The following is a 72,089-nucleotide window of genomic DNA, read 5'->3' on the forward strand; positions in this document are numbered from 1 at the left end:
GCTTCTTGCATGAGCATGGCTAATGGAAGTGACTAAAACAAACATCAATAAACAGTCCTTGTGCAATTGAACCTTTGAGCTACCTGGAAAGTGATGCTCTATGCACTCGTTGGCCATAGTTGGCTCTTGAACCACAAAAGATAACATTCATCATGCTCTGTGTTCCCTGAGAAGTGGCACTGGAAAAGTTTGTAATGCCAGCTTATGTTGTGCTAAATTCAAAGAAATGTCCGAGAAGCATTGGGCTGCTGAGCTTGAAGTCGTGGGTTCGATCCTGGTTGTATTTGAATGGGGCCACAATGCAAGAACACTTATGTGCTACCATGCATTGGGTGCTGTTGAAGAACCTCAGGTGGTGAAAATTAATCCGGATCCCCCAACTACAGTGTGCCTCATAATCATACTTTTAATTTAAATGTGCGAGAAGGGCTGAAAGGAAAGTTTTATTTACTGAACAGTGATTCTGAACACATTTAAAATCAGTCGAAGCACACCCAGCTTTCAGTGGTATGGTGTGGCCTGAAAAAGTTGGCACACGCATTCATAAGTAACAAAAATTTTTTTAACAAATTATGTTGGTGTTTTTTATACGTAAACAAGAGCAGGACCTGTCTTTAAAGGCAGTATCTATGTTACGTCTAACTATTCATGAACGAATATCAAATGTCCCTGCATCTAAGGAAATAACAGGAAGCCACAAAACTTCTGTGTACTATACTGTTTTAATAGGAACGATACAGACCATTGACAATAAAAATTTAAGCCAGACTCTTCTAATGATGGCTATCCAAATGTGCGAATAGCCGAAACCCACCATATGTATGAGGTGTCCCAGACTCCTCTCGTGTTTCCCTCTGGTGCAGCGCCACTGTGGAGTCTGCGCAGGCCCAATGGTGGTGCATGCACACACAGTCGCTCAAGTTGGCGTCAAAAGAGGTTGATTAAAGAGCAGTATATAACCAGTGGCACATTGCCAAGTGAATGGCCCACATTTTTCGACTACACTAGCTTTGGCATCCACCTATATTTTTGGACCACACTATCTCCATGATTGGCCCATATTTTTGGCGGTATAGCTAGATAGCCGGAGCTAAAATTAGTTTCACTATGCCAAGAATGCTATTTGCACTAGATAGGTACACCTGGTAAAGCACTATTTGTTCATTTGGCTTATTATTACCAGGGCAAATGAAGGTGAAAAATATATCTTGAATTTCATGCCGAAATCTCCATTTAAGTACACCTTGGCATCACAGATTTCAAAAAATTTCTATTTTGCCATTTTGGCAGAGTTAAAGTTCTCAACGACTGCTAGATTGAGTGTTTGGTTGCTTTAGCGTAGTCCATCTTCACTGATATGCAATTAAGTAGATCTAGGCAGACGCCATCAAAGTGCATGTGGCGGTGAATTTGGTGTTGAAATTTCTGGGTGGTGTTACCCAGAAGGCAGTTATGAGCTTAATGCACAGGGCAGCTCTAGCGTCTGGAAACCAGCACTTTATTTTTGCATGCTGTAGCTCTTTAGCAGAGCTTGAGCTAACGCTGGCTATAATCTACCATAATAGCATTGAATGTATGGCCATTCTCATCACATTGTAATGGTCTGCAATGTATGCTCATCACATTTAATCCTGTAATGTATGCTTTGGTGCCGGAGTTAACAACCTTCGGTGCCCAGCAAACAAAACCTCTTCCAAAGACAATATAATTGAAACCTGTAGCATTCCTCATACAGCGGACGCTGGCTGAATGCCATACGAGGTGTTTTGTGAGCTGGCGTCAATGTGTGTAAAGCTCAACTGTTCTGCAAGCATCCATAGTGGGCTTTGGGATGCACTCTTCCCACCAGGAAAAAAAGACTTTAATGGCTGTTGTTGGTGAAATATGGCACATACTTACGCATGAGGGATTGGCCAAGATTTTCCATGAATACAACATTGAATGGTTTTATAAGCTAACGTGAGAGTAAATAATACCAATATGTAACAAAAATGAGCAAAAAGTAATTGGAAAGCGAACGGAGGTTGATTTATGATGGAGTCACAAGGGGGACATAAGAGGATTTGTGTTAATAGTATGAAAACAGGTGTTAAATTAGGATGTCATCCCTCAGTAGCAACTATGTGAACATTCCAGACATGTCCCTAGCTGCTCACACCAAAAGATAAACAAAAGGCTAAGGTCAACATGCAAAGGGGTAGCTGTCAGAATAAGTATTTTTGGTATGATACTTATAGGAAAATGGAGGAATTGATCCAATTCCATATCCTCACATGAAACACTTGACAATACGAATCTACACCTGCTCATTTGAAGGCTTAAAGGGTAACTCCGGTGATTTTTTGATGTCCACTGACAGTAACAAAATTTTTAATATAACTTCTCTATTGGACTTTGATTTTCTGTGCCAGGCGATATGACTGCAAGTCGATTAATTTTCCTGAAAATGAATTTTAAAGATAGGTTGCATGTTCCCGACTCATGCCCATGAATGTGTGACATTTTGCTCACCATTCTGTGTTTGCGACGTCAGAGACTACACCGCCACTTCGCCCAGAAACGCTGAATCGGGCCCCTTTTTCTACTCGACAACGGCCGACAATCACTGTTTTGACAGACGTGATAACTGGTGCTTCTCTTCATCTTGCCGCAGCACAATGTGTTGAACTTGTATGTCAGCTGCCTTGCATAGTGGCGGTGGGTCAAAGCAAACGGCAATCCTTCAGTACTCATATTGTCGCGGAAATCGCCACTGCCTAGTTTGAAAGAGCTGGAAAAGCTCCCCGTGTCATCAGAAGACATTGTCAGGTTTGGTTTTTTGGCATTAGCACCACGCATACTACCTGCTCAGCACGAGTTCTGCTTAGTTTACATTACGGTAGTGTAGGATCTGACATCATCGGCTTATCATGACATCACATGAAGCAGCTACCTGTTTCGGTTCCAGTACCTCGCTTATTGGTTATTTAAAATTATTGAGGAGTTCCTAAGCAAACTGAACCACCCTACCAGTGACAGGACTGTCAATGCCATTTGAAAATGAAATATCTTAATATGGCTCAAAAAAATATGTCATAATTGCCCTTTAAGTGCAGAATTCAACACTGTAGAAAACAAAATGATACCTCATACTGTCTGGGACATGCACAGACATCCCAAAAAAAAACAGCAAAATATTTTTTAAATCCACAACAGTGCGGAGGGGCTCATAGTCAACAGAATTTGGCAATAGTCAGAAGGGTAAGGATAAGTATATATATATATATATAAAAACCTACAAACCTATTAAGCACTCCTTTTGCCAAATTGTCTGAAACTTCATTGCGCATAAGTTAACAGTGACCAGAAATGGCAAGAAAAAAAAAATATCTCTTCAAGATTGAACGAAAAAGAACATGTAGTGACCATTGAGAAGTGAATCGCTGGGCTAGTTGGCTTGACGTGGTGATGGGGTAAAAACAGTGCATAATACCATGTCGATCGAAGAAATGAGAACACACACCACAAATCGCCGTCCGTGGTGTCTCTTCTCGTTTCTTTTGTCTTGATTTTATGCGCTGTTCTTACCCCCATTACCATTCAGAAGTGCATTCTTTGCACTTTCCGGTGACATAAGACTAGACATTTTGGGAGAACGATTATATGCGACACAAAGATGGACATGTAGTCCAGAAGGAGGACAGAAAAACATTCGACAATGTTTCAGAGGAAAACCAACTGCCAATCAATGTCATATTTCTGAGAGGGCGCAAATTGACACCACCAAGTAGGAAGGAAAACTGTGCAAATACTCGTCCAGAAGTCCAAACGTATGTCTGACCAGTTAGTGGCTTAGCATTACTAAGGGAATTCTGTATACTAGACTAATGTAAGGGCCGCACTTTTTTTTCCACAATTTTGATGATGTGCGGCCCTTACATGGGACTGAACTTTTTGGTCAACATACTGCCGGCACAGCCGGCAACTACTGCACACCCCAGATCCTCTAATGCACCGTTGCCTCAGAGGTCAACGGGCAGAACATCCATGCATTAAGAAGAGCTACATTACGTATGCATGTTATGTGCGCATGCATGCGAGCGCCATTCTTCTTGGCCTTCCGCCACGTGCAAGTGGCTCATTGAACTAACTGAACTTTTTAAAGTATAGTGCATCAAAAAATTTGCAGTCAAACGTACACACGAGCTGTAGACATGATAGCCACTGAACAGAAGACATTTTGTAGCCATCTTGGACCAGCCAAACGTGGCTAGAAGACATTTTGTTGAAGTTCTTATGGCTTGCACTTTGCTAATATTTTTATAAAATGTCGCCTAAAGACGGCTAGAAAACGTTTTTTGAAAATGTCTACAAGGTATCTAGCTGACCTGTATTTGGATACAATGTATAAAATAACATTACGGTGCTTTCCTCGACTGCATGTTGACACGTGTACACTTGTTTATGGGGTGACCACGTTTCACCGTCTTAACAAATGTCATCGCTAAATGCAGGACGTGCCTGAATGTATCAGAAGTTTCTCGAATGTTACTGATGCTTCTATCCGCTGTCTATTGTCACCGAACCTTGTGTAATCTGATTGCATGTATGCGTGATACAAATTGTGTGCTACTTTCTGGAAGACACGCAGGCACCAGCGATTACTCTGGAACCTTCGATGACTCATGTATAAAAGCAAGCGCGCTTGACCCGCTGATCAGGTTTTCGACGATCGCCAACTGTATTCGCCGCTATCATTGTTCTTTGAGTGTAGCCTGTTTTTGAGGGCACAGGTTTGCCCACTAAAATGCTAGTTTCGTCAATCACAGTGTTGCTGCCTTCTTCACTGTCACTACTATGTGACCATATGTGTTTGTGTTTTTCAGTGCTTTCCTGACTCAACCCGTCACAGTGGCTTAGTGGCTAGTGTTCCGCTGCTGAGCACGAGGTCGCGGGATGAAATCCTGGCCGCAGCGGCCACATTTCGATGGGGGCAAAATGCAAAAAAACACCCGCTTCCCGTGCATTGGGGGCACGTTAAAGATCCCCTGGTGGTCAAAATCAATTCAGAGTCCTCCACTATGGTGTGTCCCATAATCAAATCGTGGTTTTGGCACGTAAAACCCGGAATTCGAATGGTCGCTCAGCCTGCACTTAAACAACACGTGCATGCACTTCCTTTACTCTGGTCTGTCATTTTACCATCCTGAAAAGTGGTGACTATACGTACAACACTAGAGGTAGAACCGACACAGTCACGGAACGAGTGAATAACCTTTGCCACCCTTTGCTCGTGTACATAAGGAGAGGGCAGGAGGAAAAAAGGCGACGTAAGAAGGCAAGGAAACGACACTATTATATAGGCACTGCAGCATTTGCAAACTCAATAAATTAAAATTAAAGGTACGCTATGGTATGTTACTAAACGACGTAATAGTTCTGCAGAAACCCTTTGTAGCACATAGCTATGTTTGGGTGGACGTCTCATTTCCCTCTTATTATGCTACTATATTTTACAGCGAAGCTGTCAGCCTCTTGGTACCTCTTGGTGGTTGGAATTTTTTGTGTCCACGTCCATTAGCAAGAATGTGGGCCGACCCGGCAGCAGTGCAGGTCAAGAGCAGTGGCTTGTAACCACGTAAAGTACTCGGCAAAGTTTGGCGAACAGTGCCTACATTTTATGGAATCACTCATACAACACCCAGAACAGCATACCCTACGTTTCAATAAAGAACAAGCACAAAACAAGCATCCAAAACATATAATTGACAATAAAGCGCTCCTTCTACATATTTTGCACGCGGGTCACTTCCAGTACGCTCCATGAGCACCCGCGGCGTACTCAGCTGTTGTATTGTCGATCTAAGGTTTCTTCTTGTGTCGCAATCTTGCCGACCTGCACAATTTTCAGACGCTTCACAAAGAGTAACAGTGCCATGAGGCCAAACTAAACAGAACCAGGCATGTATATATGCATGGCCGCTCGATCAAAACGTGTTCTTGGCCTGCACCTTCTACCAAATGTGATAACAGGGCAGCACAATTTACTGCACAGTGCTCTCTGCAGAGAAGTAAACGTCTGTGGCTAGCCCAGAAACCCAGATCAATTAGGATTGTTTCCAGAGCACAAATGACTCCTTTTCAGATTTAAGCGATGGATTTAAGGTTGAAGGTAGTGCAAGAGATAGAAAAAAAAAGCGAGACAACAAATACAGCGCTAGCACCGTTTATGTTGTTTTCTTGACGAAGAATAATAATAATAAACAAAGGCGACAATTTCCTACTCGTCTAAACACACTGAAATGGTTAACCAAACCTTATTTGGATTGACTGGCTCTTGTACAGCCGCTGCAGTCATGCCCAAACACGCGGCGAGTATGGATGATCACCACTTGCATAAGTTTTGGGGGGTTAATTTCGCTCCACGCAACAATATAATCACTTTACGGAGTATCTGCCATGCTTTCTACGTGCCCCTAATTTCAATAAATTGAATGAGACTGATATCGTGGGAACATTTAAACAAATAAAATCAGATTTAAGGTCATGGGTGATACATGATGCTCATATTCCTTGAAGTTTTCTTCGGTATTTGAAGCATGCGAACCTGATTGTGAAGTCATCTTTAATGTCAATGTGTTTTTTTTTCCTGTTGATGCAATAATATCATTCGTTCAAATAATATATTTTGTTCATATTTTGCAATATCATTTTTTCCTATATTTATTTATTTATTTGTACACATATCAGTACTACCAGCTGACTGCCCAGCCTCGCACACAAGTAATGTTGCTTATGTGGGCTGGATCTGTAACCATGACATGACTGGATGTAACAAAGATTATTATTATTATTATAGAACCAAAACACAAAAAGCAGCGACCACCTGATTTGTGTTTCACGAACTTGTGTTTCACACACACACACACAAAAGAAAAATTCTGCACGCATGGTTCAACCTGTGTGACAAGCAGGCCATCTGTGAATGGAGCAACTTAAAGAATAATTAGGCAGGAAAGTTTGCACTACCGTAGGCGAAGGAACTTGCTTTCATCGATTTTGCTAAGGATGGAAATAAGCCATACCTGCCAGCAGGTGCTTCCTTACCCTTCTGATTATTGCCAGCAGGTGCTCTGGTTGTCATAAGACAACCACAGTGCCGCGCAGGAGCGCTAGTTGCGGACGCCACCTACCGAGAAAAAAATTTGCCCTGGCTGGGGGTACAGTCCATGGAGAAAACATTTGCTTTCCTCCTTGGTACAACCGGTACAGCAAGCGGTCCTCCTCCATTTTGCTGCAATGTCGAATGCACTGTCAAAGCACGAATTTCTCCGCGCGCCGGTCTGCGTGCGTGAACTTTACAGCAATGGTTTGCCACAGGTACTTGCTACGTGTGGAGGGACATTTACACCATCTTGTCTGGATCAAGCTCAATTATTTTCACCGCTGAAATGTCGCGAAAGCACAGCTACCTGCATTGATCGCTACGTCAACGGTGCGGTGTAGGCCACGAAAAAAATATTTAAAAAGCTAGTGCGAAGGAAGTGTGTGCGTCTGTGTCATTTCTTCTTTTCTTATTTTTTTTTTCTGCCTGCAGCACATTTTTAAATGTCTCAAAGCCGAAATATGTTTTGCCACAGGAATTTTCTACCTAAATAATCATCAGCATGAGGCCAGTTCTTTTTTTTTATTATTTTTCAGGTAAAGAAATGATTGCAATTGTGGCTAAAATGAAAGAGAACATGGACACTTATGGCAATTTCATGCTTCAGAATAAAATTTTGAGTCAGCAGGAGGTTATGTCCACTCTCAGGAGTCTGCAGCAACTGTGGGTACTTAGGGATCTTTTGCGTGTCCTGCAGAGTTTACGTTCCGAATTTTCAGACCCGGAATACTGTTATTTCATTCTCACTCTATATACTGCGCTTGTTTTGAGATACATACAAAAAAATTAACAGATCATTCACACTACTTTTGTCTGTTAACCTGCATGTGATAAATATGCACAAGTTTGTGGTTCTTCAGTGCACAGCAGCGTGAAAAGTGTTAGGTTACGTTAAATTGCTAGGTTTAACATCCAGAAGCTGAAAAGCAGACTGTGAGGGACACCGTAGTGGAAGCCTCCATATTTTAGCCATCTGGTGTTTTTGACTACACACTCCAAGCGCAGTACATGAGCATGCTTTTTTTTTGTTGTCATTAGGTCTCTCAGAATACAGCTTCCGTGGCTGGCAATCGAAGCCACAGCCTCGTGCCAAGCAGCGCAACGCTGTATAACCATAGAGCGGGTTGAGGAAGAAGAGCAAATTGTGAAAAGAGAGCAATGAGTTCGAATATGAGTTTATTGATACAACTATCTTTTTGTTAACCTTTCTTTGTAATAATTTTATGGGATGTTTTTTAGCTGTCAAAACAGTACATCTCTTGCTGTTTGCACAAAAAAGTTAAGCCCCTGTGTTTGACAGGTCCTTCCTATACGTGAGGCCTCGTCTACTTTGTATTTTTCATGCGATTGTGCCCGCTCGCATCTACCTCATTGTTCATGTAGCACTGACTTATCATATCGCTAGCCTGGTGCCAGCGGTACAACCATGCGTGTACTGAGGGATCCATTTCGGAGAAGCAGCCAGACAATGCAGGTGTTCTTGTGCACAGCTTGCAATATCGGGCACAGAGCAAAATGAAACACGCCCCAGAAGTGCACCGGGCAACAAAAACGTGAGGAAAACAAAATGGGATGGGGCGGGGGGGTGAAGAAGGCGGGGACTGTGACCTGCACGTGACTCGATCCTGTGCATCCGTATGGGACAACACAAGGAAGTAATTTTTATTGCGGAGGCTAGACAGGGCAAGTGGCAAGAATGTCCATGTTAGCAATGAAGCTCACCTCCTGAAATAATGGGTTCGCAACACTTCAAAGATTTCTGTCTCTGCTAACAACGAACCAAAAGTTCTTGCAGTAGAACACTCCCTAGAGGGCACGTAACAATTTCTAGCATGCAACTATATTTGCTTTGTGGCCTGGTAAGGAGCCCTATAAAGGGTTATACCTTTCTGTCACTGTTGTGCTGATGATGGAATAAACATGCAAAAGAGTACTCCACTGCTTCTCAACTATACAAGTTGACAACTATTCAAGCTACAGGACAGCTTTCTGTGGCAATGAAAGAAAAGCTATGAAGGCAAATAGAAAACATGAGTATACTCCTGGAAAAAGTCCAACATTCTCATCCGTATTAGCTAAGCGGGGGATATTTGCAACAGCAAAATAAGACAAAATACACTAAAGAGTGTCACATTTGAGTTACTTTTCTGCTTTCATCTTCCGTGTTGAGGCAAATGCAAAACTGCTGCACACGGAAGCTACACTGATTCCCAGTACTATACGTTCCAAGAAACCAAGAGCGCTGTCAAACGCTGCTGGACTACTTGGCACAGTAACACATACGCAGGCTCTCTGCACCTGTAGCTTTCCTTTCACTGCCACAGAAAGCTGTGTGTGAGTATATCCCAAATGCCCATTCTCCTTGGGACGAAATCATTGCAAATACCGTCATTGGTGTTTCTGATGGCAAACATAATCTCACTTCCCTGTGACTATCCAAAACGCATGTGGTGAGAGATAAAATGAAGAAAACCAGACTGGTAACCGTATAATAAGCTTTATCAAAGCCAAAACAAGGTGAAAAAGAAAAAAAAAAAGAGTAAACATGTCTTGCAGCAAAAAATGTATGAAACAAAGTAGCACTGTAAGCGCAACAATAAATCGTTCAACAGCTAGACCAATAAATACATATAAAGAAAGAATATACAACAGTTTGAACAAGAGTTCATTTTATACATAGGCAGCCTGTGTTGCTTTTAGACAGCTAAGTATGCCAAGTCAGAAGATCTGAGCGCAACACACTACACAAGACACAATGCGCCCTCTAAGCATTTAGCAACCGGCTAGGGTCTTGAAACGTAGACCAAAAGCAGGCAACCTACCCGAGCTTACTCAAATACTGTGGCGTAGTCAAAGAAAGAGCTGCTGCAGGTTATGGTACATTTGACTGGTTGCAAATTAATTTGGAGTGATGTGGAGCTGGAGCTCAATCACAGGAGTCATATGATCGTATTAATTTTGTCGGACGCCTTACACACTCTCAGGTTAAATGTGAGAGCGCTTCCGAGTGGTCTGAGCTTTTTAGTGGTGCTGTGAATGGACCAAACAAGTTTGTTAAGACTGATGAACATTTCTTTCTTGTCTTTTATTAATGCGTACGGCAGACTATACTTGCGCCAGTTTCTTTCTTCTCTTTCGTGATCATGGTGCATGCTGGGGCGGAGCTACTATACCGGTGCCATTCCAAGCGCTTCCTTTCAAACAGCTAAATGTACCCCCAGATCGCTCTAGAGTGTTTGAATATGACCAGTCAAAAGTACCATTCATTTTATAAAGGGACACTAAAGAGGATTATTAAATGAGTCACTGCTCTTTCAAAGCACGCTCTGAATTTTTGTTTTTTTTTCAAATTCGGAAAGCTTACTTAGTGATGGAGAAAATAACCACAGCCTATACCACCAATGACGTTCATACACTGTCACCAATTTCCTAGCGTTTCCCTATTTGGGTTAATTTTCTTAAAGGAAAAATCCAGAAAACTTGCCAGTTTGAGTTTTTGTTCATTTTCGGATGTGATATAACACCCTTCTGTCAGTCAACAACCAATCAGCATCAGCCAGAATCCACCATGTCATCGTGAGCCGGTACGAGAGCTTCAAGGTGGCGTTGCCTCTTGTTGTTTTACTTGGCATACTTTTTGGCATGCCAAGCCAGCACTCGCAGTTACACTGACACTGTAATATAATAATATGTAATAGGCTAATTTAATATTTTTCATAGTGCCCTTTCTAACTCTCATACAAGAACATCAGCTCGCTTCACCCACAACACTTTGACTCCTACTTCAGGGAGCCTTCTCTCTCACATATACAGTTACATTTGGAAGCATCATGCACAATACACTACTTGCAACACAAACACGCGAAAGATATTAGGCTACACTGCAACAATATCATAAATAAGCAGCTCGCTCATGGGCTCTCTCATATATTGCACTGTTGTTTGAAACAACATGCCACTGCTGCAATGTGAAAAGTGACTCGTCAGAACCCATAACGAAAGATACTGACTGGCCAATTGTGTGTTCAGTTAACAAGAACTTAAAAAGTGAGCAGTGCCAAGCCTTGCAATTGCAACAATTATCACAGCTGAACTCGATCTCCAGCGCAAAGTACTAGATCACAGTAAAAAAAGTTAACGAGTCCAGCTGTTTCACATCCCAAAAGGCAATCCTAACCAGTGAAACCTGTTGAGTGAAATTTGAGGAGTTGAGTTTCAGGATGCAAGCCAACTGGACAATTAAAACTGAAATTTTTTTACTGTGGTGACCCCTATGCATTCTTTGCATTTGTTTTGTAAGTGAGGAATCAACTACATCATCATCACAGCTTCGTTCAGCCAGCTTGGCGGTTAGCAGACATTTTGCGGCAGAAAAACATGAGTTTACCAAGACCATGCATTGCATACAAGAAAAACAGATTTCACAAATGCTGGTGCAGCACACAACAAACCCAAACCAACAACAACAACATGGCAGCAACATTCCGGATGCTGAGATTTCATTACAAGACACTTGCCAGTTATGGGGTTCTTCAGATCGGTGCTAAGTCCTTGCATGGCTGGCAACTGAGAGGAACTGGCAGGTCCAGCAAACCACTGCATTTGCAAGGTTTGCCCACAACCATTGTCTGCATGCTTACTACAACATTTACATCCCTGTTAAGGTTGCAACAAGCAGGTTTCATCAAGTGACCATAGCAATTTAAAGCATACTATCATCGCTGTTCACTAATTGCACGTTCTGCACCAGATACCAACCAGAATGTTTTGGCAGTGAACTATAACAGGTATGAAAATCAAGCAAGGCTGTTTTCAGGGCTGTCCACAAATAGATGTAGCCATAACACAGGAAATGGCAAAAGAAGCTTGCACTTACACCAAATTGCCAGTATACCAGTGTCCAAAATGCCATAGCAGAAGCAATTACTGAGGCTCTTATGCTGAGCAGCAGATGCTGGCAAATGCTGCAACACTTGCAAGGTTGCTACTACAAGTTTGACGGATGGCATGCCATTTTCATAGACTTCTTGCAACATGCACTGCGTAGCAATGTAAGAAAAATATGAGGCAGGCAGATGGAGAGCTAGCCAACAGCGTAAACCAACAAACACAGGACTGCACAGGACTAGCGCACATGTCATAAGAGCGCGATAGGCATCACAGGCAAGTTTTCTTGAATGCTAGGCTACTCAAGAAAACAAGAACTCTGGTTGCGAACAAATGTTCAAAGCCAACTGCAACAAAATTTTCAGCTGAGCAAGAAGCCTAGTTCCAGATAGCGTAGATGTAGAGCAGCCTCTGTGCAAAATTTTCCTTGAAGTATGAGTGGATGCATCAAGAAAGGCTTTCAAGAGTTGTTTTTAAAACCAAAGCTATAAAGAAAAGAAAAAGAAGGACCATTACCACTCACTGCCCATGGTGCGCTGAAAACTCTCGGATAAAATGTGCTGGGACTTGTGTCCCATCCACTAACCACCAGGTGCGTGCATTGTCTGCTTAATTACGATTTAAAGGCTGCTATTAAGAAAATGAGTTACCAGCCCTGCAGCTTTGCCAAGACTGTTCCAGCAGTATATGCTAGTCGTTTATTACCAATTTAGCAAAAGTTAAATATTGTTGCACTTGCCACTGAACTTGCAGACCATGACACAGCATCGACACACCACTAGCAACTAGTTGAATGATCAAACTAAAATGAAGAATTAGCTAGTACTCTACAGTTAGCCAACTCGACTAGATGTGAATGCTACTTATAACACCCCCATTTTGAGCTGCTGGCATCAATACTGCTAGGTAACAGGGTTCTCTACCTAACCTAAAAGGTAAACAAACAAGCAGACACTAAACAAAGACGGTTACAGGCCAGATTGGCCAATTACTCTTCTGAAACTCCCTTGCCATCTGCTTGACAAATGTGGGTGGCTTATTAAGAAGTGACAACTAAGTTCAAATGTCCATGCTTGGGTTCTGCACCAAAATTGCAGTGCAGATTGCATGGCACTACGAGATTCACAGTATTTTTAATGCATTAGATCATTCTTCTGTAGGACAGGAATTTTGAATGCTTTACTTTGAAATTCACTTTCGAACACTATATGGTGCTTCTTCATTGTTAAGCAATTACCCAGCCTTGGGTGGGCTGACAATGACAGCTTGTGTGAGAATATTAAAGTGGCTTTGCTGCTTGTATTTTGCTTTTACGCCTACTGCTGGCATGCTACGCCTCCAGTATCAACAAAAAATATAGATCGAGCCTTTGTAATAAGTATTTTTTTTTTATCCATTCTTATCACACCACAGTCATACAGATGACCACTCGACACTGATAAGGTCAGAATTGAAGGAAATCAATAATCTCTTCAACAGATCAATCTGTTACCAGTACAGTAGCCATGATTTCTTACTCCATACGTAATGGAGCCGTTCACCACCGTTTATTCATTAACAGTTCAATGATGGTTTCTGTTCTCAACATATGACTTCTAACTATACTTTCACTTTTGCAACATTCACTATCATGCCTCACTGCAGAAACAGGTGTTTGTTAATGCTGAAATGTTTTTGTCCATGCTGTGAAGTCGTGAAAACAGTCCTGACAGGACATGTGCTCAAAGGGTTTTGTTCACTGTGAAAAATGGTTCTCCACAATAAATGCATCTGGAGGTCTTTTGTGAGCATGTAAAGTCAAGTGCAAGACCTAACTGGCAGGAATGGTGCATTATGACAGCAGGATAAGTTGCCACAACTAACACGATTGCAAGTTTGGCTTTTCTTATTCACATGTGTAACATATTAACCTTGGAAAGCTTGCGTGTCTGAACTTTTATTGGTTATTGGAGCATCCTAGTGTTGTGGCACAAAGCAGATTTACAAACAGTCCCAAAAAAGGTGTGATTCACATACTGGGTGCATGAGGTATTTGAAAACACGGTTTCTGAATGCCACAGATGGTAACATTCTTGTTCCATCTGTCTAGGTGCCTAGCTTTCTCTTCACCAGCCTCTCCGTCACCTACGTAGCACTAGGGTGTCAGCTTCCAGTGTGACACACCATTGGCGATTGAGTTTCAACAGCAGGTGGTGGCCATTATGAATGTCAACCCTGAAAGACCAATTATGGCCATTGTGAAGAAGCATCAATCAAGGAGCAGATTCAGCCGCCAAGCCTTCTGCGCATGACTTCATTAAGTGCCACTTCTAAGAAATAAATTTGCTTGCTCCCACAAGGCCTGCCCGACCCAAGAGTGTCTGGCTGTGAACGTCTGTGGCCCCGTTGCCCTAAATACAGCAACCTAGTTCCCTATATAATCTAGCTATGCTGCTGTAAGGGCAGTGTTATTGGGATGGAGACTAACAAACAACCACACAATGCTTAAAACATGCTATAAGCTGTTACTGTGGAATCACTGCTGAACATAACAGGCACTATTTGATCTGAGCACGCAGCCATTATTGTAGCTGAACTCACTCAATAATTTAAGCCGACGATAGTTTTATTCAACAGACCTAGATAGCAGCAGTGACAGAAGCAATGTAAAGGTTTTGGAACAAATATTTTGATCTTCTCTGAAATATCATTGATAATTTGTAGTCATCATTATGTCCTCAAATACCTTGCGCACCCGGTATCCTTGTGAGACCTGAAGACAGCTCAGACATGATTGCTTTTCGTCTCTATTCTTATGCCATTACGTATGCTAGAAGTGGCGGGTAAAAAGAAAGGAAAAAAAGAGCACTAGAATATGCCATGGTTAGATGCTGAAGGCAGCCCCTCCATGCGTACATGGACACGCTAATCATTTTCTCATGTTTCTTTACCTAAAATCATTGTTTCAGTGCTTAAGAACAGTGAAGAAGATGTGACATTGGATGCTATGTTGGCATGTTGACTGTACATTCAAGATTTTCATGTTAACTCGTGGCATTCGAAACACACTTCATGGACATTTTTTGTTGTCTGTGATGACATAACAGTCAAGATAAAATTAGTCCCAATTTTCGTGAACGCCCAACAGCAAGGATACGATTGAACTATTTCCTTACAGTTTCACATGCATACGACAATATCCAGAATGAATATTTTTTGTAGTCACTTCCTAATTCATTTTGAAGAAGATTTAAGGCAATGTACATGGGGTTGCATAAGAGAATGGTACAATTACTTTTTGGATGCGCATGGCCCCATCTGGCTGTTTCAATTGGACACGAAAGTAGGAGGCATTAAGAATAATGGTGTTTCATATCATAGCAAAATGCCTTCACAGATTTCCCTAGCAGAGAGACCACTGTTTGAGAATCGCTGGTTTGGGTGAGTGGTGGGCACCGACAACGATGCCTCAGAAGTGATGCCAGGTCATGAGCACAGACCCACAAAGGCAGGCACCTGGACATCGCACACATTGCAGCTTTCACCAGGCACGACGACAGCCACAAATCTCAAGGGGAACCAGTGATGCTCCAGCTGGGGTTACAAGGAGCAGGATGGTGGCAGCCCTATGACGATTCATCGCACGGCCTATCGGGACGGGGCGTGTGGATGAAAGTGGGCTTCTCCCGTTTGGGCTCTGAGGAGGCCACCTCCTCGCAGACATGCACCATAATGCCTGGCTGGGTTTCTGAAGCTGGGTGGAGCTCGTGTGGCTCACCTGCAAGAAGTGCATTGGTCTGTGTGTCATCATCCTTATCATCATTATCATCACCTATTTAATGCACACTGCACGATGAAGTCCTCTCTCCCAGCGATCCCCAGTTAGTAATGCCGGCTTGTGCCAGCGAACTCCTTCCGATGCGAGCAAATTTTCTAATTTCATCACAACACCTAGTTCTTTGCCATCCTTCAAACACTTACCTTGGCACCTGTTCTGCAACTCCAATAGACCTATTTAACTATTCCTGCAGTTCAGGAATAGTTAAAGTACACCAGACATACAATTATATGTTAAGCAGTCAACTCAAATTAGAAACTCGTAAGAACATAACAAATTTGCGCGTTCTGGCCAATTTAAAGATTAGGCATTCAAATTATCCCACGCATCATGGAGAAAATTGGGAAGTAGACACAGTACGATTAAACTCTGGAAAAGAGCGCTTGTCTTACGCTCTTCCGTCCCTTCTGAATCACTATACCTTAAAATTTTGACTTGTTTGATTGCTCATATCAGGATATCCGCAAGTTATATACAGTGATGTATAGCTCTGAGGTTTCTACTACTTAACACTTGTTTTATTACAAACCTTGTCCCATTTATCAAATCCATAACTATATCGAAGTGTTTCACTTGGTTGTATGTAACTGTTTGTAACAAGTTGATTTCTATATCGTTTTTTCCTGTACCTTCAGCGTATTTATTCTAGATATTTGTAATTTGATAGCATTTCAGATAAATGCATTCCCTTTTTTCTAAGAAACTATTTTGTATTTATTTTTATGACGACTGTAGAAACTCCTTTAACTTTTCTGTATTAGCTTTACATTTCCATTACTTAGTGTGTGCCCTACAGTACTACGCTGTCTGTTAAGTTTCAATTTTTGATTTATTTTAAGGGAGTGCTGTTACCTCTCCAAACTTTTTCTATGGGGCTGTGACCTAGTCAAGCTGTTCTGACAAACCGCTTTTTGTCACAGTCCTTCTCTCTGTATCATTGACAGAATGAAAATAAAGATTGATTGATTGATATACTCGCTCACCAATATTTTTGTAGGCTACGGACTCAGTCACACTCATGTGCACTAACACTTGTCGGCACTCACTCACATTCCTACTCATGCTCACCAACTCTCACTAGCATTCATAGTCGCATCCACTCACAGTCGCCGACAGCCACTCATGTTCATACTCTACTCAAGACTACCTGTCACTGGCTTTCGTTCGTACTTACGGTAACTGGTACTGCTGTTCCCACTCACGCCCACTCAACTCACCGGCGTTCACTCCCGCTGACACTCATGTCCACTTGCAAACTTCGCTGCTTGCTAAAGCCCTATGCCACACCTGTCAAATGAGTGTGGAGCGAATACGGACCAGGGTACTTGCGAGAAAGTATGCCAATTTATGACCCCAGTTTATTTGGTGATGTGGTGCAATGAGTAGCAGTCATAAATGCTACTACTGCTCATCACCAGCACTCCAGAACACTCCCTTTCCTGCTTCATCCTGTTGGCACACAGACAAATTATTGGGCAGCTACCACTAGTTGTCAGCTGGTTAGTAGATAACTATCCTGCTACTCTGGCTAAATTTCTGCTCGCTACTCCATTTCATGCTCAATCGCCACTGGATGGTGACTCGGATAGTGCTGACCATGCAATACAGTGACAGCTGTTATACTTCTGGCTAGCGAGACGTGCATGTGATATCTCTTTTCAAGACCTTTGCTACCAAGATGACAAGTCATGCATCGAAAGTTACGGTCAGGTTAACTTGGTGTTTGATATGTACCCAAACGTCTTCACAGCTAAGCTCAATGTTCATTTAGAGCGCAAAAGTACGCACCTGGTGCAAGGTTGGCCAGAGCTGTAATAATGTCATAGTTGATGCATGGCTGCTGTTCCTCAACGGGTTCCCAGCCTACGGGTGGTGATGCAGGCGGCGAAATGAGGAACTGCCGATGAGGAGGCGGGGGTTGTAAATGGCCGTCGTTGCCCTCGTCCGGTGACGCTGTCTGCAACATTACGAAAATGTTTTGTGATTAAGTGACAGATTGCCCGACTTACGAGTTTTGACATCACAAAGCAACGATGGTGCTATGAGAGAGGCCACAGTAGAGGGCCCTGAATAATTTGGACCACCTGGGCTTCTTTAATGAGCAGTTAAATCTAAGCATACAAGCTTTGTTGCATTCCACTGTCACTGAAGTGTGGATGAGATGGGAGGAAATTGCGACCTCACACTTACAAGCAAAATGCTATGGCCGCCATGGTGGGTCAACGCCCTTTGAACCTCGAGCAAATACTCCTGCATTCACCACTAGAAACATAGTAGAGACAGCAATTTCTCCTACCAGATTGTTCCCAGTCACTAGATCGCACTAGTCAGTCATGGAACTGATACATAAAAGTGTACCCCTGCTCCCCCTCGTTTTTCTCATATGGCTGCTTTTATAGCAAGGCAAAAGAAAGCAGCATGTCCAGTGATAGGTGAAAATGAAAGTGGCAGACTGTGGGTCAATCCTCTATTGCATGAATTTGTGTCGTGAAAAAATTAAACGAAGGGTTTGTTCAAGCCAGAAATGCCCTAGCAAACTTCGATTTTCCAAAGAAATGTATGGTTGCGATTTTATGAATGGAAATTGTCACTTATCGTATATGATACACCATGCAGTCAAAGGTATATTTTACAACTATACAGAAAGGTGTCTGAAATTGAGAAAAACCTTTAAAGGGCCCCTGAAATGGTTCGGAGAAATTTTGTACACGCGTAGGGTACAGCTTAAGTAGAACATTCGCACCACAATTTAAGTGAAGCGTTACGTATTAATGGAGCTACAAGCGATTAGAAGTTACCCTCCTCCCTAGCCGTGCATTTCCTCCTCAACTCGTTCGCCGAGCGAGCGGGGCTAAGCTCCGCCTTCACTGGTTTAGCGTCACGATGCGACGTCACATCGTCCACTTCCGGTTGTTTTGGAGCCCGCCCCCGCCAGCGCGCAACCGCTTGGCCGTCGACCCCAAGCGAGAGCTATCGAAACAGCGTGCGTTGCGAGCATTCTGTCGTAGCGCCGAACGTGTTTTGTATTCCGGTAACCACAGGCAAGCTGGTCATTTCGGCAAATAACTGGAGGCATAAACTCAAGCTGATGAAGGAACTTTAGCGTAGATGTACGTGAGCGGCCTGATTGGTCTGCACGGTCCATACACTTGTTGGCGCAGCGCTTAACCAGCCAAACAAAGCTCTAATATTGCTCTAACCAAGTGTAAAACATTATAAACAATTATAAAAACAACGTGTTGATGATTACACTCCTGCGAAAAATACACACCAGCAGCAAAGAGAAATACACTTCGTTGCTGCTACTGTGTATGGTTGAGCTCTGTGCCACCAGGTGGCTGCACCGTGCAGGCCATTCGCATTTGCCCTTCTGCTCATCTCATCGCTCATCCCGTTACGGCAAAGTCAAGCGGCCAGACTCTGTCCCCTTGCGCTTGCGTTTGACCTAATACCGGACCCGCGAAACGCTATTGCGTTAGTAATCTTCCGGTGTAAAGTGACGACCACAAACGCGCAAATCCTGGCGCCGATGGGATAGCGGCAGTCCGATGCGCAGCAGCCAGTTCGCTCGTACGCTGCCTTGCAGAGGGACACGATGTCGCAGCTTGACATATTGCCAGTCGCTACGTTTGCAGTCCACAAAGCGCCAAAGTCGAATCATAGTGCTCGCGAAAAGACTGAGAGCGACTCTGACCGCGGAGCTCTCGTCAAAATGGAGTACTTTGTAACACAAGCAGACGACACTTGCTGTGTGCCGGAAGTGCTTAAGTGTACTGAAAAATTATTCTTGTGCATTCTCTTTATGTTACTTTCTTTTCAAAAAAAAATAACTAACATTCCAACTATTACAAAGATCATTTGTTTACCATAAAGTTGGAAAATTTATCGATCACGCGGCCTTGTCAGCCAATCGGATAGCTCGCCCAACTGACGTCGTATGGGTGATTTCGGTCATATGGGTAGGGGCGGCTTAAAATTCCGCCGAGCAGTGTGCTGCGATCGGCAGTGATGTGCATTTTTAAAACCTTATAATAAATTACACGCTTTACGCGGGGCACTTAGATGTGCCAATTAATGATCAGAAGGACCTACTCTAACGACTCAGTACGTTTGCAGAAAATCGTCAAAAGCGTTTCAGGGTCCCTTTAAAAACATCAACTATTGAAAAACTTAGAAATTTGATGTAATAGATGAAGTGTATTTCTTGCAGCTTGATTCAGTAAATTCTTGAAAATTTGATGACGCCATCCTTGAACTAAAATAAACTAAAATGCCAATATCTAAGCTGGATCCCTTAGTACACTTCTTTTTTTATGTGGATTCTTGTTTTGTGCAGGCTTTAGGAGCTTGATGCAGGCAGGAAGGATATCCACTGTCTGTTCATCCAAAGAGTTGTTTGCTGCTGCTCTTGTTTTTATATCTTGGAACACAGCTGGCCCTGCACTATGTCTATCAATAAAGCAGCTGGAATTTTCGCTTTCTGACATATTCATCACAATCATGGTGCTCAACAAAAACATATTTTGCCACTAAACTGCCCATGCTGTCATATATGGCACAGCAATTAATGCTTGCCTCACGGAACCACCTGAGAACATGAATATTTATCACATTGAAAATGTCACAGTAGACCAATTTTTCCTGTTGCACATTCAAGCGTACCAATAAAAAAAAAAAAACTTGTTTTTTTCAGAAATTTGTTACACATTTTATAAGCTGCCCGCACACATATTTTGAGAGAAAACTAAAAAATTATTTCGACAGTGACAGCCGCAATAAATTTATTTGCTACAGAGGACACCGATTATGGACAAATGTGTGTTGATATTTTTGCAGTGATCTTATTAAGTTATAAGCAGTTCTATGAGTATCATATATATCACCATGTGATAAGGGGTTAACACTAAATCAGTTTAACACCTGGTAAAGTATTCTTCATTAAAATGGCAAGGAAGGGTGCATTATTAATGGACAAACAACGCCCATACTTCCCTTTCTTGAATTTTGCGTCGAAGCTTTACGGGCTGGTACGTCAGTGTGGCGTCACAGATTTAAAAGTATTTTCTCATATTAGGCTTAGATTGGTGCTGAAAGATCCTGAAACTTGCTAGTGGCCCAATGACGACAGTGATGGCTATCGCTGGTGTGAAGTAGTGAATGGTGGGACACAGCAAACTGAGTTTGGAGCTCCAAAAGTGCCCCTCACCAGGCTCCGTATTAAATTTTAGTTATATGCTGAACAATGTAAAGCGTCATCTAGGGAGCGTCCTATCACAAGAATCTTTAAAATCGGCTCATTATTAGAGGAGACAAGAGAAATTGAAATGCTGCACAGAGATGCTGCTGGAAGGCATGCTTCACTGCCAACATCGATGCTCTCCTTCTGCCTTGAGTAGTATCTGCAAGCAACCTTTTCTTCCCTGCCTTCTGCCACACAGAAGCTGAGGGACCGCGTCTGGGTTCATGTGGTGAGCCCCGCCTCTCTTTCTTTCCTTTTTTTTTTTTCATCTTACTCGTTCTGCTGCACAGCGAACTCCCAGTGGCGGTACTGCATGTTCTGCAATGGACAATTTACCAAGGTCATGTGCCATCATAGGCGGTGTTGCAGGGAGTGCTTCTTACGCAGAGCCACATGTGTGTGTGACCTCGTCTTTCTAGCTGGAAGCAGGGCTCCCTCAAGAAAAAGGGCATGCAGTCACTTGATACTTTGCAGGCACGATTGCCACTGCGTGGTCTATGTGCTATACTTGCCTGTTTGCAATGCCCAAACCTAGCGAGGGATCCTTTAAAAGAGAACTGACATGACACTTGCAACTTCTCCCTTTTCTTTTTGCATTAAAGGACGGTCTGCACTTTCTAAACCCTTGAAAAAATACTGGCAAGCATTACAGTAACAAATAATTCACTGTGTAATGAAGAAGAGGAAACAAGCGGCTGTGTGCCACGGTCACTCGTGCGTGGCATTGTTGGGGGTTTATTGATGATCACAGAAGGTCCGCAAACACAGTTCAGAAAAGAGCAGTCGGGCCAGACAAAGGCTTGCGCACTAGCGATGGTGGCGCAGAGCTGCTGGCTTCATCTTCTTCACTACAACTGTAATACTTCTTTCTATGAACTAGTTTCAGTTTTCGTATCCTGGAAATGGATGTGCCATGATGTCGTGATATGTTGGCTCGCTTCGTTCCAGCGACCACTGCAGCTGCCATACACATTTGCAAGCCAGATAAAGTGCACGCAGCATTCCTGTCTGTTATTCCTGAGCAACGTCTTCATACCTAGCCTTGTTGCTACATCATGTGAGCAAATTTCGCTCTGTGCTGTGACATCACGATGATGTCGATGATGCCAGGGCGGCATTTCAAGACAAACTTTAGCATCAAACTTACAGGACACCAAAGAGAGAAATAATTTCACCTGCATTAGTAAATTACCTTTCCACAACATGAAAGATGCCACTCTTACCCCAACGAGGTGCTTGGTAAGCCAGAAAAGGCGCAAAATGGAAAGACAAGTAGCAACGACACCTCAAAGTTCCTATACCAGCTTGCCATAACATCACGGATTTTGACGGTGTCCGTTTTTGCCTAATCAATTCTTTATCGGCAACAACGGGCTACACTGTGTTCTAAAGGGGCCACAGACTGAATCATAAGTTTTGGGGACTTTTACTGAGCCAATGTAGCCCAAACAGAAAAAAAAAAAAAGAACTTTGATATCCGTGATGTCACGCTGACATACCGGCCTTGGAGCTTTGGCGCAAAATTCAAACAAAGGAACTCTGACCTTCATTTTCTCTTCTAATAATGAGCCTATTATCATGAAAATAATGACAACAGAGTTCTCAAAGAACACTTTATTGGTATCAACTGATTTACTGTTTCTCTTTAGTGTGCCTTTAAGAAATATAAGCATTTCATAACCTTCACACTTGCTTTATGTAACCCTTTTACATGCTAAAAGCCTGGGGGAGGATCTGTACAACTTTGAAAATACTTGTCAGCACATCTGTAGCCGCTGTCACAGTAAAGGAAGCACAAAATGAAATGGTGGTAAACAGACCTGAGCGAAGTAACAGTTGAGAATGTTTTCGCCAAACTGCATCTGATGGCAGCGAATGCGTGCCAGTGCTGCAGAGTCTGGGCTCTCAAAGTTGACCCTCGCTCGGTGGAAACTGCGGAAGTACGAGAAACTGGCACCGGGCTCGATGCACTCGAACATCTCCTCAAACTTGGCCTGCACAGGAGAAGTACATAGTTGAGCCCAGTGATTCACACAACTCAGTTTAGGGAGGGAAACTGGTTTGTGTTACTAAACCTCTGACAGCCGTGTTTTCTTTCCTTTTTTACCAGTTTAGCAGACATATTTATTTACTACACATTGAAAACCAATCTGGGCATGGGAATGATGCAACAATGGTGCTGGAAAACATGCTCTGTTTTCACCCTTTTCAGTTTTCAGCTTTCAACCTCTCCACAATATCAAAGCTGTGCTGGTCCTTCCACTCCACTCAGGTTTCAGACAGACCGGCAGAAACCTGCAAGCTCTTCTTTGCCCCATGGGACGCCATGATGATGCAAGTTTTCATGGCTCGCCTGGGACTAAGAGCTGCACCGACATCAACAACAGTCACTTGCCTGCACATAAACGCCTGCCGCACCTCAATGGACTTCGGTGGGTGTAGGAGTCACGCAACAATGCCACTGAAAAACGCACTCTGTTTACACTTTTCTTCAGGTGAGTTATGAGCTACAAAACGTTCTGACGATCATTTTTTTGTTGTCCTCCCATGGCTACAAGTCCTTATGCTGAATACTTATGAATGTTTCTGTGTGTTAAGATTGTTGCTTTCGGGCGACGGTGAAATGAATCCTGGGACGAATGGAGATGATAGCAATAAAGACCTGTCGCAGAAGAGCGGCACGTCACACGAAGTTGACTGCATTTCAATTTTTAATATTCTGCGTGACTTGCAAGACCATTCAACTAAAATTGACCCTAATCATTAACTCCATGAAAAGCATCAAATATAATCAGAAGGAGTTGAATGACAAAGTTGCTGATATTTCCACTAGACTCGGTTCGGTCGAAAACTAATTATCAAGCTTTGACTCTGGTCGCGATGACATACCATCACTGACATTGACTACTGAAGCGTTAAAACAAAAAAATAATGCACTGAAAGCTAGGTTAAAGGACCTTGAGGGTAGGTCCTGGAGGGACAATCTGGTATTCTCCGGTATTCCTGATGTGCGGGATGAATCCTGGAAGGCGTCCGAAGATAAAATTAGGAATGTGCTTCTTAAAGAATTGTTGTTATATCCTACTGTCAATGATAGCTCCAGCGCTCATCGCATTGGAAAGGCTAGCCCAGAGAAAACTAGGCCAAATGTTGTCAAGGACACAAACTTTAAATCCAAAGAGAAAGTGCTCAGCCTTAAAACAAAGTTGGGAGAGTCGAAAATTGTTGTCCCTGAAGACGACTGCCCAGCCACTTCAAGATGCAGGAACATAATTAATGGAACGAACTGGCTAAGCAAACCACGCCAGGGCAATTATTATAACTTCACTACGAGCTCCTTTTAAACAGCCTACGCTACATGTACTGTCCAATAAATGATAGCTTTTGTGAACAAAGCAGAACATATGCTTCAAGTGTATGTGCTGCGATGCCTCATACTGATTTTTCATAGCTAACAGATAAACCCTGTCAAAGTCACAAGTGCCTAACAACATCACAGTTCACTTTACCAACATACGCAGTGCCATTCAAAATCACGAATTGTCCTCCACTACTCACACCACTTGCCCTGATATTGTTATTCTAAAGGAAACGTGCTAAGTGATACTGTTCATAATAGAGAAATATTTTGCACTAAACAATGCTTTTCGGTATTTCGCTGTGATCGTTCCTTTCGGCATGGGGGTGGAGCCTTGATTGCTGTTTCTGAGGACTTGGAATGTTTGCAGTTTGATGTTTTCATGGAACTCAAATTCATCTGTATGTCTTCAAAAGCTTGTATTATGTGCTTGTTATCGACGGCCGTCAACATTCATTGGGTTTCGCAAAAATTTTAATTAGGTTTTAAACACCATATAATACTACATTTCCCAACCTTCGTGATCTTTTATTTTGCGACTTTATCTTCCCCGATATTAACTGGTCATGCACTGCTTTTAGTGTATGTGTCAGTACACCTGAATCACCGAATTTTGTATCGGTCTGCTCCGACTTTTGTTTTACACAGGTTATTACCGAGCCAACAAGACTGACATATTTCACATGTAATACATTAGACCTCTTGCTAACAAATGTACCAAATTTCATTTCCAACATTAATTACCTGACAGGGATAACTGACTATTCAGTACTTGCAATCGTATTGACCTTATGATCTTCTAAACCACCAAATAAAAAGAAAGTTATATACAATTATGGCAAAGCAAATTTTTCTGCTGTAAATGAGGCCCTTGAGCATTTTCTTGACTATTTCCTCACCGACTTTGACCAATGTTCAGTCCACGCTAATTTGTGTTTATGTAGGGACAAACTGCCACAAACAAACATTACAACTAACCTTCATTCTCCGTGGTTGACAGGTAATTAAAACATATCGACTATAAGAGAAAACAAATTTTCTAGAAAGTGAAGTCCTTGGGTAGACTAGAGCTTTGGTCAAAGCTAAAAGAAAATAGAAAAAGTTAAAAAAAAAAGAGCGCTAAAAGAAACGAAAGTTTTTTTAAATGTGACATTGCGTTCAATGTTAACAAACAATCCTAAGAAGTTTTGGGGCATCATAAACGAGCAAGAGCAATTAGAAATATTACTTTGCGATTTCCAATCAAATCCAATTCCGGCTACTAAATGCGCTACTATTCTAAAAGAAACATTTCGTAAAGCCTTTTCACACATTTCCAATCCAAGTTCACTTGATTATGACTATCACACTGCCTTCCCGATGGATCTGATAAGATTTGATCGTTCTGGAATCGTTAATGTTATTGACAACTTAAAACTAAGCTCATCTTGCAGCCCTGACAACATTAACTCTAAAATATTAAAGAACACTAAAGTTTAGACCACTAGCATACTATGTAATATATTTGAACAATTTTTCAAGCTTGGCATGTTTCCAGAGGACAGGAAAATAGCTAAGGTGGTCCCACTCCATAAATCTGGTGACAAGCACTCACCAGCTTATTATCGTCCAATATCGCTAACCAGTATTTGCTACAAAATCATGGAGCATGTCATATATTCTCACTTTGCAAATTTTTTTGAAGCCAACTAATTTTTCACCCTTATACAACATGGCTTTTGAAAATTTTTTTTCTTGAGAAACACAGCTTCTCACCTTGAGTAACGATAATCTTTTCTTGACCATGGTTGTGAAGTCGATTGCACCTTCCGATATTTTGGGGAAGTGTTTGATAAAGTGCCCCATAACTTGCTTCTTTATAAACAGGGAAAACTGAATATGGACCCTAACATACTGGTGTGGATTGAATCCTTCCTAACAAACCGTTCACAATTCGTGCATGCTAACAGCTGTAGCGCCTCGTAAATTGCACTAACAGCTCGTGTACCGCAGGGACTGGTGCTCAGTGCCTTACTTTTTCTTGCCTAAATTAACTACCTACCTACCAACATTTCAGGTTCAATTAAACTTTTTGCTGATGACTGTGCTATTTATTGTGTGATTAAGAATACTAACAATGCTGAATTGCTACAAACTGACCTGGACGCAGTCTCTGTCTGGTGTCATCAATGGCAGATGACCCTTAATGCAACTAAATGCAAAGCACTTCCCAAGTATTAAAACCAAAAATCTTTCAGTATATTTTATTAACAACACATCTTTACTATCTGTTACATTGTACAAATATCTTGGTGTTTTTCTAACCTTGAACCTCGCTTGGAATAATCATGCTAGCCACATTGTCGCCAACGCTAATCGCAAGCTGGGATATCTAAAAAGAAATTTTTCTATAGCTTCTTCTACTGTCAAAAATAATACTATATAATATATCTTTAGTGCATACTAAGTTAGAATATGCTAAGTCAATATATATATACTAAGTTAGAGTATGCTTTGTCAACATAGGACCCCCAGACTAATAGCAGCTATTAAAGCTGTACAATATCGTGCAGCCTGTTGTTCTAACTATAAATGTTTAGAAGGAGTAATGCGCATCAAGAATGTGTTATTATTACCGTCTGTTGAGGTGCATCGAATGGTGTCACGACAGGGCTTTTTCTTTAAAATTTATCATACTAATGAAGACCTAAAAAACGCACTGTTCATCCCGTCTACCTACATTTCATCACACATTGATCATCCGCATGAGGTTGGCATCCCACTTTGCCGCACTACTGCTTGCTCGGCATCTTTCATACCCATAACGTCATTGGAGTCGAACCACCTACAAGCAGGCAGCTTTACTTATAACTAACAACACTAAAGAATTAAAAAAATGGTTGCAGGTCCATTTTGCAATAGATTAGGATATATGGGCTTCCTTTTTCATGATGCAATCCTGCATGGCGATGATGCTGATTTTGCACATATATGCGTTATTCATGTTCTTAATAACATTTATATAATGTTCTTCCTAACTGTATCCTCATTGGTTTGTATTATAGCTGTTGTGAGTGTTTCTATATAGTTTTATACTTAATATCACGTTTGGATAGTTTTGTTTCTTACCTTAAAATATTTATTGTGCACTGTTGACTTTTTTCTATATTGTGTAATCACAATTTCCTTCACCTAGAAATCCTGTATAATGCTGCTGCAAAAATTTTAATCTACGCAAGTTAGATATTATTTTAACTAATCCCATGTATTGGTCTTATGTTCCTCTTTGTAACCACCCACTGCCTCCTCTAATGGCCTTACATGGGCCATGAGCGTACTGGAGACAAAAATATTGACTCGCCATCCCGACCTTGCGAAAGTGGATGGCCAGTTAAGCTGTTAGAAAACCACTCGAATGCCGTCGATGGGGATATGAAATGCTTCATTGTTCTGCCTAGCCTTAGCCTGACACCCTTGTTGAGCTTTACAATTTTGCACTCTTCGACACTCATCGTATTCACAATGTTCTTCGGGAGTCTTAACTTTGTGTGGTCTACCCATAGCAGTCTTGCAATGAACTGAATGAGTTGCTAGACAGGTCTCCCTTTTATATGTGAACTTTGGTGACGTCACTCACTGATCCGTATGCTACCATTGCCCCTTTGCCACCACAGCAGCTTACGCAACCGTAATCTTTACGGGAAACACACACGTGGAGAAGGAGTGTGCCTCGCATTGTTCACAGGTGCTTGATCATCCATCGCACGGTTTTCATGCTTGTTTTGTGATTTTCTTTATTGAAATTAATATTGAGCTATGTGCTACACGCCTGATTCCAAAGGAGACAAGCACTTCTTTTTTGTTACTCACGGACACAACAAATTGCGACCGACTAGAGGCTAACAGCTTAGCTTTAATAAACAAACAAACAAATAAATAAATAAATAAAAAGATCTGGTCCAGTAGAACTGCCGAATGAAAGCCTACTAATGTAGGTGTGCTCACTCTTATGTGATGTGCCTCCATCGACAAGGCATGCGCTCTTTGCGATGATAAAGAATTTGTTTTTTCAAACAATAGGCTGCAATCACGCAGTCTACAATGCACTGCAACAAAATGACTAAGCAAGTTTTGAGCCAATGACCTCAAAAGAATAGCAATTGATCGATATAGCAACTAACCATATTTCTGAAGTGATGTTTATTTAACGCACGCAGTAGTAATTCTGAGACCTTTAATGCTTCACTTACATGCACATACTCCAATATTGTTCCACTTTGCTATGGTACTCCCTTAGTACTGTCGTCCACGAGCATTGAAGAATGATGACAACTGTATGATGCCGACGCAGTGATGGTGGAATGATAAAGAAAGAATCATACCAATGGAACGAAAAAGGCGCAAATGGACAATGACATGATGATAATGAGATATTGATTCTTAGATTATGACAATGGTATAATGACGACAATGTGACGATGCCATAGGGACAAAGAGATGAGGACGACTTTATGACGATGAAGGTACGATGACACCGGATGAAGCGAGAATGACGACGATGGTATAACAATGGATACATTGCAGCATCTTTATGAAGATGGCACAATGATGACAATTACATGACAACAGTGCCATAATCAAGAATGAATGATGACAGCATTACGATAGAATGATGAACAAGGAATGCCATCGACGACGGTGGTAGGATGATGACTGCATGATGACAACTGGATAACATACTGAAGCAATGACAGCGGCATGACAATGACGGCATGAAGAGAGTTGGATGCCGAAGTTACAGTAATGGCGACGAAAAACTAAGATGGCATCCCGAAGGCGGTATGACGACAAATGCACAATGATGCAGTGACGACGATGGCATGACAATGCGATGAGAACAATGGGATGATGAATGTATGATGACAATGAAGGAACTATGACTGTATGAGAGCTCTATGATGATGATGGCGTGACAATGGCATGAATAAAGTCGGATGACAAAGCAGGAGTGATGATGATGATGATGGCATTACGACGATTTCATGATAGCAACTGTCTGACAGTGACGCCATCACAGGGGTTGCATAACCACAACTGAATACAGACAATAGGATTACAACAAAATGACGAAGAAAGAATGACAATGGAATGACGTTAATGAAGTTATGACAATGATAAACCGACATTGTGACAATGAGATGATGACAACAGCGTGACGAGGATGCAACAAGCATGATGGCATCAAGAAATTGAACACATATGTAGCGACTGAGGCTATAAGACAACTTGGACCACTGTGTTGTGGTAGAAGGTGTGAGGACGACAGCATGATGAGAGTCTGATCGCGAAGCTGGAATGATGACAACGGAACGACCACTATGACATCATTATGGCAGTGTGACAACGAAGGCATGACAAGTGTTAGATGACAAAGCTGGAATGATGCGACCACGATGGCATCAAGACCACATGCCCATACACAGTGGCCCAAGCTGGTAGACCCCTTAGGCCACTGGGCCGGGTAGAAGGCGCGACGACAATGGCGCAATGATGGTAAGCTTACGAAGCTGGAATGATGGCAACGGAACGACCACATTGGCATCACGACAAGGTGCACATACCTAGTGGCCCAAGTAGGTAGACATCTTGTGTCACTGGGTCGGCATAAGAGGTTAGTTAGATAGGCTCAAAATGGCTGAAGCAGACAAAGAGTGCTGTTCACAATAAGAAAATCTATATAATCCCAAAGTTAGGACAAGTATGCCTTGTCATGGAGGCATCCCATAAAAAATGAGCACGTCTGCATTAGTCTGCCTTCAGCTGTCCTTCATGAAAAAGTTGTGCATCTTGCCTGTCGAAAATGTAATCCATGCCTTGTACTTTGCTGTTTGTCTTTTCCTGTCTTTTTTTTTTGCTTTAATTCCAACTCACATCGTATGTGTGTGATTTCCTGTTGTGAAGCCACTGTTCTTCCAAAATAAAATTTAGTTACGAGTCAGCGCTTGTTTAAGCCATTTTCCATTGTCTTCACTGTTGAATCTATTGTAAAAACTGCTCTAAGCAGAACAGGCAACATAAATAGAAAAAAACATGGTTGCATGAGAAAAAAAATTATGAGCATCTATTCATACAGTGTGTCAGAGAGTTCAGTTAGGTTATTCGAAATGAATGCAGAATGCAAGAAGGGAAGCTTACACATATTAGTTCTGGTAAAATATGTGGTTAGAAAGTGCGTTAGGTAATGGCGCATAGGTCTTGTTGACAATAGGGAGAGGTACAATGCATGATCAGTTGCCGAGTTGGTTAAGCACGGGAAAAAATTTAGGCAACATTTTCTTTTTGCCAATTCCGGCAGTTTAATGTTAGTATTCATGGGTTCATAGGAGACCCACACGTTTAATAGTCTCTCAGACATGTTCTATCTCAAGAAGAAAGTTATGCACTGCTAGATCACTGACCATGTGCTGTTACGGGCAACTATCTCACTCGGACAGGCCGCCAATGGAATATGAACCTGGCAATGTCTAACGCTAGAACGTTATCTAGTGAAGCAAGTCTAGAGGTGCTATTGCAGGAATTAGAGGACAGTAAATGAGATATAATAGGGCTCAGTGAAGTTCCAAAAGAAGCATATACAGGGCTAAAAAGCGGGCACGTCCTGTGCTACCAGGGCTTAGCGGAGAGACGAGAACTAGGAGTCGGATTCTTGATTCATAAGAATATAGCTGGTAACATACAGGAATTCTATAGCATTAACGAGAGGGTGACAGGTCTGGTAGTGAAACTTAATAAGAGGTAGAAAATGAAGGTTGTACAGGTCTACGCCCCTACATCCAGTCATGATGACCAGGAAGTCAAAAGCTTCTATGAAGACGTGGAAGCGGTGATGGGTAGAGTGAAAACAAAATACACTATACTGATGGGAGACTTCAATGCCAAGGTAGGCAAGAAGCAGGCTGGAGACAAGGCAGTGGGGGAATATGGCATAGGCACTTGGAATAGCAGGGGAGAGTTATTAGTAGAGTTTGCGGAACAGAATAATATGCGGATAATGAATACCTTCTTCCGCAAGCAGTATAGCTGAAAGTGGACGTGGAGGAGCCTGAACGGCGAGACTAGAAATGAAATAGACTTCATACTCTGCGCTAATCCTGGCATCTTACAAGATGTGGACATGCTCAGCAAGGTGCGCTGCAGTGACCATAGGATGGTAAGAACTCGAATTAGCCTAGACCTGAGGAGGGAACAGAAGAAACTGGTACATATGAAGCCGATCAATGAGTTAGTGGTGAGAGGAAAAATAGAGGAATTCCAGGTCAAGCTACAGAACAGGTACTCGGTTTTAACTCAGGAAGGGGACTTTAGTGTTGAAGCAATGAACGACAATCTTGTGGGCATCATTAAGGAGTGTGCAATAGAAGTCGGTGGTAACTCCGTTAGGATACCAGTAAGCTATCGCAGGAGACGAAAGATCTGATCAAGAAACGCCAATGTATGAAAGCCTCTAACCCTACAGCTAGAATAGAACTGGCAGAACTTTCGAAGTTAATCAACAAGCGTAAGACAGATGACATAAGAAAGTATAATATGGATAGAATTGAACATGCTCTCAGGAACAGAGGACGCCTAAAAGCAGTGAAGAAGAAACAAGGAATTGGCAAGAATCAGATGTATGCGTTAAGAGACCAAAACCGGCAATATCATTACTAATATGGATGAGATAGTTCAAGTGGCTGAGGAGTTCTATAGAGATTTATAAAGTACCAGTGGCACCCACGACGATAATGGAAGAGAGAATAGAGGAATTCGAAATCCTACAGGTAACGCAGGAAGAAGTAAAGAAAGCCTTGGGAGCTATGCAAAGGGGGAAGGCAGCTGGGGAGGATCAGGTAACAGCAGATTTGTTGAAGGATGGTGGACAGATTGTTCTAGAGAAACTGGCCACCCTGTATACGCAATGCCTCATGATCTCGAGCGTACTGGAATCTTGGAAGAACGCTAACATAATCCTAATCCATAAGAAAGGTGACGCCAAAGACTTGAAAAATTATAGACCGATCAGCTTACTGTCAGTTGCCTACAAACTATTTACTAAGGTAATCGCAAATAGAATCAGGAACACCTTAGACTTCTGTCAAGCAAAGGGCCAGGCAGGATTACGTAAAGGCTACTCAACAATAGACCATATTCACACTATCAATCAGGTGATAGAGAAATGTGCGGAATATAACCAACCCTTATATATAGCTTTCATTGATTATGAGAAAGCATTTGATTCTGCCGAAACTTCAGCAGTCATGGAGGCATTACGGAATCGGTGTAGACGAGCCGTATGTAAAAATACTCAAAGATAGCTATAGCGGCTCCACAGCCATCGTAGTCCTCCACAAAGAAAGCAACAAAATCCCAATAAAGAAAGGCGTCAGGCAGGGAGATACGATCTCTCCAATGCTATTCACAGCGTGTTTACAGGAGGTATTCAGAGACCTGGATTGGGAAGAATTGGGGATAAAAGTTCATGAAGAATACCTTAGTAACTTGCGATTCGCTGATGATATTGCCTTGCTTAGTAATTCAGGAGACCAATTGCAATACATGCTCGCTGACCTGGAGAGGCAAAGCAGAAGGGTTGGTCTAAAAATTAATCTGCAGAAAACTAAAGTAATGTTTAACAGTCTCGGAAGAGAACAGCAGTTTACGATAGGTAGCGAGACACTGGAAGTGGTAAGGTAATACATCTACTTAGGGCAGGTAGTGACCGCGGATCCGGATCATGAGTTGGAAATAATCGGAAGAATAAGAATGGGCTGGGGTGCGTTTGGCAGACATTCTCAGATCATGAACAGCAGGTTGCCATTATCCCTCAAGAGAAAAGTGTATAATAGCTGTGTCTTACCAGTACTCACCTATGGGGCAGAAACCTGGAGGCTTACGAAAAGGGTTCTACTTAAATTGAGGACGACATAACGAGCTATGGAAAGAAGAATGATGGGTGTAACGTTAAGGGATAAGAAAAGAGCAGATTGTGTGAGGGAACAAATGCGAGGTAATGACATCTTAGTTGAAATCAAGAAAAAGAAATGGGCATGGGCGGGACATGTAATGAGGAGGGAAGATAACCGATGGTCATTAAGGGTTACGGACTGGATTCCAACGGAAGGCAGGCGTAGCAGGTGGCGGTAGAAAGTTAGGTGGGCGGATGAGATTAAGAAGCTTGCACGGACGACATGGCAACAATTAGTACATGACCGGGGTTGTTGGAGAACTATAGGAGAGGCCTTTGTCCTGCAGTGGGCGTAACCAGGCTGATGATGATCTCACCCCGCTTTCACTAGATGGCAGCACCTACAATGACAGTTCCTCGTCACGACTTTTGTCTGCGTCAGAATTCATGAACAGTTCATAATTTTACTTATCACAGTGTGAAGAAAACCAACATGTCGAGCTGCCATGGCTGCCCCGTTGTATCAAAGCAACAGAGCACTTGTACATGTGCTCCAGCTAAACCGCCAGAAATATAAACTACAAGCTCTGTGTGCTTAGCTGGGTGGCATAGTGCGTACTGGAATAGTGGAACAGTGCATGGCACAGTGCCTACTTGCCAACCTGGCAACATCAAAATTAGCGAAATACCGTGGCCATGACATGAAAGGGGAACGAGGCGGAAAGGAAATATGCATTTTTTTAAACCATGCTGTGAGCGCTCGCCTTTTGAGGGATACATATGCACATTATAAACAATTTAACTTTATAGCAGCAGCTAACTTGGAACAGCACAGAATGAGAAAACAGCTTTTATAGATTTCAGCGACCTTCTTTAATGACTATTGAGTCGCTAATCACTTCTTTCAGTGTCCTCTGCATACAGCAAGAACCCTGCTTGCATCCTTTCATCATCAGAAGACTTCCAACATAAGAATAAAAGGCTGACAAGCGAAACCTTCTTTGCAAATATATTTTTCATAAATATTGATGCAACATTTGCAAATAGCAGAACAATCCCAAATTCGTCAACTCCACAAAAAATTCAGGAGAATTGGCAGGTATGCTCAATGGGTCCGCAATGTTCTACTTGTACGTGTTGAGTTGGGTGAGGCAAGGACTGTGCTCATAACATAAAACGAGTACCTGTACTTGGGACTAGTGAGGAGTGTATGGGGGCTGGTTCCCAAGTTATTCGGGGAGTGCCAGTGCAAGGGGTGAATAATCCAGAGAATCTCATTATTATAACTCACCGCACAGACATCTTCAGTGCCCTTAGAGGAGTATTGACAGAAAGCATATGTCGTTTTTAACACTTTATTGGATTGCTGTTGACCCAACAAATTGCGCTATGGAGCCTTCATTCCCCGTAGAGCGCAGCAAGTAATTAATTACATTACCTTTTAATGCGACTAGTTCAAAACAAGTGCCAAGTGCAGTGCAGCTCTGGATGTGAAAAAGAAGACTTGTCACATCACTGAAATCTGTTGTGGCAGTCTCATGGTAACAGACACCACAGATACATAGGCACACACTACGGCCAAGCTGCTGAAAGCCAAGTTCATTCAGCAATCAATGGGAGAAAAGATAGTGAAAAGTGAAGTGGAAACGTCTATTTGGCAGCTTTTGGCAATGCGGTCACTGCATGGCCTTCAAAAACCGCAGCAGGCTGAACGGCCTGCTCTTAAGTTGTTTGAGATATCATGTGACTATTACCTCCGCTTTCGGTGATGCGATGACCCTCCTTGACTTGAGCATCCTTTTTCACTGTCCAAAGCTATGCTGCACTTGACGCATGTTATGAATAGGTCAAACAAGGGGCACTGTAATTATATGTGGAACTCTCGAGGAACTGAGGCTTTGTACATTAATTACAGCCATGCGTCATCAGGGAGGCAGTGGTCAAATATTGCAGTTCTCTAAGGAGGCCAATTCCTGTTACGGTGACAGAATGTTTTGTTGAAGCTCAGTGGGCCTTCCTAATTTGCTGCACCTGAAGAGAGAGAGAGCAAATGATAAATGAAAGGCAGGGAGCTTAACCAGGACTGAGCCCAGATGGCTACCCTACACTAGGGAGAGGGAAAAAGGGAGGGAAAGATTAAAAGAGAAAGTCCACTGGGGATATCAACTGGTCACTCAGTCCTAGTCAGAGACAGTGACTCAATCCAGCAGATTTCAAATATCGCAGCAGCGCTTTTGTGGCCTTATTTAGCTGCGATATGCGAGGCCATGGTCCCAAGATTTTGTTCAATGTGAACGGTTTTCTATCCAACTATTTTAGGGCTGTGCAGAAGTCATGTCTTTCATATTCAAAATATGGGCAGTAGCAGAGGTGTTCATTGTTTCCTCATTTCGTGGAAGCCCAGGCAACAGTCGCAGTTGCATAAATGGGTCGAGGGAATGCAATCGATGTTGAGTGAATTCAAGTGTGTGCCACTTCTCCAATGTCATACGACGCGCTAGCTTGCTGAAGTGTTGGGCTGTGTCAGTCCGCAATAAAGCTAAAGAAACAAGGGTTGCTTCATGTGCTTTCCTAGCAGCTTCGTCAACGAGGTCGTTGGACCTGAAGCAGTACAGCACTACTGGTTCTCTGCAATACTTTCTCAGCAATTTCAGGTGCCACTCCAAGCCTGAAAATGCAGTGGCCTGGACAAGGTTCTGAGCTTGGGACCTTGAGCTAAAACATGATGCTCCACCTCTAGTCCGCTCACCACTGATGATGATGATGACTTTTTTCAAACTGCTACCAGTTAATATTTACCATCAGTTACAAATTTCCTGCCTTGCGAAAATTATGACATACTGTGCCAACATGGCAGGAGCCCACGTTATGAAGTACAATCCCAGTCTTTAGGGAATTTTTTAATACTTATATTTGAAATAGAATTTGAAAGTCTTCCAAATGTGTTCAAGAACAAAAATGTTCCAAAATTTGTTTTTTTTACCACCAAAAATGCACTAAATATGTCTGGCTTGTCAAGAGGCATGACCCGCAACAATTTTACGCACATGCAGCCAAAAGCAGTTTTATAGGCCTTACAACTAGGTCTAGGAATTAAAATGTTTAGGAATTTATACTCTGAGAATCAAAAACACCTCAATTTTCATTATTGTGTTTGTCCTCATCATGTAGATATGGCCAGACTTTGGCAAAAATCAAAGCACTTCGCTTGAAAAAAAAAAAAAGCCCAAGGGGGTACACCAAAAGCACGCAAGCATATACCATACGTACAAAAATAGGATGAAGCACCTAAATTCATAGTTCCTGAAATATGTGTATTATGGCATAAAAGATGTGTGTTATGTGTTATGGCTGTTACAACTCGTGATCAGAGTGCAAGAACAGGAAGCACTTATCTTCATAAAAACAAACAATGAAATATTGGAATGATCCCTTGATAAAATTATGGCACTGAGGTTCTGCTTCACTGGCCCTCTATATAATTTTTTTTTCACAACCTGGCTGTATGTATAGCAATATATTCCTATACAATTTATGTATCATCATCATCAGCCTATTTTATGTCCATGCAGAACAAAGGACTCTCACAGCAATCTCCAATTTCTCCTGTCTTGCACCAGCTGACCCCATCTCATGCCTGCAAATTTTCCATTATCATCAAACCACCTAATTCTCTGGCATTCTTGGCTGCACTCCCCGTCCCTTGACACAGATTCTGTAACTTTATTTAATAGAGCACCATTTATCTGCCCTACGCTTTGCATGGCCGGCCAAACTCCACTTCTTCCTCTTTACTGCAACTGGAATATTGGTTGCCACCTTTTGCCCTCTAAATTGTGTGTGTGGTACGCTAAATGTGCAATACTAAGTCTGAATAGCGAGGTTTGGAACGCTTCCTGCCCAGAATGGAAAGGGGGCAGATGGATTAGTGCAATGGTAATATGTGATGAAGTGGTTCTTTTATGTACTTCGGCAGGTTGAGTGAGTAACAGTGTGGACACATCGTCCCGCATGCAATGTTTTACTTTTTGCATCACAGATTTTCACCGAATTATCACCGTTACGAGTTTATCACTCGCTGCACGGGCCCCTACTGCGCCTGAAATTTCCTGAATGTACTTGCCCATTGTGTAGTGAAACAGACTTGCCTAATCAGAATGCACACATGACCCGGAATAGTGTTTCAAATTCTTGAACGTACACGAGCACCAGCGATTATTCTGGAATGTACTGACACATTTATAAATAGCATAAGGACTTGACCCGTGAATTCAGACTCGATGACCAACTACTGCACTTGCCACTACCCTAGCGATTCAAGCGCTGCTTGTCTTTAGGAGCCCAAGTTAGCCCAATAAAGAGTTAAATTATTAACACACACACTTTATGAAAAGTTTTCACCCTTTGGGGTCTATTTTCTCCCCAAACAATGATTGCAATCTATTGTGCATGCCTGTGCAATCAGTACTTACAGGTCACATACTGCATGCGCATTATCAGCATGACAGAGCATTCTTGACAAGAAAGTAGCAAGCGCAGAGTTTTCAAGAAAGGAAAAGCAAGCAAGACAGACGATGATGCGGGGACAGGATAAACCCCAAAGAGTGTAATCTTTTTTAGAGTGCACTTTTGGCAATGTTTTGCTTTATAAGGATGGACTGATGGTGGTTTTGGTGCTTCATTGTCACTACAATGTGACAATATGGAATTAAACCAGCAGGCGAGGACAGTGATTAGGCATTTTTTTTTTCTTAAAGCAATGAAATTTACAGTAAATTACATGATAATATGAGTGAACAAAGTCCTTTATACAGTAAGTCAAGGAGCTGGCTGCGGACTTCAGGAGAGGGAGAGTATCAACAAAACACGAAGCATTCAGGACTATTGAAAACTGCAATTATGATCGCAAATGTTGATTTTGGGTGTGTTCAGAAAGGTAAGTCACAAGAAGTCCCGACTATTCTCTTCGATTTCAACAAAATTTCTACATGAGATATCAAAATCCCTCCATACATTGGAACCAACCTTACTCTTGAGCACAAGCCTCTGTTTCAGAATGAAAAAAGCTGAATTGTGACTAGGCGGCAAATGCAACTTGTGCAACTACACAACATTCAGACTTTAAGAAACTATCTCTATAGGCTAACAATGAAAGGGCATTCCGATACACCAGTAGTTAAAGGAATCCATAACTACTGTTGTAAAACAACAGATGGGCACATTACAGCAATTAAAAAAAAATGAAATTGAGTGAGTTGCTTTTAGACAGGAGCCTTCCGCAGCAAAAAAAAGGACTAACAACAATAGAGGCCCATACAGGAGTCTCCATTCCTCTCGAAACAGCCAAGCACGGCAACTGGCCATTTGAGATTTGTTCAGCTGGAACATCATGCTGGCCGCCTCCGTCCTACTATTTCCTGGACACTCTTGCATTCAAGCGTGCCCCTTCTCCTGCGGTGGAATCTGCACTTTCCCTGCTCACTGGACCTTGCTCCCTTCTACTCTGAGAAAGCAGAAAGCCCAGTGGGAGTAAAAGAAGAATAATACATCCTGCTATCAAATCGTGCACGCACGCATCTCCAGATGTGCGTAAACAGCTGACTCAAACGGACCAAGGATGGATGTAACATGGAAGTATGCTTAGCTGGCTGCGTAATGTACATGTCTTTGGTTGGTGCTGATGCGAGTGGAATATGCTGCAAGACTGCTTTCTGATAAGGAGTGTGTGACACGGTGTAGACTGTGAGGATACTCCCCATAAATGCTGCCAGATGAATGGCGTGGCTACTCCTGGAGGCTACTCCTGAGGCTACCCAATGACTGCAGGATATCACGACCTGTAAGTGCTAGAAATTTCCTTGGATGATATTTTACACAAGCCTGATACCACTGATGCACACATACAAATAACGATTACAGAAACATCAACTGAAAAAAAAAGCGCCGTTCAGTTTAATTACAACCATCTACTTTTTAGTCACCAATAGAACGAGGCGCTTTTGCAAAAGTATTAAGAAAGTTACTCGCCTTACTAACAATCGCAAGTTTCGCGCGATCATTCGCTCAAGTTACCGCTAAAACTGGCCCATTATTATTTTTACTTTTCTTCCTTTCATAAGACCCTACTTCTGGAAATAAAAGTAAAACCTTCAAACTGAGCCATAGCTGCCAGCGGTAAGTAGTTTAGTTTGGATAACGAAAATGTGTGAGCATAGCAAAATTTGACCGTAGTTCTAGCACAAAGAACTAATGATGGTGGAAAAACAAACGCTTGGTTCGTTAACACACACAGATTGGGGTGGGTTCGTTCCTCGAACGAAAAGGATCTTCTATGGAATCCCGGCGCGCAGAAATCTGCCGGCAATGAATTACTCCGACCCATATGCGTTTTATAAGGGCGGATTAAAGAAAGCATGCTGCCTTGCGTTCACTCACTAGGCAAGGAACTAAAGTGCAGAACTGGGACGGGCATGGCAAAATGACTTAATCGAACCAACATCGATGGTAAATTTATCGATGCTCGACATCTTGGACGTTGCAATAGCCGAGTGAAGCAACGTTTGCGAGCGCGGCTGAGCGAAATCGATTGTATTTCATTAAGCTAGATGAGTCATGTCATAAGGCGAGGTGGGTACCTTTTGTTCCGGGTCCGTGAAGATGCTAACGTCGAGGTTTGTGATTATGAGCGACGTCGGAAGGTCGGATGTATCCGCCAAATCGTTCAACAACACTTCGCAATCTTCTAAGGCGCTGATTCGGTGGCACTCTTCCATGTCGCCCGACGCGCTATCACGGGTTTTCATTATAAGGACACCTACTACTCTTCGAAGTGGTAAGGCTAGCTTACGCGGCTTTTCAGGATGTCCTTCGGATATTTACAGATACACCGCTACGCCACACACACAGCCATCACGCTCCGCGCACAAACGCGGAGAGCCTACGGGTGAGAAAGAGGCGCCCGCGTGGACAACTTAATAGAGAAAAAGAGGTAGATTTCGGTGGTAGGCAGCGCCATTATGGCGGCGCAATATTTCAACCATGGATGTCTGACTGTAGATCTATAGTTCTGGCCATGTTCTGGCGCGACGCGCATAGACTTTCATACTTTTCATACATACAATTATTGTATAAAACCCTATGACGACGCGTGCCGCAATGCATGGAGTTTCCTACAATTGCATGAAACTCTATGCCGCAACAGCAAGGAGGTTATATACTAAAGTATCTGGAGCAATAGCCACTGCGGGCGCCTATGGAAGCGAATGAAGCCACCAGCGGCCATATTGCCGGGGGCAAAAGAGGATGGGCTCAGCCGCGCACGCGCGGCACTCGAGTGCGTTTTCGATTCCCCTATCGAAAATTGCACAAATAATATCCGTTTATCTTACATAAGTATTTTATTTGCGATGAGGCAATTTAGCTACAGTAATATATGATACTACATTTATTTTTCGCGTGCATAAAATCGTTTTAATGATTAGCTTAGTTTATGTATAAGCCTCCTTTGGCGAGTACCCCAGCTCGTACCTGCACAACAACGCGTAATTTTCGAATCGTTATAGTAGTGCAAATATAGATGATCGGTAGCGTTATGAGCGATTAGAAACAACTTAAGCAAATAAAAGAAACTGTCAGAGAGAATATCCATAAGGATACCAAAGGGCTTCATAGAAAAATACACGGGGAAGCTTATAGTAGGGGTGGGCCAAATTGAAATTGGGGGAGGGCGAACTGACATATGGAGGTGGCCCAAGCTGAACTTCAGGGGTGGACCAACTTGAAATTTTAGGGTAGGCCCACTGAAATTTGGAAGTGGGCCAACTGAATGTAGGGATTAGGCCAACTTGAAATTTGGCGGTGAGCCAACTTGAAATTTGGGGGCGGTCCAAACCATAAATTTCAATTTGGCCGAACCCCAAATTTCAGATCGCCGACTCAAAAATGTTAAGTTGGCCCACTTCGGAATTTCAGCTAGCGCCCCCCCCCCAAATTCCCCACACCCCCCAGTTGGCCTACCCCTACTATAAGCTTGCCCATGCATTTTCTATGGAGGCCTATGTATCGATCCTATGGTCAATTTTTATTGGTTTAATTTGTTTCTGCTCGCTTATAAAGGTACCAATCGCCAACATCTACACTAGTATAACGATTAAATGTCTTAACTTCGCAAATTACGCGTTTTTGTGCAAATACAAGAGATTACACTTTTCGCGTGACGGAGCAGGGCACTCGCGAAAGAATGCATATGCATCAACATACGCGCAATCTGAAGCGCTTCCACAGCAGCTTACTAGAAGACAATAGTACATAATGCTCGGTACGTAGGCGCCCTTGTGCTTAAACACACACACATTGCGCTACGTACAATCAGACTGCCCGCGTACTTGAGCAGAACTCGAGCGCGCTGAAGCTAGCGGCGAAATCCCAGCCCAACCACATGCGGGGACACGCGAACGAGCATTTAAAGCGTAAATTTAACATCGAGACGCGTGTAATGTAGTAGACCACCTACGTGCATCTTCGCAATGGTTCCGAACTTAAGAAAATGCACGCCATACGGGCGGCAGTAAGCAAAGAGAAACATGTGCTTACAGGTGAACTGTTATTCTCGGCGTGCTCTTAAGTCGATTTGTACAGCCGAAAGCAACGCACGATTTCACCATGACCTACTGAGGTGCTGCAATGCTCTAGAGAAGCATGCCACAATCATTACCATTACAATACCATCCTACACACACAGAGCATAGCACGCGTAATGCCAAGACGTGGAATCGTTCCTCACCTGTGGCAAGTTTTTTTTTCATCCACTTTCATTGCCATTAATTTATCATTTCTTTAATTCAATTAGTAAGTACAAGTAATTTCCCCTATGTTGTTCTTGGTGTCCTTGTTGGCTGCTTAAGATATCAGAACAGGTAGGCGTGTGGATGGCAACTTATTTACTCTTACTCAGTGTATGGAAATATCAAGAGTACAGAAAGCAGACGAAAGCAAATGCGGCCTTTTTAGACATTACAGGAGCGTATGACAACGTAGACCGCAACCTTTTGTGGTATATTCTGGAAGGGGAAGGCTTAGGCGTCGATTGTCAACAGCTTCTGAGAGAGGTTTAACTAGAAAATACCGTTTGCGTTGAATGGCAAGGGATGAGGAGCGAGGAGAAAGCTGATATCAACAAGAGGCTGAGGCAAGGGCGCCCTTTATCCCCGCTGCTGTTTATGATGCACATGGTGAGGATGGAGAGGACGCTAGAAGGTAGTAATATGGGGTTTAATCTTTCATACAGACAGGCGGGTACAGTAGTAGAGCAGCAGCTTCCACGTTTATTTTATGCGGACGACGTTGTGTTGCTAGCTAACAAGCAAAGTGATTTGCAACGTCTGGCTAATATCTGTGGAAAGGAAGGAAAGAATTTAGGTTTGAAATTTAGTGTTAGAAAATCAGGTGTTATGGTATTCAATGAAAACAGTGAGCAGACAGTGGCAATACAGGGCCAGGAAATACCTCGGGTAAGAGAATATAAATACCTTGGTATGTGGATAAACGAAGGCAATATACATATATGGAAACACAGGAAAAACAATAACAGTAAAGGGGAAGAGAAATGCAGCCATAACGAAGCACAAAGCGCTATGGGGATACAATAGGTACGAGGTGCTCCAGGGTATGTGGAAATGTGTAATGGTTCCAGGACTTAGTTTTGGAAATGTGGTTGTTTGCTTGAAATCAGGGGTACAATTAGGACTCGATGGGAACCAAAAGTCAGTGGGTCGCCTCGCATTGGGCGCTCACAGGAAGACTACAAATGAAGCTGCGCAGGATCATATGGGCTGGACTAGTTTTGAAGTGAGGGAAGCTCGCAGTAAAATTGATTATGAAGAACCACTGAGGAATCTGGAAGAAAGTAAATGGGCTGGGAGCGTGTTGATGTATTTGAGCAGAAAAAACATTGATTCACAGTGGAGGAAAAGAACTAGGAAGCTTACCAGCAAGTATGCGGCCTGTGGGGTGGGCAGCACGGCAACAAAGAAGGTCAAGCGGAAAGTCAGAGAGGCTGAAATAATCCCATGGGTGGCGGCAATGGAAAAGAAACCGGCCATGAGTAACTATTTAAGGGGAAGAAAGCGACATCAGGAAATAAACAATTTATGATAACTCAAGGGGAAGCTCGTTACTTTGCACGGATTCAGTGCAACTGTCTTCGCGCACCGTGCCTCTCTCAGGTCAGGTTAAGAACCTGCGGCAAGACGTTCGATTCCTCCATGGTGCGTGAGCCATACTCAAGTAAATCTTGCAATCCCAGGCAGGCACGTGCCCAGGATTGCTTTTTTCAGGGGAGGCCCATCCCAAGGGAACTTTTCTATGCACATGACGGAGGGGGGTACCTTTACTAGTACAAATGTGAATAACGCCCACCGTTACCCATAAAGACGCGTAAGCCCACAAAAGGGAAATGAAATAAGGTGTATCTCACAGGTACGCCTGTGAGATACACCGCTCCTTTACTTTGCAAACAAGAAACCACGTCAAATGGACTCGCGCATGAATAAAGCGCCGGAGCAAGAACAATTAAGTGTAAAATAAGGTTACTATAAAGTGTAAAATAAAGGTTACTATAGTAGAATGAACTTAAAAAACAGCAGATGGCAACCAAGGCACATGGACCACGCGGGGTTGTTACCCCGCCAGCAAATCACAGAAGCAAACAAAATCGTCGTCATGGGGCATATTCAAAATGGCGTCGTGCTTGATACCTCCGGAGCGTCTGCTGTTCCTGAAGAGTCTTTTCATCGGCGGAAGCAGTGAGGTGTGCAACAGACATGGCCAAAGAGCATGGAGTCTGAGCATTTCACTCTTCAAAAGTCTGCGGTACAGTTAAAGGGCCCCTGAAACAGTTCGGACAAATTTTGTAGACGCGTAGGGTACAGCTTAAGTAGAACATTCGCACCACAATTTAACTGAAGCGTTACGTATTAACGGAGCTACAAGCGATTAGAAGTTACTCTCCTCTCTAGCCATGCTTTTCCTCCTCAACTCGTTCGCCGAGCGAGCGGGGCTAAGCCTAAGCTCCGCCTTCACTGGTTTGCGTCACGATGCGACGTCACATCGTCCACTTCCGGTTGTTTTGGAGCTCGCCCCCGCCTGCGCGAGACCTCTCCGCTAGCCGCTTGGCCGTCGGCCCCAAGCGCGTGCGTTGCAGCGTGCGTTGCGAGCATTCTATCGTAACGCCGAACGTGTCTTGTATTCCGGTCCACAGGCAAGCTGGTCATTTCGGCAAATAACTGGAGGCATAAACTCAAGCTGATGAAGGAACTTTAGCGTAGACGTACGTGAGCGGCCTGATCGGTGTGCATGGTCCGTACACTTGTTGGCGCGGCGCTTAACCAGCCAAACAAAGCGCTAATATTGCTCTAACCAAGTGTAAAACATTTTAAACATTTATAAAAAACAACGTGTTGATGATTACACTCCTGCGAAAAATACACACCAGCAGCACTGTGTATGGTTGAGCTCTGTGCCACCAGGTGGCTGCACCGTGCAGACCATTCACATTTGCCCTTCTGCTCATCTCATGGCTCATCCCGTTACGGCACAGTCAAACGGCCAGACTCTGTCCCCTTGAGCTTGCGTTTGCCCTAATACCGGACTCGCGAAACGCTATTGCGTTAATAATCTTCCGGTGTAAAGTGGACGGCCACAAACGCGCAAATCCTGGCGCCGATCGGATAGCGGCAGTCCGATGAGCAGCAGCCAGTTCGCTCGTATGCTGCCTTGCAGAGGGACACGATGTCGCAGCTTGACATATTGCCAGTCGCTACGTTTGCAGTCCACAAGGCAACAAAGTCGAATCATAGTGCTCGCGAAAAGAATAAGACCGACTTTGACCGCGGAGCTCTCGTCAAAATGGAGTACGTTGTAACACAAGCAGACCACACTTGCTGTGTGCCGGAAGTGCTTAAGTGTACTGAAAAATTGTTCTTGTGAATTCTCTTTATGCTACTTTCTTTTCATAAAAACAAATTAACTAACATTCCAACTATTACGAAGATCATTTGTTTACCATAAAGTTGGAAAAATTATCGATCACGCGCCCTGGTCAGCCAATCGGATAGCTCGCCCCACTGACGTCGTATGGGTGATTTCGGTCATATGGGTAGGGGCGGCTTAAAATTCCGCCGAGCAGTGCGCTGCGATCGGCAGCGATGTGCATTTTTAAAACCTTATAATAAATTACACGCTTTACGCAGAGCACTTAGATGTGTCAATTAATGATCAGAAGGACCTACTCTAACGACTCAGTACGTTTGTAGAAAATCGTCAAAAGCGTTTCAGGGTCCCTTTAATGAGCCCGTTTTACTCATGAAACGTCACTGCCAAGTGAAATTTGAAAGTAAATAGTTGCAGCGAAGCAAGCATTTTATTTAATTTCAATAAAGAATTGGCATTCGCCATTGCACTATAATAGGCAAGGAAAAACATTTAAAGCTACGCGGTAATAATTTTATTTTTGTGGTTATCGCCTTATTCATGTAACGGGAAAAGTTTGAAGTACGAATTATTTGCAGCCTCGCGGGGAAACAGTGGCTGGTAGTTATATTTTTTTCTTATTTGCAGGTACTGTTGGCCGATTGGGCCGTTACAGGGGTGGGGTACAAATATGGCACAAAAGCCATCATTGCTTATATAAAGCAGCACTGTATAGCTAATACATATACTCATGCAAGTCGCAGCGTGCCATTATACATAAATATAATACAAAATCTGACATAACAATCACCATGTGAAACATAAAGCAGCAATGTATACGATACGATATGCAGTGAATCACGATACTACATTCTACAGCTTACATGATACATGTTACATCACATACATCACAACATTATACATAACGATACTACATTATACAACTTACGCGAGATGTGTTAGATCATGAGGATTCACTTAGGAAATATTTTGTAACCTTCGCTTCAAAATGTTCTACAGTTTGAGAATGACAGATAGTATTCGGTAAATCATTCCGGTCTCTTAATTATGGTTCTAGGCAAAGAAGAGTATGCATATGTGTTCAAACGAGATTGAGATACTAGGAAGTTTCTGCGGTGGTCACTTCGTAGGCTCCGGACTTGTCGCGGAATTAGGTACTGCGCTGCATCAAAGTTAAAGAAATTTTGAGAAAGCAAAAAAAAAAGAAAAGAATTTTAGTATGGCTATGTGACGGCGTTTCGAGAGGGGGGCTACATTTAATTCTTGCAGCATCTCTGTTGCGCAATAAGTTCGGGAGTACCTTGAAAGAATAAATCTAGCCGCCCTTCACTACACCCGCTAAATTTTATGAATTAATCCTTTTTGGTAGGAGTCCTATATGATGCTTGCACATTCCAGTATAGGCCATACTATTGTTAAATACGCTGTTAACTTTACGGGGGCTAGAGCGAGTTTTAATTTGCGGCGTAAGAAGAAGAAGAACAAAACTTTATTAGTAGAAAGAACTTCGTTGCCCCTAAAACGGGGTAACGCCGTGTGGTCGGGCCCCTATTCCAAGGCACCGCTGGCCCTCGCCATCCTTTCTGCCCTCCGGACGAGCCTGAGCTGATCCCCGAGGGCGGAGCTGGATAGCAATGCCTCCCACCTTGCTCTCGTGTTATTATCTTCTTGTTCTTCTGTGTGAGCTGTGCACTCCCATGTGATGTGGTAGAGCGTTGGTGTGCTCCCACACCACGGGCATATGTCCTTGTATGCTGTTGGGTAGTATATGTGCAATTTATGTAGGTTTATGTATGTGTCCGTTTGGAGCCTGCGTAACGTCGCTGAGTCCACGGCTGAAAGGTTCCTATGCGGGGCTGGGTAGAGCCTTCTGAATTCCCTGTAGTGTTGCAAGATCGCTTTATAATTTGGATCGATGGGTGTCGGGTCCTCTACGATGTTGCCATGGGCAGCTCGGCAATTAGTGAAACCTCGAGCCGCCTCATCTGCATGGAGGTTCCCAGTAATACCCTCGTGTCCCGGGGCCCATGTTATCGTTTGGGTATACCTGATGTCAAAGTCTCTGTTGATTTCGGTAAGTATCCGGCGTGCCTTCGCGCCGATTTGTCCCCTCTGATAGTTCCTACATGCGGCCTGAGAATCCGTGACTATTGTTAGTGGAGCATTGCGCTCTATGCCTTCTCTTATAGCTAAGGCGATGGCTATCTCTTCGGCTTCTAAAATGGTTGCTCGGGAAACGGAAGCACAGGCCGTGATTTTCCCTTTACGGTTTACGACAACTGCCACCATGTTCTTTGCGTTGGCCTGATATGGTGAAGCATCCGTGAATCGTGCAGTGTCCAAGTATTATAGCTAAGGCGATGGCTATCTCTTCGGCTTCTAAAATGGTTGCTCGGGAAACGGAAGCACAGGCCGTGATTTTCCCTTTACGGTTTACGACAACTGCCACCATGTTCTTTGCGTTGGCCTGATATGGTGAAGCATCCGTGAATCGTGCAGTGTCCAAGTATTTTGTAGTTTTGTCTATGTATTCTGCTCTAGCTTTTCTCCTTCCTGCGTGTAATGTCGGATCCATGTTTTGTGGTATTGGTGATACCCCATATAAAGCTCTAATCTGGCAGGGTAGACCTTTGGGGAGGTGTGGGCCCTGTCCACCCACACCTCCCCAATCTCAACGAGGTCACCCACTCCATTGCGCGAGGTCTAGTCAACCGCGCCGGAGTCACTGGAGATGAGTTGGACACCAGGGACAGTCTGACAACTTATAATGATCTCGTTAAGGCATTTCACCTCAGTCGCCGAATCTTCCCCCCGCCTCACCCAAAGTTCAGCCGGGCGCAGGCTACCACCCTGCGTCTACTACAAACAAACACGTACCCTTCACCCGCCCGCCTCCACCGGACGTCTACACTACCCCCAACTGCCGGTGCTGTGGAATTCACCCGGCTACGCTTCCGCATATGCTATGGGAGTGCCCAGCACAGTACAACCAGACTAACACCACGACTCTCTCGTCGAGGTTGCATGAGGCTCTGCGGAGCTCCGCCCTCGACGACCAAACCTGGGCGACCCAGCACGCCCGCGAGGCGGCGGCGAGGCAAGCCCTCGACGTCCCTTCGTGGGAGGCTCAGGCCCGGCCATCATAAAGTGCTGGTTCTACAATAAAAGTTTATTCCTCCTCCTCCTCCAAGGCCGATTCTTTGAAGAAGAGCTCTGCCGACTGTCGTTTGCGCCAATCGACTCCTCTGCGCTATGAGTTGGGTTTCAGCCAGCTCATCAAATGTATTGTGGAGGCCGAGGGCTAGAAGTTTCTCATTTGAAGTGTTGCGTGGCAACCTCAGGGCTGTCTTATATGCCATCCTTATTATTTTATCAGCCTTTTCTTCTTCCTCCCTGTTCATGGTATGGTAAGGTAGGGAGTACATTAGTCTGCTAATGACCAGGCTTTTCACAAGTCTGAGGGTGTCTTGTTCCCCCATTCCTGTCCGACTATGAGCCACACGGGCTATCATCCGGTTAATTTGTTGCGTTGTTTTTCTGATCGTGTTTAAAGTGTGTAAACATCTGACATTAGACTGCAGCCACATCCCCAACACTCTTACTATTGACCTCTCAGGAATAATTTTCCCTTCCAGCCTGATCTCGAGTTTGAGTCTCGGGTCAGTTCTTTGTTTTTTGGTTTTTGTGAGGCGAATGAGTTCTGACTTCTCCGCAGAGCACTGCAGTCCTCTTTGTTGCGTATAGTTTTCTATTATATTGGCTGCCCGTTGGAGCTTTTCCTCCTTCTCTCCCAAGTTGCCCTTGGTTATCCATATCGTTTTATCATCCGCGTACAGGGAATGACGGACGTCGGGGATTTCTTGAGTTTTTTAGCTAGTCCAATCATGGCTATGTTGAAGAGTGTAGGAGAAATCACCGCACCCTGTGGCGTTCCTTTGTTAGGAGGATGGATGACTTCAGATTGATCGTTTCCTACTTTGATAACAGCTGTTCTCTGGTTGAGGAAGCTTCGGATGTATTGGTACGTCCTTTGACCGCAGCTGGTCTCTGCAAGTCCATCCAGTATCCCTTTGTGACTTACGTTGTCGAAGGCCCCTTTTATGTCGACAGCCATGACAATGTGTTCTCCTGCCTTGGGGACGTTCGTCAATACTTCCTCTTTTAAAAGCAGAAGTATGTCCTGTGTTGACAGATGTGGTCTGAAGCCAAACATGGTGTCAGGCATTAAGTTGTTTTCTTCAAGATGACGTTGGAGTCTAGTGTTTACTAATCTTTCGAACACCTTTCCTAGACATGATGTAAGAGAGATGGGCCTAAGGTTGTCTAAAGTAAATTTCTTCCCTGGTTTCGGAATCATGATTATCACAGCGTGTTTCCATTGCTGTGGTATCGTTCCTTTGACCCAATGGTCATTTATAAAGTTCGTAAGGGCTGTTATGGCTTCATCATTCATGTTTCTAATCATGGTATTTGATATTTGGTCCGCCCCTGCCGCTGTGTTCCGTTTTGTACTGGCGATCGCTGCTCTAACTTCTGCCACCGTGAAGAGTTCATCCATTTCTGGGCTTGGGTGTCCGGTGTAATCAGCTTGGTATGGGGGTATCGGGGCTTTGTTACCGAAGCATTTTCTATGGACTGCCTGAAGGAGTTCTTCTTTTGTGCCTGGGTACGAGTGTAGCAATCTCTACAAGTTCTTTTGTCCTTCGCGTCTGGTTTTGAGCGGGTCAATCATTCCTCTGAGGATGTTCCACGTTTTTGCCGTCCCTAGGGTTCCATTAAGTGATCCGCAGAAGCGTTCCCAGTTGGCCGTTGTGAGTTGATTAGCGTATTCCTCGACCTTCTGGGTTATTTCTTTGATTTTCATTTTGAGTTTGCGGTTGCATTTCTGTCGCTTCCATCTTTTGGTCAGGCTTCGTCTTGCATCCCACAGATGCAATAGGTGAGGGTCCACTTCAGGTGTTTTGTCCGTCCTGGTGATCGTTTTGGTATGTTTCTGCTTTATATTTCGTATGCGTTCGCACCAATTATCTAAATCATTTATGTCCGTGGTTTGTTCTTTCAGCGATTCTCTGTACGCCCGCCAGTCTGTTATTTTAGCTGTACCTATTTGTTTGCGGATTTGAGCTGTGCGGATTGTGGTACTTATAATGCAATGGTCACTTCCTAGATTTTCGAGGGTGTTGCACCACTCCGCATTTGGAGAATTTTTTGTTATTGTTAGGTGCGGACTTGTGTCTGCGGAGATACTATTCCCTGTTCTTGTTGGCATTGCAGGGTCTGTTAGAAGTGTCATTCCGAGTGCTTCTATTTGTCCCATAATATTTTTGCCTTTATTGTTCTGGGTTGGATACCCCCAGCTTGAGTGCCTGGCATTAAAATCCCCAACTATCACTAGAGGTCTCCCCTTCGCCATTTTTGCTGTCTCTTGAAATAGTTTGTCGAACGTTGCTCTTTTCTGACTCGGCGGGCTGTAGACATTAATTATGAAGGCACTCTTTCCTCTGGTGCCTTTATATGTGATTTCTGTTATTATATGCGGAATGTCCGTTCCTTCTATAGATTTGTGACATATTGCTGTAATTTTCTTGTCGACCAATGTTGCGACCTTCCAGTTTTCACCTTCGGTATTGAAGGTTTCGTATCCCTGTAATTTTGGGTTTGTTCCGGCTTCTTGCAATGCAATGATAGCTGGTGATCTTTTTTGTGTCATCACCAGCTGCGACAGTTGTCCCATTTTACGCCGGAACCCGCGGCAGTTCCACTGCCATATTTCGCACTCTTCGGAAGCGTGCTTTTGATGTTTAGGCATTGTGTGTCGCCTGGGTCATGGCCGACAGGCCTGGCCTGTTGTATACTTTCTCTGCTTTTTCTCTTATGCTACTGCCTGTGGCATGTTTTCTCAATGCTTTCGTAAATTCTATTTGTTGTGCCTGGATTTTCTTGTCCAGAGCTTCTAGTTTTCGATCTACCTGAATCATCACCTGCTCTATGATTGTGGGTATAACTTCTTTTATGGTTTCTTTCAGTATCGACAAGGTAATTACGGTGTCGCCTTCTAAATTCGGTAGTTTTTGTCCTTTCTGTCCTGTCTGGACTGGTTTAGGTTCTTGTTGTGGTTGCTGCTTTTGTTGCTTTTTTAATTGCCTATTTTCTCTTTCTAGGTCTCCTATTCGCACTCGCATTAGCTCTAGTTCGCGTTCTAGTCGTGTGAGTTGTGTTGTTTGGTGTGGGGGTTGGGAGGCGATTGCTGCCCAGCTCACCTTGGTTTTGCCTTCCTTGTTCAGCGTCTTCTTGCTCTTCTGCTGTTGTTTTGTTGTTTGGCCCCTCTCTTGGCCACTGTCCCTGGAGTTGGAGTGGTCTCGGGAGCTGGACCTGGATCGGGAACTGGATCGGGACCTGGAACGGGCCCCGTCTGGTGATGCAGAGCCCTCACGGTCCGTGCTGAACCAGCGTCTCTTGAGGATTCCGTTGGCTTGTGGTCGGCGTAGGCGTTGCGACAGTGGTGGTCTGCCCCTTTGGGGGACCCGTTTGAGTTTCTTGGTGCACTCCGATGCCGCCGTGGGATGAGCCCCCCCGCACCTTGTTTGTAGTAAGTAAAACAACGTTTTTTTATTTACTTGCATTTTCCAAGTTTCACGCCATTCTTGAACAGACGCCAGTACATCGCTGCGCACTACTTTGTCCTTCTGGTTACATATTTCTTGATAAATTAAACATTCGTCGGCGAACAGTCGCACAATTGCGTTTTCATTGTCATCTGAGTAAATGTCGTTAATATAAACGAGAAATAATACCGGGCCAAGGACAGACCCTTGAGGAACGCCTGAAGTTACAAATAAACGATCGGACTGGTAGCCGTTTATGTCCGCGTACTGCGTCCTCCATGATAGATATGACCTTACCCATTACACTATATTGTTATTTATTCCAAGCTGTTTCAATTTGATAATTAATTCATTATGAGGAACCATATCAAAAGCTTTTAAGAAATCAAGGCATATATGGTTCGATTCCCACCCAGCCCATCTTGCAAGTTGTTTTTATTTATGAATTGCCTTCCGCCATTTTTCGCTCACGGCCAACGACGCCGACGACACCGGCTTTTTTGCGACACGAGCTCCTTAATGCTGTCGGGTTAATATCATCATCAGCAATGGCTCATATCCCCGTAAGCAAGCAACAAATGCAATGGCCTCTTAAGGCAGAGGCTACACGCGCTCAGCAAAGTGGCTGGTGCATGCATTCATTAAATCACCCATAAAACACACAGAAAATCACACGTTTCAATAACGAACAAGCTGAAAACAAGCATCCGAACCATCAATAAAGCACTGTATACTCCCCTCGGAAGTAGACTACGGCCGAGGAAGCTCGCCAAGCGAGAAACGAGGTGCGACTTTCGAAGCGGCGGGAGCAAGGGGTTCGACCGTGTGTGCTGCTTTTGCCTGCTGAGGGGATGCAACGCAAAGTCGAAGAGAAACCTCGTTGGCGCGAGTATGTTGCAGAATCAAGCGTCTTTCCTTTCTTTAGATCACTATCATCATCGCGAGTCTGACTCCGCTATACGAGTGTGCGAAGCCGCAGCTAAGCGTCGAAAACGAGCGGAAGGTAGTGGTGGTGGTAAACATTTATTTCACTTATATACAAAGAGAGTTAAGGACGACAAAATCTAGGAGGGGTCCCTAGTCCGGGACCCCTGTGGCCTCCGCGGCGGCTCGGGCCCTAGCCACGAGAGCTCTTTCGCTCTCTAAGGTATAGCAGCCGAGCAGGGCAGCCTCCCAGCTCTCTCGGGTGGGTGGGGGGAAGGGTAAACCGGGTTAGAAGGGCAAGCCCACACCATGTGGAAAACGTCCGAGAACGCGTAACCACACAGTAGGCACTCCCTAGAGAAAGCAGGGCTAAATTACTGTAGTACGGCCGGGCACAGTACCGTGTTAGTATAGAGACGGAGGAGCCAGTGCTCCTCTGCCTTGGTCAAACCTTTAGCGGGGGGGGGGGGGTTAAAGAAACCGTGAGCGGATTGGTAGAGCTGAGTGATTTCGCAGAAAGTAATGGCGTGATTTGTTTCTAGATCCTCAGACGGTGGGTGTTGAAGCGATGCCCGGTGGTTGAGCACGCGGGCTGAGGTACCAGCGGCCTCATTTCCATCTAAACCCGTATGTGCTGGAGTCCAGCTGACGATACGTGTCCCGGGACGGTCCCGGTACTCGCATTCTCGTAAGATTTTGGCGGCGCGTCTGTGGCTATGTGCCCATTTTCAAAGTTTTGGCAGGCATCCCGGGAGTCAGTGATGATGTCTCTGTAGACAGGATCTGCTCTGGCGAGTGCTATGGTGACTTCCTCCGCATGTGTAATGTTGGGGGCACGGAAAGTGAGGCCCTGAACGTGTTCGTTGTGATGGATCACTGCCGCCGTGTACCCTCTCCCCCCCCCCCCCCACCCGCCTCCGTGGTGTGGGCCGGCAGCGTCCGTATAGAAGACCCGATGGCGCGATCTATAGCGTTCGCTGAGGGCCGCCACGCGCGCAGAGCGGCGGCCATCGTGGATTCCCTTAGTCATATTTTGGAGCAGAGGGTGGATTTGCAGCGCATGACGCCAGACCCCTGGGGTTCGAGTCCGATTCCCTGCCTGTGTGGTGTACGTTATGTGTAGGGGGTCTAGAAGGCGTTTTCCTGCAGGCGACTTACTCAACTGTGCATACTGGTTGTTCAGGTGCGGTTCTCGAAGTTCCCCGAACGTGTTGGTCATCCCCAGTTCAATGAGCCTTTAATTCGACGTTGCGATAGGAAAGTCGAGAGCGCGTTTGTAAATTTTCCTTAGAACAACCTCAAGGGAGTTCTCGTCGTACTTTCGCAAGAGCAGGTTGGGTGCCAATATAGGATTCGGCTGGTCACGAAAGGATTTGCCAGCCTCAAGCCATCTCTGCATCGGAGACCACCCGTTTGTTGGATACCCGGTGGACCATGTGACCCACCTGGTCCCCTACCTTGCGAAGCTTCTGCACGGTTGTGTCTATCTTGCGGTGCCTGTTGATGAAGAGTCCCAACACTCTTATCTCGTCGTGTTCTGGTATTGGTCCGCTAGCGAGGGATAGGGCCATTTGGTTTGTACACTTCGTGTTGGGCCGAAGGTGTACGAATTCCGATTTCGTTGGTGAACATTCGAGGCACCAGCGGTGAGCGTAGGTTTTTACGATGGTTGCTGCTTGTTGCTTGTTGCAGACCGGCCTCGATTTGCCCAAGCGATCCTTGGGTTGCCCAGAGCATGATATCGTCGGCATACAAAGCATGTGTGATGCCGGGGATGTCATTGAGCAGAGGGGTGAGCTGAGCCATGGCCAGGTTGAAGAGAAGAGAGGACGGCTCCTTGTGGCGTTCCTCGAGTACCCAGGGGGTACGGGCCATGCTCCTGTTCTTGGATTTTGAGGTAGGTTTGCCGATCAGTCAAGAACTGTCGAATGTACCAGAAAGTGTTGGACCCACAATTTGTCTGAGACAAGTGTGTGAATATGATGTCATGCGTGAAGTTATCGAACGCCCCTTTGAGGTCCAAGGCGAGGACTACCTGGTCGTCACTGGGGTGTTCGACCGGCTCGATGATATGCCTGTTCAGTTGTAGGAGGACATCCTGCGCGGACCGGTGTGGTCGGAAGCCGTGCATGGTGTCAGGAAAAGTGTTCCGGGCTTCGAGGTATGTTGAGAGTCGGTCTCGTACCATCGTCTCCATGAGCTTCCCCGCACAAGAAGTCAGGGAGATAGGTCTGAGATTTTCGATGCTGATGGATTTGCCTGGTTTGGGGATAAATGTTACCAGTGCCGTTTTCCAGTCCATAAGGAGCTCGGGGAGCGCCGCCGTCCCAGATGGTGTTGAAGTATATTCGAGCAGGTGCACGTACGCCGGATCCGGGAGGTTAGCTAAGAGCTTCACCGTCACTCTATCCCGGCCGGGTGCCGTGCCCCGTTTCATTTTGGTCAAGGCCACTTTCAGGTCATGGAGTGTGAAAGCAGCAACGCGACGATGCCAGACGACAAGGTAGAAAGGAGGCCGAAGCTCGCATACAAAGTCTTGCTGCACGTTTACTTTACACTGCGGCTTGACATGTCTTACAAGAAATCTCACCCCTCCGATCGTGTAGCTCAATGCACTCCAAAGTGTGCAGCAGGCTTTCGTCTCCAAATGTTACAGGAATGTAACATGCTGCCGAACTTTTTAATCGTGGACACCATAGGTGTCTTACTTAACGCATCGAAATAGGGAAAAAACGCCAGTTTAGTAATTATTTGCAAAGCTCCCTACTAATTTTGAAACGCTAACGTTTCGCTGCAGATTGCAGATAACATCGCCTAGATTTTTTACCAAATGTAGACCTGTTGTAACGTAGAGCATTTTCGGGACATTAGAAAACACAGCGGATAACAGCCGTATAACGCATTTGAGCGCTTTATGCAGGAATTTTTCATGAACAAATGAAGAGCTCAGAAGGCGGCATATTGCAAATGCGCTTGAAATGTTATCAACTTTGCACTTCGCCTACACATTACCATAACAATGCCCTTACTTTCACACAGTATAAACAAAGTAGCTCAATTAATCCACCGAAGACATCGGCGAAAGTGACTGCGAGCGTTGGTAGTGCATGAAAGAAGAAAAAAAAAGGTTAGGTATTTATTTTCAAATTTCGCATCCAAGCCAGAAACGCTCAAGTTTCACCGCACGTGCATTACACTTAGCATGACCCTCTGTTTTCACCAAATGTAAACTCTCGTGTGACTTATTCTTTGGCATCACTGAGGAACATAACTGCTAATGAACGCGTAACGTTGTCGAGCGCTTGCTTAAGAAAATTTTCGCAAACAGTGCCATCACCTGACGCTCCTAGAAAATTTATGCGTGCATCGTGCACAATATGCCCCTATAGCCACTCACAATGTGAAAGTTGTGGCACGTTGAGTTCTTTCAGGACATTGGGCAAGCTTCCTGCACAGTTCATGAAGTACACTTGTAAAGCTTTCTGTACAAGTGGGCCATAACATGACACTCATTCTGTGCATATATAGAACTGCGGCCACTTTTGGTTCTTTCAGGGTGGCGGGCAAACTTTGTAAGCGTCTTAATACCACCTCTACATAGCCAAAAATGAAGGCTCTGATTGTCATTGAGTCCTACACAGTTGAACATTTTTTCTGTGTATTACTTGCAATACTCCCCACATTATTCCTAAGTATACACAGATATATAGACAGGTAGTACATAGCGTTCTACCTGGTGTAGAATTATATGCAAATGCAATGCAAAATGTGCACGTATCGGCGCTACGCGGCACGCATGTCACATCGCGTGTCTCCTTGCGCGCTAGGACACGTTTATAGGGTATTTTTTCCGCTGCATGTTGCCAAGTGCTGGCGTATGTCCGAATGTAATGTAACTAATTTTCGCATGACACTACTCATAATTTCATGCAATAACAAAAAAGAGGGCTGGCGTGGCTCAGTGGTAGAGTATAGAGTAGAGTTAGTGGTAGAGTAGAGTATAGAGTCCGCTTTCGTGGACGCCGCCGCCTACCGATGCAACCGAGCCTTCGCCGCGGTAGCGGTCTCGTCCTCGCAACGGACTTTAAACGCCGCCAAGGTACGCACACGTGGTCCCGAGGTGGCGGAGCAATTGGCCATAGCCCTGGCAATGCTCGACGATAAGCGAACGACAATATTCAGCGACTCGACACCGGCCATCAAAGCGTTCGAGAGAGGAGTGGTCTCCGTCAAGGCGTTACGCGTCCTCCGCAGCGCTGATACAAGCACCCTCAAACACCACACCGTCATCTGGTTTCCCGCCCACCCGGGTCGGATCCCGGGCACCCCGCCCAACTTCAACGAGACAGCCCACGACGCTGCGCGCGCGCTTACCGACCGCGCCGTCACCCTCGGGCAACCACGTCTCGATGAGTTGGAGGCGAGCAGGGACGCCCCAGTAACCTGCACTGAAATAACCGAACACTTTTACTTGGGACGACGTCTCTTTCCGCCCTCGCACCCCAAACTAAACAGGCCTCAGGCGCTAACGCTACGCTTATTACAGACAGATACCTATCCAAACCCCGCCACCTCACACATCATCTACCCGGACGTCTACCCAGACGATGCGTGCCCCTCGTGAAGGGTCGCGGCGACACTCGCACACGTGCTCTCGGAGTGCAGAAACGCTCCGCCCGACTCTACCTCCGACAAGTGGGAGAAGACCATATGAAGCCCGCTCCTACAAGACCAGCAACGGGCCGTCCAGCAGACTCGCGCAGCGGCCGCCAGGTACTCCCTGTCGGTCCCTGCGTGGGAGACGCCCACTGCGCGCTGACGTGCGTCCTGCAGGACTTTTAATAAAAAGTTTTTCCAATCCGATCCAACGCTATGTGCTACGTGCACAGGTAGCGGTACAAGGAAGATAAGAAGGTTTGAGGCAGAAAAAGAAGTGCAAAGAGATGTAACAAGAATGATAGAAAAAAGATATATATATATATATATATATATATATATATATATGTATATTGTGTACCTGATTTAATTAAGTTGGCTATGTCACCGCGGCGTTTCAAAAGGAATGCTAATCATCATCATTATTATTAGCATCGTTTTGTGCCACTTGCCTTGCTATGTGAGATACCCGCCGCATAGCGTCTGTACGTGTGCCCTTTGCGTTGCAGTTACACTATGTGGCATGTCACGTAGCAGTTGTATAGGTAGCGGTACAAGGTAGATAGAGAAGTCTTAGGGAAGAAAAGGAAGCTTATGGAGATGCATAAATATTGAAGTAATGTAAAACATGTATGGCCTACTTGATTAATAAAGATAGGCTAGGTGACTGTTTGTCACCGTCCCGTTTCAAAGGGAATGTCATTAAATCATCACCATCATCACTAGCACCGCATCATGCCGTTTGACACGTTATGTGACATGCACGCGGCGTAGCGTCGATACGTACAAACTGTTCATCGCAGTTCCGTTATACCTTACAAGGTGTTCCGACATGTAGCAGTTGCATATATAGCAGTTGCGTATGCTGCGTGTGCGGACCTGGTTAACTCAAGCAGGCAACGTGACTATTTGTCACCACCCCGTTTCAAAGGGGACGGCAATAAACTACAATAATAATAATAATAATAATAATAATAATAATAATAATAATAATAATAATAATAATAATAATAATAATAATAATAATAATAATAATAATAATAATCAACAACAACACAACAACAACGTATCGGTACACAAGTTAAGGGATGTGACATGTGGGCCACGTAGTCTGGATCCTGTGTTTACTCTTCGGCGCACGGTATGGCGCCTCTTCTAAAGGTACGAACCGCTGCCGATGGTGGAGGTGGTAAACTTTATTGAAAAGGGGAAGGGGAAAGGGGGAGGTGGCTGAGGCATCGGGCTCAAGTAAGGCCCTGGGCCTGCTTGGCGTTCTCCGCCCAGTCCACCAGTTCAATCTGTCGGTCGACGTCCCTGGAACTGAGCCAGGCTGTCCAGTCAGTTTCGCTGCTGACGGGGGGATGAGAAAACGGGAGTGAGGTGCATTCCCACATTATGTGTGTGAGTGTCCCTCTTTGTGAACAGAGCCTACACAGGTCGCTTTCCTTGCCCCCTGTGATTTTGTTAATTTACTTTGGGTGTGGGTATGTGTTTGTCTGGAGTCGCCTAAATGCGACCGCTTGCGTTTTATAGAGTTGCTTGGCTGGTGGTGGGAGCGCGCGACGCCTCAAGCGTTGCCGAAGAAGCGAATCGTAGAGCTACACGCGCGGCTGCAACCAGGCAACATCGGGCTTAGCCGACCGCTGTGCAGAAAGCAGGGCAAGCCGCAGCTCACCTTTAACGCCGGGCGGACAGTTCAGATCGTTCTCGTGAAAACGACGCGAAGACCTTGTACTGCGTGGTGCGGAAAATGGCTAGCTCCTACGAAGCCGCTCCTCCAGCTTACGCTCTGACTGTGCTGCGTGTGCCGCTCAGACCTGTGGCTTTCTACAGCACAGATCTTTGGCGCCCGTTCCCGCGTTTCGCGTCGCCGTCGGCCTCGCCGTTGTACCTCGCCGTAACCAGCTGCGTAGCCGGGGTCAGCGCGCTGCTCCAGCTTGCGCACTCTGGCGCCCTCTCTTGCGCACGGCGCCAGCCTTTCTCTTCCTTAGTCCTCCAAAGCCGGATCACGAGTTCGCGCCTATTCTCTCGCCCCCTTCCTCCGCGCAGCGCCGTTTCGGTGACTCGCCGCTACCGTCCACTCCGCCCTCGCCGTCCCTTCTCCCGCTGTCGCGGCACCGCCGCGGTGCCGGCGGCGGGCGTTCCTTGCCTCCTCGCACGTGATCCATGGCTCTCCGCTCTTCCGTCTCCGCGTCGCGTGGCTTACGGCTCTCAGCCGTGTCTCTCGCTTCCCCGTTTGCGGGGCGCATGACTCAGAGGCATTTGTCGCCTCTGGCAGTGCTTGCGCTTGGCTGTCATTCTACCGCCTCCACTCTTGCCCTACACCTCCCTTTACCTGGCGCAGTCCCGCTGCGGTGACTCGAAAGACAGTTATAGCGTTTCGTCCCTTTACTTCTACTACTTCTACTTCCCACCCCAACCTTGTGCGGCAACATTAAGCCCTGTCTATGAGTGAATGACTGTGTGACCTCTCCTCAATACCATTGTTCTCCACCTGTTTCCTCATTCAACCTCAGAAGAAACATTAAATAATAATTGCTAATCTCCCCCCCCCCCCCCACCTCTCCGTGGCGGTGGCCCACTATAATGGCGTTTTTCACTGGTCGATCTGGAGCGGCCGCCGAAATCCTCGAGCGAGCGCTCGGGTTTCAGGAATCCGAATCGGCCAGTGGAGCGCAAAAACGCTCCGCGGCGGATCACACAGGAAGTCTGCGTACACGTCGCACGAACCGGTTCTGAAAACCATGCCCTACTTCCGTTCTGTACGTTTCCACGGCAACCAAACTCGCCGTCCCCCGTGTGTAATTTGACCGTGGCAGTCGCATAGCCCGTCATTTCCATGTCGCGCCAGCAAGGATTGTGCATGGACAACGTGCATAGAAGTCTTCGTACAGCACCTGCGTCACTTCGTAATCGCTGTCGTCCGCGCTCTCATCGCTAAACGCGAGCGCTGCAGCAGCACCGAACGCAGCCATCTTGCGAACCAACACAATGTTGTGCGCACCAACCGGGTACCGATTTCTCTTGAAGCCGGAAGTGACGCGAACTATTTCCGCCCGAATCCGCGCCTCGGCGGCGGAGCAAGTCAGAGCGATCCGGCGCGGAGCGAGTTGATCCGAAACGACCAGTGGAACGCGCGAACCCGCTCCAGATCGACCAGTGAAATTCGGATTCGTTGCCACGGAGCAAGAAATGCTGCTCCGAATCGACCAGTGAAAAACGCCATAAGATGACGCGATGGCGCGTCGTCGGAGCGCCGGCTCGATAGTGGCGGATCGCGGTGTGTGCTGCCCAATCCGAAACGCAGAACCACCTCCGTTCGGTGCTGCGTGTTCTGTATGCGGTTGCATGTTATTGAAATAAGGCAGCAGCTGCACTCAAAGGTCGCATTACCAGGAAGCGTAATCGTTGGCCAATTTTTTTAACGACACGCTCTTTTGCACATTTATGCACAAAAGTAAATGGAACGCCCATGTATTTGGTCCGACACTCAGGGAAATTATACTTCGAAATTGGTACCATTCCCGAGATTCATTTCAATTGCATACGTCTTGGAAACTAGCTTGATACAATTCATAAATTGAAATGTGTAATGTAAATAATTCAGAAGTTAATTTATGAATTTTTATTGATTAATTGAATATGCTATTCGATTTCTCATGCTAGTAACGTCCGCCTCTTCGAATAATCCAGCTCAAGGACAATAATTATGCTATCTGCCTCAGGTGATTTTTGAAATCTCGGGAAACTTAAAAATGATCACGCCGTACATAGGAGACTTGCGGATTAACATTGCATAAAGGATGCTAAAAATGCGTCAGTGAAAGTTATCTTTCTCTTTGACAGGTAGGAATAGGAATCACGCATAACGGACAACTACATTCCAGTATTGTCAAAACCTTTTTGAAGCTTGTCGCCGAAGTGCGACAAAAATGTCGGTAAAATTCTCGCTAAGACTGTTAAGTACATTTTCAATAATGTAGGCGTTTCGGAAGACTATATAATGTAGGATAACGTGAAGTAAATCACTTACCTAGACGTTTTCTGTTTGTCTAATGTCCGTTGCTTGAATTAATCAGACATACCATACATGTTTTTCATTACATCAATATTTATACACCTCCCTAATTTTCTTTCTTCTTCCCCGAGACTTCTCTATCTACATCGCACCGGTATCTATGCAAATGCTACATGGCGTGCCACCTGGTGTAATATTATGCAACTGCTATGCAAAGGGCGCACTTATAGACGCTACGTGGCGCGCATCTCACATCGCAAAGCAACTGGCACGATACGATGCTAATAATGATTATTTTCATTATTATTATTATTGTTATGCCCTTTTAAACGCGGCAGTGACATGGTCACCTAGCCAGCTTGTTTTAATCAGGTATACAATGCATATTTCTTTCTAGCATTCTAGCATACATCTCCTTAATCTTCTTTTCTTCCTCGAACCTTCTTTAAAGGGACACTAAAGACAAGAATGATTTTTTTCTGCATCAGTAAATTACCTTTCTATGACATCAAAAACACCACTCTTACCACGATAAGACGCTTGGTAAGCCAGAAAAAGCGCAAGAACGAAATACGGGTGGCGACGCCTCCTTGATGTTCCCACACCTGGTCGCTATGACGTCATGGATTTTGACGGCATCATATAGGGCCTACTTAATTATGTAGCGGTACAGATCGACTACATGGTGTTCTAAAGGAACTAAATATTAAACATGGCAAGTTTCGGGAAGCTTTACTCAGCCAACGCGGCCCAAATGCGAAAACATACTTTGGAATCCCTGACGTCACACTAACGTACCGGCGTCGGGGTTTCGGCGCGAAATTCAAATACTGATACTTCGGTCCTCATTGTCTCATCTAATAATCAAACTATTATTTTGAAATGACTGCCTGCAGGGTTCTCAAACAATGCTTTATTAGGCTCAACTGATTTATTGTTTCGCTTTAGTGTCGCTTTAACTGCCCTGTACCTCTGCATCTGCTACATGGCGTTCTACATGGCGCAACTGCAATGCGAAATTTTCACGTATCGACACTACGCGGCGAGCATGTCACATCGCCTGTCTCGTCGCGGCCTAGTACTCGTTCATAGGGTATTTTTACCGCTGCATGCAAGCAGGTTCCTGCACGTAAATCATTCATTGTAATAAATACCACGCAAAAAGAAGCGCTGACGTCTTCAAAAAAAAAAAAAAAAATCTGAAATCCTCCAAAGATTTCATCGCACCGCCACCTGCCGAGCCCTTCTTCGTTTTTCTTTCATCGAGCGGGAGATTAAGCACGTCAACAAAAAGAAACTTGGAGGCTGCGGGCCACAGTCGCACATCATCTGGCTCTGGCGCATGTGAAACCTATCCGGACGTGCGTGCCCTTTTTATCCGCGAAGAAATTGACGTCACTGTGCGGCGTAGAGTTGCAGATCAAAACAAACGTCGCAGGCGACAGTCACGCCAGGCGCGTTAATGGTGAATCATATGACGTCAGTCACCGAGGGGATGCGTTGCAAAGACAGCTGCTCGGCGACCGAAAGCGTTACCTGCCTTCTGAGATTCGAGGTCAGTAGCACGCTGGAATGCGAGTATAAGTGTCTATAAATATTTGCCACGTTGACGGTAGGTATGTTTAGGCGACCCTCCTTATCATTTGTCACATTTGCGGTCCACGAAAGTGCGCCCCTTGGAGCTGCTGTTCTACAGTCCTTACACTCTCGGCAGTCCAAACGCTTGATATAAGCAGTAGCTTTGCTGTGTATGTTGTGGACAGCTTAGTCATTGTGCACCATCAAGCATCGAAAAAGTCAAAGCTGTCTGACTTAAAGTTGCCTAGATACAGTGACCATCTGGTGACTTGTCACAGGACATTAGTTCCCCCATCAACGATTCGCCCTCTAAAGCTGATAGTTAGGTTGCCACCAAACTACCCTTTAGAAAAAGTCAGCTACGAGCTGTACTCACCGAATCGGGTGATCTTCCAACGAAACATTACCATTCATGCAGATAATGGCTGCTTCTGGTATGTCATGTCGGGACTAGAACCTTTGCTAGCTTATTTTGTTGACAAGCACCAGCCGGTCGACTTCCTTCCGCAGTGCTGCAATTCTAAAGATGTTCTTCTCGGCGTGTGTCGTCGGATTCTGGAGGAAGACGCCCAGCTGCCCTTCCACCAGATCACATATGTGTTGGACAAGCTCGCCACCAAGGAAAACTGCGTGGACCCTTCCGACATGTACGCCCACGTCTTTTCGAGATTTGCCCATGAATCTGAAGGCAGGTTTCACTTTGTTGTTTCCAGCTTTGTTGATCGAGTTCATCAGATCGTTGGTGCAGCATCAGCTGACAGTTCCCTATTGCCATAATGAGCTCATCATCAATGTCCTTGTATCAATGGTGCACGTGAACTGCGCCTCCGTAGTTTGCAGTGCTGTGAAGTCACTCACAGTGACACTTGATTTTGAGAATTATTCAACGCAACAGCGGTTATTTGTGTGATCGGTTGCTTCAATAGACGAAGTAAAGTTTAGAGAAATAATAAAACCTACAAACCGAATATTTTTGTATCTTTGCTTTACTTCGTACAGTCGCAAGAGAGGTGTACTTCCGTTTTGTCTGCTTGTTCCCATGTCGTGCAGTCGCGCGCGCAGAGAAAGAAACCATGTCATTTTTTACCCTGTTCCAGCGCGCGATCATGCTCTGCCATCCGCTTGCGTCTGCCTCAGTGTTCGTGTAGCACTGACTTATACCGCTAGTCAGGTGATCTCGTGTGCAGCGCGCAAAATCGTGCGCTGCGCGAAACGAGACAAGCGCAACAGCTCGCGCGTGTGACCGCCAGCGGAAGTGCGCCGCGTAGCAGAAAAAGGGACAAAAAAAAAGAAAGAGAAAAAAGAAGGCGTAGCCTGTGACGGATGCGTCATGCGATCCTCCAAGAAGGTTTTAAAAAGTTTCAGAAAGTGTACCTAAAGCCCCTCCATGCGCGTTTCCGCCGACCAGGTTAAGTACCGCCAACCTACCCTCCTCCTACCACGCTGCTCTCCCACTCACCCCTTAGCTTCCGGCGTCAAGCGGAACTTACGTAGCTGCAGCTTCCTGTTTCGAGTGGAAGTGACGCTATGTTTTTTAGCGTTGTTTACTTTCGCGTCGATGGAGAGGCTTTTATTGCACTAGCTGTGGTTTAAACTGTGAATGCGATTCCATCCAAGAACCACCACCTATTGTAATCAGCGATCTGGTCGTGTTCGCTGCTTCACGTTAACCTGCGACTGGTTGTGCCACGAGAAACAACGTACAGTGGAATGTAGTGCCTGGGCGCTTGGAGACCACTGCCGTTTTTTGTGCATTTGGAAAACAGCGACCGCGGACTACTACTTCAGCGGAGTACAACAGCTTTGCGTTCTTTGCATTCTTTACAACCCTTTGCATTCTTCTTATGGTGACTGCTACAGCTCTGCTAAGCACGCGCTGGCGTCTCACCATCGTTTAACAGCAGTCAAAGCGGAAATTCCCGCAGCTCAACTCCAGGAAGCGGAAACGCCGGAACCGAAAATTTTGAAACCGGAAATGCCGGAACCGGATTTGGTGTGAGGGGAAAAGGCGGCGCACTAAAAAGGTTGTCGCTACTTAAGAAAGCGGCGGTGACGCGTGGATGGAGGGGTTTTAGGTGTACCAAGAAGGCTTTAAAGGAAAGTGCTGTACCGGGTTACAACTACATGATGCAAAAAGTCAATGAAAACACGTTGGCCTCAATGGAGAAACGAGACTCTCAGTTCCTGTTACTATTCTCCCTCATTCTTACGCCGAATGTTTAATGCACTGCACGACCCCGGCCTACCCGAAAGCTCGGGCCGGGAACCCGCCTGTTCGCCTAGGTCGGGCCTTCGATCACACTCGGGTGCTCTGAATAGATCCAAAATCAAGAAAGGGGCTGACAGATGGAATAGCACACTGTGGTATAAAGTTTATAAACGGGATACAGGGATAAGGTGCCTCAAAAAGACTGGCCAACGTTTCGATAGGATGACCTATCTTCGTCAAAGGCGGCCTCGTCATCCACGGCACGTTAGTTTTATAGGGTTAGTGCAGTGACGTCACGTGCACTTGTTGTCGGGGGCGGTCGGTTATAACGGGAGAGTCCTTTATAAAGGACTCTCGGTTGGTTATAAAGGGAGAGTCTCCCTTTATAACCAACGGCCACCGACGACAACCGCACGTGACGTCACTGCACTAACCCTATAAAACTAACATGCCGAGCATGACGAGGCCGCCTTTGATGAAGATAGGTCATCCTGTCGAAACGTTGGCCAGCCTTTCAGAGGCACCTTATCGCTCTTTACATATTTTATACCATCGAATAGATCCAAGACATTCTGTGGGAAGCTCAAATGACAAGGTAAAAAAAAAAAAAAAAACTGGCGCTCTCTTACCTAAGCAAAAAAAAAAAAGAAATAAAGCAAATGATTCTAATTTTTGTTTCTAGGTCAGTTTTTTTTTCGTAAAAAAAGAATAATTATTTTTCTATAAGGAGACTGTTCTCGCAAAACAAACAAAAACACATTATGCTGCAACATGTCTTGATACACAATGAGTGTCACCGCTTTTAATATTGCACTATTTTAACGCTCTCGATGTGATTACTTTTTTGAAACAGCGTAATTTACCGCTTTTCACTCACTGCACCACTTTGACGATTGCTTTATAGTTGCTTCAGTGCAACATGGGTGGCTTTCACCTTAACCACATTCGCAATGTTCTTCGGGGGCGTTAAATTTATACACGAGAAGTGTTTTATCGTGGGCTCGATTGGCAGGAGTTGACGTGGCAGTGCACTTTTCAGCGCCATTTTTTTCGTGCCCAAAATTAGTGAGTTTTAACTATCATCTGCTTTCGCACCTAATAAAAATTTACATTTTTTTGTTTCTGTAAGCATTATCTTACGCTTTCGTGCTGCCACCGTGGCCTTGCGTGGAGTGTTAAAAGGAGTCATAGCATCGATGTGGGCGGAGTCCCTGTAGCTACCAAAGCGTCGAAGCCGAGTCATGCCAAGTTATACCCCTCGCGCAGAGTGGACGAAACCCGACCAGCTGCTGTTCAAACTTGCTCGGCGTGGTGCAAAGAGATAGATCGCGCCTTCAAGCTTCGCTCAGTCGGCTCTGACGGAGCCAGGGCAGTGTACTGGCTTGCACTGCCGGCACCAACGTCTCTCGCGCATAGCGTTACTGCTGACCAGCTCCGTGCTTATCACACCGTCTGAGCGGAAAGGGCATTAAACGTCACGCCTAATCCACAGTGCCGACAAACACCGACAGTTTTAAGGCCAAAGCTTTAGATGGCTTAGAAAGCCTTAGAGCCCCTCCTCCATTTTGTACGGAGGGGCTCGGTCCATCCTCGGCAGGTCAACTGTAGCGCTGCGACACCCATTCGACTGGCGCTGGAGGCGATTTCATTACCAGTGGTGCCTTGTGCGGGACAATTCTAACTCTCCAATTTTTCAAATTAATAATTTAATCGCGATTAATCGGTTGATCTGGCCAGAGTGAAAGCCGGTCTCCGGTCGAAACGTCAGTAGTGCCCTGTTATTTTTTTCTACGTGCTTCTATTCTTTGACCTGTTTCACTGCCGGATCCTGTGGTTTAACGCTTCACTTATATATATATATATATATATATATATATATATATATATATATATCACCGTGACTTATCGCCGTGTTCAATAACATAACTTGAGTTGAAGCCCATGTCTATTTAGATCTGAGTGACGCGTGGCGTTAACGTGCCCAGGACGCTCATTGCGTTCCATCCGACGCGTTCACGACAGGCGTATTTTAAATAAAGTCACGCATGGGCTTCAACTTAAGTTGCGTATTTGAGTACGGGGGTTAAAGCCTTGAACCTACGTATGTCTTTTAACAGTCTTCGCAGACTTGCCACGAACGTTCTACAACATGCCATGAACCAGGCAGAACCAGTGGCGATCTCCAGGAGACCGAAAAATGTAACGCGAGAAAAACAGGTAAAGAGAAAACAAGTCATAGGAAGCAAGAATGTGTTCGAATGCGAACGAATGTCAAAGTAATTTAATGAATGTCTCGCGAGCCCACAGGCTTTCGCCTTCGTCCTCTTTAGCGCACACTAAAGTCGGTCTCATCTCGTGCTCCATCGAGGTGGCGCACGCCGGAAACGGCGTTGCCCACGTTCCTGATCGACGCCCAGCATAGCGCGCTGTCCCTGCTGGGCAGCAGCAGCAGTTGCCTCGCGCGCTGGGTCAGCCTCCGCGGATTGCGACACCGGGCGAGGAGCTCGAGCGCAGCGCCAAACTTTTCTGCCGCGAGAATGCCACGGCCACTTTTACAGCGACGGCTTTAAGAGCCCCGTTGCGCATTGAGCACAGGGACAACGGCGTTGAGGGTGAGCGAAAAACTCTCTGCCAATCACAGCGCGGCTCTTGATTCCTTGAACTCCACAGATGGCGCTCGTCTCCGCGCACCGCAGAAACCTGCCGTGAGTAACTACTTAAGAGGAAAGAACGAAATCAGGAAAGAAACAATTTATGATAACGCAAAGGGAAGCTCATTACTTTTCGAAGCGAGATCGGGATGCCTTAGAACACGCACCTATAAAGCGAAATACAAGAAGGAAGACGAAGCACGTGCTTGCTGCGGTAAAGCTAGGGAAACGACGGAGCATGCTTTATTAGAATGTGAAGACGTCTACCCAGCGGTCGATTTAGGCACCACTGGCCTCCTTGAAAGCCTTGGGTTCAGCAGGAGCAGAGGTAAAGCAAACATGTCCTTAATAGGTATTAGTAAGAGGCGATTGTAGGATTGGTGGAAGAAAAGTAGGGAAACGACAAAAGACGGAGACGTACAAAAGCACAGTTCGCAATAGGGGATCAGAAAATTTGGGCGTGGTAGTTCATAGTGCTTTTTTTCATTGTTTAACCTAGGTAGGACATTAAGCAGTATAATAGCAAGAGCTTGGTGGCGCAACCCACCGCCCCGTTCCGAAGGGGACGCTCATATAGCATCCATCCATCCATCCATCCATCCATCCATCCATCCATCCATCCATCCATCCATCCGTCCGTCCGTCCGTCCGTCCGTCCGTCCGTCCATCCATCCATCCATCCATCCATCCATCCATCCGTCCGTCCGTCCGTCCGTCCGTCCATCCATCCATCCATCCATCCATCCGCGGCAGCAGCGCCTGCGGCCGTGCGGGGGAAAGAACGAAAAAAAAAAAACAGCCAGAGCGCTAGCTTTTGTGCATAGCGTTCGCCGCCAGCGTTCCTTTTTACAAGTACGTGTATAATTCTTGATGTTTACGATATTATATTATACAAGAATTTAAGTAAGGTGCCTTACCCGAAATTTTTTATCCCAGCGTTTTCTTCTGTCGGCATTTTCATGTGAGCTGTATGTACACTTGCTCTGCAGAAATAAGTTTTTCAACACTTTATAAGGCTACATTTAGCTTCTCATGCGGGTCCAGGCCGGGCCCGTTCGTACAGTCGAGGGCAGGGTTCAGGCCTGGGCTTGGATCCACGGGCTCAGGCCGGGTGCGAGCCGAAAACTTAGGTTCCTGCTGTGCCATAGAGTTTTACACAATAATTGCCAGAGAGAACTTTGGCGCTGGTGTCTACGGGAGCTGCAAACGGGGCGGTTCAGCCAGCGTGGGAATTATGGGCAGTACATGAATTTGCCTAAACTTCGTCCTTGTGGTTTCAAACGGCTTCGTGGCATTAGAAACGGATTATCTTAAAGATGGTACTCTCCGTTATAAATAAATACACATTATTAAAACTGTCCGACGGCGAGATTCGAACACAGAACCTCTAGCATTGAGGTCCGATATTGAAAACATTACGCCACTGACGCATGCATAGATAGTTTCTCACGGGCCAGCCAGCGCGTTGCGACGCTTGGCGCGCTTCGATTTTGCCACCTCGACCGCTGCAATTAGTAGCGATTGTGCGTGTTCGCAGAGTCCGCTGAAATTATAAAAATATAGATTACTCAGAAATTTTGGTTTAACTATAGATTACTCAGAAATCAACAAAGTCAAAAGATCGTCTGTATCCAGAAGCACGAAGATCAGACAAATCCATGTACTACCTATCATTTCCATGATTGCTGAACGACTGCAGAACCAGATCTCCCTCTAGTAATTATTGTAGGGAACTACACGTGCAGTGCTATATTTCACGCAACATAGAAATTCTCTTTTATAGCGATAGCAATTATATGGACGCTCCAGGTACATTTTCGCCATCGGCGTCACCGTGAATTTCCAGATATATAAAAGCAAACATAAATGTGTAATTTCGACGGCCGGATTCAGAAAGCGGACCTCTAGAACAAAATTTCGATACTCTAGCCATTAGACCACGGACGTTCTTCTTTTTCTTCTTTCTTTACTGCATGGAAAAAGGACAGTAGCTTTCTACAACGTCTAACGTTCAGGTACACACACAGTTAATACGCAAACAGGCAAATACATGTATCTAACAAAACAGTCAATTTCGGGTAATTTTGCAATCTTTGTTTACTCAGCAATGCTCACTGTAACTCAAAAACTCTTTCTGCAGTAACCAATAACACGTATAACCAGTTACTTTATTGATGAGACAAGCTGTGACAGGTGACGCAGCCTTGAGAACCTCACTTCTGGCGAGAATTACAGTAGAACTTCCGACATCGTGCTGCGTAGCAACCTCGAGGATGTGCATGCTAATTAAGATGTTAAGGTAATTTTAATTCAATGTTAGCAGTTAATTAACTTTAACAGCGAAGGACATTTAGTAAGCTAATGCCAGGAAATAACACACGGACAACTTTTAAACCGAAGCTTTCTTTGCCTCCTCCTTCGACTTTCCCACTGCTGCTGCTGCTGCTGCTGTCAGGCACAACGCGTTGGAGACGAAGGGGAGGGTCACAGCATGTGCATTCATGACATGAGTAAGTCAGAGAGGAAAGGCGATGCTAAAAACTCGTTTTCACCCCACCGCGTCGAATGTACACAACGCCCTCTGGAGCTCTCTGGCCGTCGCCAGATCAGCCTCTTGACAGCTGTAATTATCCGTGAGTCCCCCCAGAAGCATTACAGAAACTGCAACACTGCTCTTTCTACTAAGGTGCGAGTCCATAGGGGACGTAGATAGAACTGTAGGGAGGAGGGAGGAAAAGAGGCAGTTCCCATAAGAGGGAAGCAGGGGTGGGGGAGGTGATGTGAGAAGGCACGCAAACCCTACTACTATACGACGGCGGTTGCGGGGAAACTGCATAAGCTTAAGTTCAAGGTACGGTGCAGTACGTTGCTGTTATTTCTGAAAAAAAAACAAATCCCATGCAAATATGCCAAGCGGACAATCTACACAGGGCGTGCAGAAGCAGAGCCGCATTAATTAAAGCGCACCGCAGGGTCCAGGCGACAATACGGCAGCGGTCGACCGCCAAATCAACACTTCTGTGCCCGCCGCGTTAGCTTTGCGGCTATGGCATGATAAAGGCCGTGGATTTGATCCCAACCACGGCAGCCGCATCTCGACGGGGGCGAAACAGAAAACCACGTGTACTTAGATTTTTGGACACGTTAAAGAACATCATGGTGTCAAAATTAATCCGGAGTCTGCCACTACGGCGTGCCTCATAATCCAATTGTGATTTCCGCACGTACAGACCCATAATCCAAGTTTATTACTTCTTCCACAATGCGATGCACCATGTGAGGCAATGACTATGCTCAACCCTGTCAGAGGTTATGAAATATGGCGCACAACAACTTCTCCAGCAAACACCTCTGTGTGTTCTGTGTACTACGCCGACAAACAGCAGTGGTACCCGCAAGGTAACGTTTAACATCAACTCGCCACTCTCGTGTTAGACTAAACGTAGAAGAAATTAAGCTTTAGCGGTCAACATCACCACTAATTATCGCCAATCAAAGCATCCAGCACGGAATGCTTCGCTTACATCGATTCCCACAGTGCGTGGGATCTGCATACATTTTTTTTTGCTCTTCATTCGTCCCACCGGGAGCGCCTTCTCCAAGTCCCAGCAATAGCGAAACACGTTGAGCTTGGCGCAAAGGACCCAGATGCTGAGTGACCACCTTATTGTGCTCAAGATCACACATTTTACAACACCATTTCACCATTGAACGAACTGACTAATCTTCCTCTCTTTTTTCTCCTCGAACCAGTTTTCGGTGTCGCTGCTGGTGTCTTCACAACGAAAACGAGGGACGATGACGAACAATTTTTTTAAAAGCAATTGTTGCTGCAGATAAGCAATGTTCGAAGAGGTGAGAAGACGCACTGAAACGTCTAAGGCAGCTCGTTTTGTTTACTCTATCTATGCAATGTTCATAAAAGTTAAAAGGAAAATAACGTAGAAGTAATCGCAAAATTTTGAGTAATATGTCAGTTACTTTCGTGTGGCACTACTTCGTAGCTATAATCATTTACATTTCTGAATGGAGTAATTCTAATCGTAATCGGTTACGTCTTTTTCCGTAACGTGTATAAGTTCGGAGTCTGGC

At 44.8% G+C, this 72,089-nt stretch overlaps 1 protein-coding gene across 1 annotated transcript; it reads right to left on the reverse strand.

Annotated features, from left to right (window-relative positions):
• Positions 1-9,622: 9,622 nt before the first annotated feature.
• Positions 9,623-40,330, reverse strand: sra (RRM_RCAN_like domain containing protein Sra). The gene is made up of 4 exons (XM_075695155.1): positions 40,004-40,330; positions 22,908-23,081; positions 17,637-17,805; positions 9,623-15,788 (listed from the first exon to the last, which is right to left on the reverse strand). The coding sequence occupies exons 1-4, from the start codon at positions 40,169-40,171 to the stop codon at positions 15,637-15,639; spliced, it is 663 nt and encodes a 220-aa protein (XP_075551270.1). The 5' UTR covers positions 40,172-40,330; the 3' UTR covers positions 9,623-15,636.
• Between the last annotated feature and the right edge of the window lie 31,759 nt (positions 40,331-72,089).

Source organism: Dermacentor variabilis, chromosome 6 (assembly GCF_050947875.1).
Source record: "Dermacentor variabilis isolate Ectoservices chromosome 6, ASM5094787v1, whole genome shotgun sequence".
In the NCBI taxonomy this organism is placed as follows: Eukaryota; Metazoa; Arthropoda; class Arachnida; order Ixodida; family Ixodidae; genus Dermacentor; species Dermacentor variabilis.

Excerpts from the sequence above, each read along its gene's own strand:
- sra (XM_075695155.1), bottom strand. The coding sequence starts at position 40,171 with ATGAAAACCCGTGATAGCGCGTCGGGCGACATGGAAGAGTGCCACCGA. Across the intron at positions 23,082-40,003 it reads TCACGGACCCGGAACAAAAG|GCCAAGTTTGAGGAGATGTT; the intron begins GTACCCACCTCG and ends TCTCCTGTGCAG. Across the intron at positions 15,789-17,636 it reads TCTGGCCAACCTTGCACCAG|GTGAGCCACACGAGCTCCAC; the intron begins GTGCGTACTTTT and ends CACTTCTTGCAG.